Raw genomic sequence first — 72,089 nt, forward strand, 5'->3', positions numbered from 1 at the left:
TGGTTTTCTTCAAACTTTTTAAAATTCGTTTTTTTTAAATTTGATTTCTTAAAATTGGGTTTATAAGTTGGATTTGCGCTTGAGGGTTTTTGTGCATAGATTTCAGTTTGATTTTTTTTAAAATTTTTTTTTTGGTTTTTTGGTTTTGTGGTTTTTTAATTTCCTTTTTTTATTTGAATTTTGTTTTCTATTTTTTTTTTAATTTTTTTTTTCTATTTTGATTTTTCGTACTTATTTTTTGTCATTCTGATTTTTGATTATGCGTTTCGGGTTTGTGGGTTATAGGGTTCGGATTTGATTAATTTTTTGGTTAATCTTTAGTTAAGTTTCTGGTTAATCTGATTTAAATTTGGTTGATATATGGTTAATTTTCTTGTTAATTTCATTTAATTTTGGTTAATCTCATTTAATTATAGTTGGGTTAAATTTTGGTACAGCTTGCTTTGTGGTTTTAATTCTATGGTTAAATGTTTATTTTAATGTTGGGGTTAAATTAATTGTTGTTCAATCTTGGTGGTTGCAGATCAGATGTGTTCAAGGATTATTTGAAGAGTTTGATTCTAGATATTAATTGAATAGATGTATTTTTTTTTGACAGGTGAATAGAAGTATTTTTGAAATAATGTCTTCCATATGATCAAGAGATTGGTTTTGTTCCAGATTGTAGTTGATGTATTTTTTTTTATTAAACATTTTAGTTCAAGTAATTTTGTTCTAGATATTACTGAGATTTCAATTGGGATGTAAAATATGTTGTATTTACCATTATAATTAATATGAAGTACATCTATCAAGATTCATTTTTATGTTTCAATTCCAATGTTTCTTTTCGATTTGTGCTCACTAAAATATTTACCAAAACCTTACAGCATTAAGAGAAAAAAATAATAAAATAATATTTGAATTTTTATTTTATTATACTATGCAATTTCCGTCTGACTTTTTGATTTAGCATCTGAAATTTCGGACGCTAATTATCGTTCAAAAGTTCAGACGCTAATTACTGTCCGAATTTTCGGACGCTAATTACCGTCTGAAATTTCAGACGATAGATTAAAAAGTCAGACACTAAATATTTAACGTCCGCCAAACGTACGCTAATTGGAGAATTAGCGACCAGGGGTTTTGCATCAGCCTTTTAGCGTCCGTTGACGGACGCTAACCTCTTTACCGTCCGATTTTGGCGGACGGAAAAGAGTGATATTCTTGTTATGAAAATTGCTCTTTCTTGGAAATATTTAGGTTCCCAAATATGGTCATGTAGGTTTGGATAAGTGCTATCAAAATTTGCTGAAATTGGATCGACACCTGAATCTATAAGAATAACTTTTGTAACCTCAATTACGACTTCACCATCATTAGGACCTCCAGCCTTTCCGTCTCCTACGCTTAGTATCCACTCTGAAAATTATCGCAGTTCATCAGCAGTAGATTTCGAAGAACCTGGTTATAGTCTCATATTGCGAGTAAGTGTTAGGACCCCTTACACGAATCCCACAAGTAAGATGAATTAACGGTAGAAAACACGATATCTTTCCTCGTTCCCTTTGGTACACAACTGGTAATATCTGCCGTAGATCACCACCGAACACCATAACTTTGCCCCCAAAAGGTCGATGCAGGTTATCCCTATCAACATACCTCATTATGTCCCTCAAACTTCTATCAAGTGCTTCGAAACAATACTTATGCATCATGGGCACGCGCTTCATCCCATATAATAAGTTTGGACTTGATAAGAAGATCAGCCAAATCCGACCCTGGACGAATGCCGACACCTGTAGAATTCTCAGTTACATTCAAAGGGATACCGAATCTCGAATGCGATGTTCTTCCTCGTGGAATGAGTGAAGAAATTCCACCCGAAGCTACATGAAATACAATTTCGCCCATCTTCCTTATTGCAGCACATAATGCCTTCCAGACATATGTTTTCCGGTCCCTCCGTAGCCGTAAACGAAAAACACACCTCCGTCTTGACTCGACACAACATCCATTACTTTCGGATAAATCATGGACAGCTCATCAGTTAGACACTTGTACAATTTGTCGTGTTCCAACGTCATTTCCTCTATGTCGTAAGAAAGCTCATCTGCAATAAGCTTGTTTTGTCCTTCAAACATGATTAGTTCATCCGAAAAAGGCATATCACTAAATCTACGCAAGCTGCTACCATTACTTTGGAGCATGGTTTCAATCTCGGCCAATGCAAAAGCTTCAATTGATCGTCTGTTAACCGTAGATCTGTGAAAACACAAGAAGACACAAATGAGAAAAGCTGAACATAAGAAGACACAAGGTTGGGGAGGTGGGAAATTCCTTCAAATCCTTCAAGCAATTACTTGAAGACAATAAAACCCAGCCAAACGAGGAGAATAAATATTATTGAAGAATAATTACTGTTTATAGGAGGATTAAACAAATCTCTTACTAATTTTCTCTCACCAAGCACAAGAGTGCTCAAAGTAGATGAACTTCAAACTCTCTAGCTCTATCTATATCTTTAGATACCCACAAAATCTGAAAATGAGGCTTATAAATGTTTCTAGGTTACAAACCAATCCAACGGTTAGAGGTGTGCACAAACCGGTCCGGACCTCGATTTGGACCCGACTGGACTGGATCGGATATTCTAGTCCCGGTTCTAGGTCCACAAAAGTTCCCGATTCCGGCTTCCCGGTTCGGTCCGATGGAGACTGAAATTTCTATTATTTTAGTAAAAAAAAGTTTATATGTTAAAAAATGTTAAAAAGGTAGAAAGTTAGAAATTTTACAACCTACAATTTATTACTTTAAGATTATTCTTATTAAAACATTAATTTTTAGAAAGATTTTTGGTCCGGTCTCAGTCCAAGAAAAAGGCAGATTCTGATCCACCGGTGCATCTGGTTCCGATCCTGGACCAGTGCACACCCCAACAACGGTTGAGATTAAACTCAACCCCGCATAAACCACAAAGCAGCGTATACGTGCCCGTTTAGGCCAACTAACCGCCCGTCCGGGCAAATGAGGTGCCCGCCTAGGTGCAGGGATTCACAAACATTCTGTCGGCCTTCTGCCAAAAGGATGCACACTCGAGCCAAAGACAACCACCCCCAAAGCCTGCACTGGCCACAACACCGCTCTCCTCAGCTGCTGCATTGCCCGTTCAGGCCCCTGCTGCCCTCTGTTGTCCGCCCAGGCTACTGGCTACAACCAACCCTTGTGGTCGGTGCCTTTGCTTCATAACTTCCTTTTCCGATGTCCATGGGAGAATTCTTGAGCAACAAGTCATATTCAACAAGTTTATTTGATATGCTGCACTGGATTTGTTGTTGTATCATTTTTGGTGTTGGTTGTTTGGTTTTTGCTTGATATTGCTTCATCATGTGCATCCACCATAAGATATAAAATGAATCTAAATCTTTACGCTAGGTGTATGTGTCCACTAATTAGTGTTCATGATGTGGCTAATTTGTTGCATTTATGTAACAACTTATGCTACCAAGTTACATCTACAATTGAGCAATACTGCAATATACCTTAATTGTTGAAGCAAGGCTAGTTGTAATGACGATACTCCAAGCTAGTAAAGAGAGGTTAGTTGCACATATATGGTTGTCTTACAATCAACCTATGCCCTGTTTTCAGTGCAACAACAAGATATCTAATTGTTGTTTTATCTCTTAAAGGCATTGCTTGAATACTTTCTTCACTCATGAGTGTTAATTTATGACCACATTTGCCTACATAAAGTGGAGCAACATCAGTTATAACTCATGATTATATCTAACTAGATGCTCTCTTTCATAGTTTACCAATACTCTTGGTAGAGAAACCAAACTTGTCTGCTACTAGCTGCCCTAATAATGGGTTTTACCGTAGTACCACAAGTTCATGGTGTCTGTTGTTAGGAGATACTTAGCAAATACGGATTGATCCACATGAAGAGGAATTTTACAAATTGATGCTTAATTACTTAACTATTCAGATAGAAAAGTTGTTGAATGAATAATAACTAAACTAAAGTAAACTAGATCACAAGAGATGGAAATTTATCAAATAATTAAAGGTCTAGAGCGTTTGATCGGTCCACCATGCTTATACCAATCAAGCGGGTTCAGAAAACTAATAATACTTAGGTAAAGGGTCGAGCAATTAGAGTAGGCTTTCATTCTGTGGTCGGGTCTTAACACTCTCAAGGCAACATATGTAGTATGGTCACATCACATAATTAGACTCACTAGTGTGTTCTAGGTCTCTAAAAGTAAGATTTCGGTCAATACAAACGATTATTAGCCAGAAGCGATTCATGAAATTGTTTACTAACATAAATCGCAGATTAAAATGAATCACACTACAATTGCTCTAACCATAACCCATATATTAAAGAAATCAAGAACAATAAATCATGGTATAAACATTTCATCCCTCGCTAAGCCCTAGATGTGAATCTACTCGCTCATGGCAAAGGAATTATAAATGATAACTATTAAAATATTCATACTTTGAAGCAATTAAAAATAATAAGAGACAAATACTTGAATTGAAAGAAAAAAAGAAGTTGAATTGAAGTTGAATAATCTCCAATGTGCAAATAATTAAGGCTAGAGAGAGACAACTAGTGCTTAGGAAAACTAATGAGAGTAAATGAAATTCAGAAAAAAAAGAGCTTCCAAATATTTCACAAAGATATTTATACTAACTCCTAAAAAGAACATAAAAAAGGAAATAAAAAGGTCCCGATTTCAGATTTCGGGTGAACCGCCTGATCGGACGGACTTCGAATGATGGTTTTCTTCAACACCTTATGAGAGCAGGGCGCCCGATCAGACCGCACAGACACGCCTGATCGGGTGCCATAAGCGAATTACGAGCGGGTGAGTTACGCTTGATCGTGCCCGAGACAATTGATGCTTGAAGGAAAAACAAGACCCGATCTTGCTTGGCATTTCACGCCAAGTCTTGAAATCTCTTCACAAATGAAGGCTGTTGGAAGCAGCTTCGGGCGCGGAGAATCATACACATGCCTCCTTACTCTCTTCAATCCATTTGTGGCATCAAGAATAGCATAAAATAGGGAAATAATTTCCTAAAACCTGAAAACATTGATAAAAGACAAAACCACAACTAGATGGAAGATGTTAGTATAAAATAGCTCATAAGAGCTTTATTATTAGCAAGCATTTCATCAATGAGGCGGGAGAAAAATAAATATAAAACTATAAAATCAAAGTCCCCCAAGCTAAACCTTTGCATGTCCTCAAGTAAAGCATGACATGAACATGAATATAATTGATTCACCCCTCAAGTAAGAAATTCAAACTCAATCATTTCCAAACTCAAAATAATTTAAGCTAGCAAAATTCAAGTTCACTTGTTCAGATCACCCTCAGCACCAATCACCTAAGCAATTCATCAAATGCAGATGTCCTACATAACATGCAAATCTTGAAAACCTGCTTCAAGGTGTCACTCATCTCAATTTTGTGGCGAGCATAATATGTACCCGATGGCTCATTATTAACCCAACCATAATATCCTTCCCACTCTCACTCTCATGTGTTTAGAAAGGTATAATATCGCTCATCCTGATCAGGGTGACTCAAATAACAAACTTAATCTTCAACTTTGGCATATTGACTCAGTATTATTCCAATAAACAATCAAACATGTGCTCAAGAGGTATTTCTCAGGGTTGTAATGGGGGTTGGGTAAAGGTAAGGAAATTATTTACGGAATGTGGTAGAAAAACGACGAAAAGGGGAGAAAAAACACTAGTAAGACTAGATGTGGTCGAAACAACCCTCATGACCTCTCAACATGACCAAGATAATAACCAACAATACAATTTCACGGAACAACCAATAGTTATCTCCTTCAGTATAATTTTCAATAATTTTTCATGAATTTAATTTTATTTTTTGAAATTTAATAAGTAAGATCAAGGAGATTTTTCATGTAACTATTTTTTTCTTTTTCTTTTTCACTTTACTTTTGCTCTTTTATTTGTACCAACATGATATTATTTTCCAACCAACTCACATAATCAACCACACAATATAGTATCAACCTAACAAATGCTTCCCCAAGCCAGGCTTCAGACAATAATCATTGTAAAGCCCCAAGGCGTTTAATGTAGCTTAATATATAGACAAAAAGTCATTAGGGTTAGCAGAGCTAGGGGTAAAATAATTAATATGAGTTAAATCATTTATCAAAGCACAATTCGGGGGACAAGTAACCAATCAATTCATTCATGTTGAACTTGTATTTCTGATTTTTTTTAGCACTATTTCATTTTTTTACTTCGATGAAACTAAACTAACTTCACTCGAAAGCAATTAAAGAGAGAAGAGTACTTACAAAGATCATCCCCCAAGCTGAAGTTGGCAACGACCTCATTGCAGTAAGGGAAAGGAGAAAGAGCATGGGCATCAATCATCAAGATCATCGTCCTCCATGTCCTGCGCACCACTGGTCCATGGAATGTTGTAGCTAGGATTCCATGTATACCACGAGGGTGGGGCAATCCCTCCGAAATCTAATGAGTCCTACAATACTCATCGTACCTGGGGTACATGGGCAAGTGCTGGTCGGTGGCCCATGTATCGACACGTTGGCTAATGCTTTGGATAGCTGTAAAGGTTGCAATAATGTCATACTTAATCCGCTGGAGCATGTTCATCATTGCCTGAAATCAAAAGGAGGAACAACAATATATGGGGGAGGGGGCAGTAGAAGAAGTACCAGCGTCAGCATCAGGAGGCGGGCGCCTACTGTATGTGCGTTGTGGTATCTCAGGAGTGAGGGTGGGAAAATCCTGGCCCTGGATGGGGAGGTAGTAATGCGCCTGCACAGCCTACAGGTGAGCTAGGGGAGCAGGAAGAATGATGGATGTTGGGTGCTGACAAACCATTAATAACGACCTGATCGAGCTCGCTATATCCAATAAAGAGAGTTAAGATAATTAAAATCTATAAAGGTGGGGTCGAGGACTGGTTCATAGTAGGATTCATCAAACCCCGCTATCTGCCGGGTAAGAAGGGTGATCAGACCACCATTGATTATGGGGTGGGAAAAGAAAGTGCCATCAGCACGGCGTTTGGGGTAGGTGGTAGCTATGCACTAAAAGTAAAGAGCAACATGATGGGGGATATTATATTGAAATATTTTTCTGTCATCCTAGATAGGTAGCTACCGATTAAATAATGTTCGTCCCCCTGCATGTTTTTTTGCCTCAACCCGCCTAAACAAAGTCCAGGCCATGAATTGTTGTCAAATTTTGAACATAGGATGATGAATGTAAGTGGCCTTACAATGTTGTAGGTTGACTAGGACCTCACAACCTGTAATGCTGTAATAACATGAACCATGATTATACCCGTCCGGACGCCCATTATCCCCCTATTGGCGATTCTTAAATCGTTAGCAAATTGGGGTAGGCAAAGAGGAAAGTCCTGGTTGAGCAATCGGTAAGAAACATAAGAAATATGTTCGGACCTAGGATTAGTAACTTCAAAGCTACAATAAAATTCAAAAACTAGGTTCTTATAGGTGTTCACATGAACATTATAAAGGGCTTCTATGTCGATTATCTTCATGAAACTTTTGAAACTATTAGCAATTCCAAAACTACTCAAAAATTTAAGATCTAAATAGCGAGTTGGGAGTACCTGAAAACCTTTCAGTCGTTGGAAATTCTCTTTTTGCTGTTCCGACTTGAAAACCACCTCAAGATAATCTTCATTAGGTGTAATTTATGGTGGTGGTGGTGGTGGTTATCCCATAGTCCTTTAAGTTTGCCCACGTTGAGATTTTCGTGCTTCTGTCATGGATGCCCTTTGAATTCTTTGGTGAAACCCACAAAACAAAGAAGGTGAAAAGATGAAGGATGAGAGGGGTTGAGAAGAAAGGTGGGGAAATTAGTGAGAGAAAAAAAGTAAAGGGTGAAGGAAGGAGGTGATTTCTTGAAGGTGGGAGGTATTTTAATGGAGGTAGGAGGTGAAGGAAGGAGGAAGAAGGTGAAGTGTGAAGGAGGAAGATGAAGTGGGAGGTTAGGGTTTAGGGAGAACTTTGAGAGGAGAAAGAGAGTGAGAAGTGGGAGATTGGGAGTGGAATGAGGAAGAAAAAATAAAAGGGCCCGACGAGATATTTGTCAATCGCCCAGGCGCCCAATCGGGCGTGCAATAAAAATTCTTTTTGTTTCTCTGGATTTTGTTTCGGTCCCGATCGGGCGGGCATACCTAATCAGCGGAAGGCACTTCCTAAACAGTTTGTAAGTGTGTTTCAACGCTTGCTTTGGTCTCATTTTCGCTCGGGGAAACTCATGGCTCACGGAAAATAACCAGCATGCACAAAAAATAGGCCATAAGTGAAAATTAGTACCCTTTCACTCACTCACTAAAAAGAGCAAAACTAATAAGAAAAGAAAGAAAAGTAAGAGAAAATAAAGAAATCAAAGTAAACGGAAGAAAAGATATAGGTTGCCTCCCGCAAAAAGTTATTTTATGAAGGTCGTGCATGACCATGTTACCTCATCACTTATGTCTCAAGAAGAGTAGATTCGAAGCGAATCTCCTCTACAAGGCCTATGAAAGCACCCTCATGGTACAACTTCAAACGTTGCCCATTCAACTTGAACTTCTCTCCGCCATTCTTAGAAATTTCAACTGCTCCATGTGGCTTGACATTAGTCACCACGAATGGTCCCGACCATCAAGACTCAAGTTTTTCAGGAAAAAGTCTCAATCTAGAATTGAATAGTAATACCTTATCACCCACATGAAATTCCTTTTTTTTCTATCATCTTGTCATGAAACTTCTTCGTTTTCTCCTTATAGAGCTTGTGATTCTCATAAGCTTCTAGTCTAAACTCATCCAATTCATTCAATTGACGAAGTCGTGTCTCACATGCAGCTTGTAGGTCCAAGTTAATTTCTTTAGTAGCCCATGCAGATAGATACTCTATTTCAACTATTAGATGGCAAGCTTTGCCGTACACCATCCTATGGAGTTGATTCCAAAGCGGTCTTAAATGCAATGCGTAGAGCCCAAAGAGTATCATCAATCTTCTAGGACCAATCTTTCCTTGCTTTGGTGACTACTTTCTCCAAAATCCTTCTGATATGTCTGTTGAACACCTCTACTTGGCCATTCGTCTGTGGGTGATAAGCGAAGCCAACCTTGTGAGTGACCCATGTTTTTTCAACAAAGCCTTAAAGGTGGTGTTATGAAAGTGGGAGCCTTCATCACTGATGACAACTCTAGGCACACCAAAATAGGGGAAAAATATTTTCTTGAACATCTTCATCACTACTTGAGAGTCATTGGTTGGTGATGCTATGACTTCAAACCATTTTGTCACATAATCAACACCTACCAAAAAGTACCTGTTTCCACAAGAAGTAGTGAATGGTCCCATAAAATCGATTCCTCAGATATCAAAAAGTTCAACCTCCAAAATACTTGTCTGTGGCATTTCCTATCGCTTGGAGATATATTGGTCCTTTGACAAGCATCACAAGACACATAAAAGGCACGAGCATCCTTGAAAATTATAAGCCAGTGAAATGCACTCTGAATGACTCTATGAGCTGTGGCTTGTGAGCTTATATGACCACTAGAGGGCATGCTATGACAATGTTGTAGCACTCCATCAATCTCCCAATTTAGAACGCATCTACGAAACATCCCGTTAGTACATTTCTATTTATATAAAAAGGGATCCTCCCAGAAATAGCTCTTAGCATCCTGATAGAACTTTTTGCATTGCTGATATGTAAGATCAGGGGATAAGATCCACCAACACAATAATTAGCAAAATCAGCAATCCAAGGGGATTGGGTCACCACAACAAGGAGATGATCATCTGGAAAAGAATCATCTATAGGGCCATCTGAGCTTGACTCAAACCTTAAACGAGAGAGATGATCTGCAACACCGTTCTCAGCCCTTCTTATCCCATATCTCTAGACCAAACTCTTAAATTAAAGAACAAGAATCCATCGAATGATCCTCTTTCTTGGCCAACAAATACTTGAGGGCGACATGATTAGTGTGAATAATGACTTTTGAACAAATGAGATAGGTTCGAAACTGATCAAGGGCATAAACAGTCTTAATGAGCTCCTTCTCAGGAGTAGCATAATTCATTTCAGCTTCATCCAAGGTTTTACTTGCATAGTTGATGGCATGCAACACCTTATTCTTCCTTTGCCCAAGCACTACTCCCATAGCATAGTCACTAACATCACACATAATCTCAAATGGAAAATTCCAGTCCATTGGAGAAATTTCTAATGATTTCTTAATCCTATCAAAGGACTCCAAACAAGCAATAGTAAAAGCAAAAGTGGCATCCTTAAGCAATAATCGAGTCAGGGGTTTCGCGACTTTAGAAAAATCTTTTATAAAACGACGATAGAAACCCACATGATCAATAAAAATCCTCACTCCCTTGACATTCACGGGAGGGGGAAGTATCTCAATTACCTCAACTTTTGCTCGGTCAACTTGGATGCCACGTTAAGAACAAGATGACCAAGTACCACTCCTTCATTACACTTTTCCCAATTCAAGAACAAATTAACATCACAACAACGCTTAAGTACCTTAGAAAGATTATGCAAACAAATGTCAAAGTCAAAACCATAAATACATAAAATCATCCATAAATACCTCCATGATATTCTCAATGAAATCAAAAAATATGGCCATCATACACTTTTGATATATGGCAGGGGTGTTACACAAATCAAAAGGTGTTTAGCGGTGAGCAAAAGTGCCATAAGGACATGTGAATGTCGCCTTTTCCTGGTCTTCGGGATCAATAAGAATCTAAAATAAATAAGAATATCCATCCAAATAACAGAAAAAGTTATGATTTAGTAATCTCTCAAGCATTTGATCAATAGAAGGGAAGGGGAAGTGATCCTTCATAGTTGCCACATTCAACCTGCGATAATCAATACACATACGCCACCCCATGACAACACGAGTAGGAATAAGCTCATCCTTATCGTTCTTAACAATGGTTGTCCCCCATTTCTTAGTAACGACTTGTACCGGGCTCACCCACTTATAATCCTAAATGGGGTAGATGATGCCCGTGCCAACTAGTTTCATTACCTCTTTTTTCACCGCCTCTTGCATATTAGAATTCAAACACTGCTGTGGTTGTATACAAAGACGATGATTCTCTTCCAGATTTATTCTATGCATACAAAAGTCAAGTCTAATGCCCTTGAGATCGGCAATGTTATACTCAATAGCTTTCTTATGCATGCGAATCACAATGAGAAGCTTTAAAAGCTAGCTATCATCGAGTTTGACACTCACAATCATAGGAAAAGTCTCATTATCATTAAGAAATGCATATCTAAGGTGAAAGAGTAATGGTTTTTTTAATTTTAACTTATTTACCTGGGGCTCTAAAGTAGAACTATTGGTTTGCATTACCTCAAAACCTTCGGCCTCATCAGTGTCAAAGCCATCCAAATCATGGAGCAAAGTAGTTACCTCATCATCACCTTCTCCTTTCGAGGCTCCAAAAGTAAGAATAGCATCCAATGGATCATCTAACAAGACTCGAGGAGCATGATATCCAACAACCTCCTCTATGACATCAATCCAACAACAAGTGTTCTCAAGTGTAGGATACTTTAGAGCATTAGAAAGCTTAAAAGTAACAGAATTATTCCAACACTCAAAGTAAGAGAACCAGACTTGACATCAATAACAACACCAACAATATATAAGAAAGGTCTACCCAAGATGATGGGGATTTCACTATCCTCTTCTATATCTAGTACTACAAAATCAACAAGAATATAGAATTTCCAACCCGAACAGGTACATCCTCTAAAATTCCCAAAGGATATTTTCCAGAATGATCTGCCATCTGCAAAGTAATCTGTGTGCACTTTAAGACTCCCATATTGATTTCATTAAATATAGATAAAGGCGTAACAGATACACTAGCTCTTATATCACATAAAGCCTTATCAATAAATAAAGCACCTACATGATAAGGGATGGAAAAACTACCAGGAGTCTTGAGTTTTAGTGGGATTTTATTCTACAATATAGCACTGCACTCTTAAATTAGAGCAACTCTATCTATACCACCAAAATCCCTCTTCTTAGTCATCATATCTTTCAAAAACTTATCATACACAGGACTTGAGAAATTAAATCAGTAAAAGGAACTGTTACCTCAAGGTTCTTGACCATGGCTAACAACTTACCAAGTTGTTGATCGACCTTTGATTTTTGCATCTTGTGGGGGGAAAGGTACTGTCGGTGTAGGAGAATTAGTAACCTTCTCCTTTTGCTTAATTCCTTGCTTCATCTACTTTCCCTTACTCAATGTCAGCTTTTGAGCTATCCACATCTTCATTTTAATCCACTACATCATTTTGGACTGGAGGTGGTAAATCATCAATAGGCATATGCGGGGCATCATACTATGTACCACTTCGAAGGGTGACGTCATTAGTAGTTTCTTTAGGAATTGGTTGCCCCGGTAGATGACCTTGTTACCTCTGCATATTACTTTCGTCTACTTGAGCAAGTTGAGTCTCCAAATGTTTGGTAGTGTTTTTCAGCTCCTTGATGCTATCATCATGACTATACTTCATAGAAACCATCATCTTCATCAGATCTGACATGGTTGGCTTTTGAGAGCTGGCATTCTATGAAGCTTGCTGCTGATAGCCTTGATGTGAAGGCTTATTGAAACCATGGGGGGGGGGGGGATTCTAAGGAGCCCCTTGGTCGAATTGTTGTCTAGCAGGGGTTTTAATGTGGTGGTTGGTAATAAGTTTGTGGCATAAGTTGAGCATTCTGAACATTGTTGCTTTTGTAGGAAAAATTAGGATGATCCCTCCAACCTAGGTTGCATGTGTTAGAGTATGGGTTGTGTGGAGGTTTATGCTGAAAAGCATTAGCATGCTCCATCTGATTCAGGTCAGGTTGATTGTAAGAACAATCATGACTAAAATGGCCTTGACCACCACACACCTCATAGTTGAAGAGGTAATAGGAGCTATGGAAGACATTGCATTAATACTCATAGGAGGAGTACTAGATTGTGAAGATTTTAGTGTTATCATATTCATGCTCAACTGGCTACTTGTGAAGATAATAGAGCATATGCATCAGTATCCAACTTTTTCTTCGTAATAGTCATAGAAGAGCTATGGTCATTTGTCACTATGTTGGCTAGAAAATTGTATCCTTCATCCACCTCCTTATCCAGGAAAACACCCCTTGTAGATGAATCAATTGTACTATTGATATGGGGTAGTAGACCATTGTAGAATGTTTGGGTGAAGAACCACTTGTCAAGGTTGTGGTGTGGGCATTCTTTATGCAGGTTCTCGAACCTATTCCATGCTTCCTTGAACGTCTCATCATGTTCTTGTTGGAAGGTAGCAAGTTTATATCTGATTTCCGCAGTCTTGGTAGGAGGGTAATATTCTTTCAGAAATAACGCTCTATTCAGTTATTGTGACATCATTCAACCTTTTTTTGAGCTTTTTCTTTCAAAGAGAACTTAAATACCATTGCCTTCAACTGATTGATGTTTAACAGTACGGCAGAGTTGTTGAAACCGGTGTAAATGATTTGCAAGGTCTTCAGATGGATGCCCTCCAAACTGGTTTTGTTGCATCATATGAATGAGGGCAGGCTTGATCTCGAAGTTAGCCGCTTGTATATCAGGCATAGTAGGGCCTGTGAGAACATTGTCAGGGGAAGGTACCCCATAAGATTTCAATGATTTAGGAGGCATGATCGATTTTGATGGCTATTCCGTGGATTTTTCCTGACTAGCTGGCTGCTTCTTCTTCTTTTGTTTCTTCTTGAGTTGCCAAGGGTTTCTCAAGATAAGGATCAGTTGAAACTGGAGTACCTGTTCTTTTAGACATGGACATAAAAGAAACAAAGAAAAATTTGCAGTGAGATTGCCTCAATTGGAACATAAAGTTCTAATGAGACAGTAGGAATAGTTCAAATAATTAATCAAAAATCTAAGAACTAGCTGTCTTCCCGACAATGGCGCGAAAAACTTGATGGGTTTTAAAATAGTACTGCAAGTGCATGGTTTTTGTTGTTAGCGGATAGTTAGCAAATACTAGTCGATCCGTAGGGAGAGAAATTCTACAGATTAATACTCAATTACTTAACTATTCAGAGAGAAATGTTGTTGAATGATTAATAACTGAACTAAAGTAAACTAGATCACAAGAGATGAAAATTTATCAAATAATTAAAGGTCAAGAGCGTTCGATCGGTCCACCATGCTTATACCAATCAGGAGGGTTCAGAAAACTAATATTACTTAGGTAAAGGGTCGAGCAATTAGAGTAGGCTTTAATCTTATGATTGGGTAATAACACTCTCAAGGAAACATTTGTAGTATGGTCACATCACATAATTAGATTCACAAGTGTGTTCTAGGCCTCTAAAAGAAATATTTCGGTCAATACAAACGATTTTTAGCCAGAAACGATTCATGAAATTGTATACTAACATAAATAGTAAATTAAAATGAATCACACTAGAATTGCTCTAACCACAACCTCAATATTGAAGAAATCAAGAACAACAAATCATGGTATAAACATGGCTTCCCTCACTAATCCCTAGATGTGAGTCGACTCACTCATGGTAAAAGAAGTACAAACAATAATAATTATTGAAATATTCATACTTTGAAGCAATTGAAAACAATAAGAGACAAATACTTGAAAGTAAATAAGAGCTATGAAAGAGACAATTACCAATTGAAAGAAAAAATAACTTCAATAATCTCCAATGTGCAAATAATTAGGGCTAGAGAGAGAAAACTATTGCTTAAGAAAACTAATGAGAGTAAATGAATTTTAGAAAAAAAGACTTTCCCAAATATTTCACAAAGCTATTTCTATTAACTCCTAAAAAGAACGAAAAAAAGGAAATAAAAAGGTATGGATTCAGCTTTCGGGTGAACCACCTGATTAGGCATCTTAGGACTTCAAGTGATGGTTTTTAGGCATTTGACGCCAAGTTTTCAAATCTTTTCACACCTGAAGGCTTTCGAAAGCAGATTCGGGCCACGGGAACTCATACATATGCCTTCTAACTCTCTCCAATCTATTGTGGCATCAAGAATAGCAGAAAACAGGGAAATAATTCCCTAAAACCTGAATACTATCATAAAACATAAACCACAACTAGATGGAAGATGTTAGTAAAGTATCTCCTAAGAGCACCATTAGCATGCATTTCATCAGAGAAGCGGGGAGATAAACAGATATAAAACTATAACATCACCTGATTGAGCTCCGTGGAAGTTCTTCATATCTTGTTATGTCTTGGAGAAATCGGACTACAAGCTTCCTCTTTTCCTTGTTGAGCTTGTGTCCAAGAGTATGATGTTACCTCTAGTACTAGTGGATTTAAAACATATACTACTGCAACAAATAGTACTTAAACATATTCTATAGTTCCTAACCTATGAGGCCATGGAAGCAGGCAATGAAGCAATGACAACTTCTAGTTTATTGGAACAGTGGGATAAGAGATAGATGGAAAAATAGAGAAAACGGGGTTGTGTTTTAAACTTACTTCCTTTTTATGCTTAATTTTGAAGTTCAGACATAATAAAAGTTGCTGTAAAGGTGTATGTTTTTTTATTATATTAATATTTTTCCTTGTTGGACTTCTAATATTTGGGAGGGGAAGCTAAATTTCCCCCATAGAATTTCAAAAAACACTTCTACACTAATCTTGTGGCATGGGGCTATTGACAACTATCACAACACCTTCTCCCTCTTCCTTTTTCTGGTTTACTAGCCCACACTTCTCTTTTCCTTTGTATATAGGATTAATGTATAGGAAGATCTATCAAAAACAGAGGGAAAAAAAGTTGAAATTAATACGAAATTAATATAACCCTTAAATGCTATGCATGCCCTTAAAAAAATATACATGTCCATTTTACCCAAACAAAAATTAATAAAGAGTATAGACTCATTTTTTTAAGCAAAAAAAAAAAATAATGATCACATTAGGTTGATTAACTAGTGTCTGGACACCTTGAAAAAAAAGAAGACAATTAGGACTAAGAGTTCTAGAATGAATGTAGAAGTTGCAAACTAAGAAAAATATGAAAAGTACTAAAGTAGGAACATACTAAATTTGATTCTAAATTGGGAGGTACCTTTTTCAAGAATTTACCTCGCAATTGAGATAGCTGGTAAATGGTGATAAGACCTTGTAGAAAGTATTAGTATATTAAAGTAGAGATTGGTTTGGTATTTCATTATTGCAGTCCATTTCATTAGACTCTAATATGGGTACCAACAAAAATTTCGTAGGTCGAAGTACCAAAGTAAATTATCAAATCACTATAGAGTTTGGAACAACAATAGTCACTTTATCAAAGTGACTCTTATTTGGAACCAACTTACATTTTAACTTTGTTATCTCTGCTAGCTTATAAATTTTCAAAAATATCCTTGTTGGAGCCCAACAAACAATGAGATGCCAACAGTTTCTCGTGAAAATATGAAGATATTATCTACTGTCTAATAATGTGTTGTTAAATCAATAACCTTGAATCAAACCACTCTTTGAGCCGAAAATTTAGAATTGCTTATTACATCTACATAAGGAGAAAAGTAGATATTATTCCATTATACTAAGTGATGAGAGCCTTTCTAAAAAGAGGTTGAAGTTGTGATCATCTCCCATCATGCTTAGTCTCATATATCTTCCAGGGATATTATTACCAAATCGTGACCCATTTCTAGCTTGTATCTTTAGATTCCTCATAAATTGTTCTGCGTCTTCACCCGTTTGACACTCCAACCATGCAAAGGCTACCATCAATCAAGATTTAAATTAGCAAAATTAGAACTTTAAATGAATAATTTTCAAATTTGAAAAAATCAACTAAGGAATTCATTAATCTGGAAAAAACACTCCCAAGTATAGAAAAACTAAATTCACCCAATGTACATATACCTGTGAGGTTGCAAATATCATAGGTGACTAGGCGAGTCATAACTCAAAAATCGCAGTCCAATCATCCAGGCCCACCCTAACCCACCATAATTAACTCATTCTTTTTTGTTTAATTTTTGAGTATTCACATGGACTACAATGTAATTAAAAGAGAGATTAATTGACTAAATTCATAAATTCTTAATTTTAAGAGTTATAGATGATAATGATGTAAATACCCTACACGTGAAATTGCTACAATATTATTCCATTTTCGGTATTCAACCATTAATTTAAACATTTTAGTTAGGCTAGTGCTCGTACATGGTATTGAAGTTAGCGTGATATTAAAAAATGCACCATAACTCTATCTCATGTTTAGCTATATAAACTTTAGCTTTTGTCAAAAAGAAAAATTAAAAAGTATAACTAATTTTTTTTCTAATCATATATAAAGTAGTATACATAGTGATTCCAATAATTCATACTCAATCTCTTTCTTTAATTGTTACAATTATACTTTTTAAACATCCTAATGCAAAAATCAAAGGATTAATATATCTAATTTTGTATTTGTTACAATTATAAAAAGTATATTAATAAAATACATATTAAGACGAATCTAACAGACATAACTTTGTTTTATTCACGTATAAAGATGATCAAAGTAAATTTGCGAACAGTATGAAATGACAAAGTGTAACAAATAATAAAAAATAGAGATAGTAGTAGGAATGGCTAGTTGGGCAAGGATAACATGTGGACTTAAGCATTAAAGAGCAAAATTCAACACTCCCTTACATTATTATCTTTTTATCTACTACTTTTAAAATTTATTTTTAGTTTTTGTTTTCATTTTCCTAACTTTTTGTTCAACTTTTTTTGGTTAAAAAATTCAATCTCGCAGTTTATATATATAATTAGGTGTATGACATTCAAACCTATATGAAAATAAAAAACTAATACCTAAATCTTAACTAGTTGATCTATTTAGATGATATGTGTGATTTCAAGTAATTAGTTTCTGATTATTGGTTATTATTGCTGATAGGAGTTATGGGAATTTTTTTTGGGGTGACCCACGAAGAATTGGGCCTTGTTTGTTTTATTCTAGTATTGGCTATAGACACCTAACATTTATTTAGAAGCAGGTTTATGCTTGATCTTTTTGAAGCAAGGGATACTTGCTTGCTTATCCGTGTAAGAGAGAAATATATCAAAAGAAAACTCACTACAAACAAAAGAGAGTGAAAACCAAAATTGAGTCTTTGATTCTTTTCATGGTATTAATGCGATGGTGAAAGATAATGAAACAAAAACTTTCAAAGGCTCAACCTTAATCATTTTCTAAAAACATCAAATGGTTGGTATAAGTGGTGAAGTTTCCACTATCATACAAGATGCAAAACCCTACAAAGACCCTCTCTTCATTGCTACTAACGAGGATGCCTCTAGACCTCTAAGAAGCATCATATTTGATGGTGCAAATTACGTGAACTAGAGTAAGAGTATCAAGATAACAATATAAGCTAAAAAAAAGCTTCGTTTTCTCTAAGGAAAACACTCAAAACATGTAACGGTTGAAGAAGAAATACGAAAATAGGAAAGGTGTGACCACATGGTGCGAGCTTGGCTTCTTGTAATTTTGAAGTTTGAGATTGCAACAATTTTGGTTGATAAGCATTCAAACAACCTCCTATGGGAAGAGATAATACAAACATATGCACAAACAAATGCACCTTAATTATTTTCATCTCGAGAAAAGATTGTTTAACAAGTGCAAGCTACTTCTTGACAATAGTAGATGACTATAGTATGGTCACTTGGACAAACTTGTTGTCCAATAATGAACAAGTGAAGTGAGTTCTAATAAATTTCTTTTGGCATATAGAAAATTATTTCGTCACAAGAGTTAAAATATTGAGAAGTGATAATGGAACATAAATTAAGGTACATATGTTTTTGCAGAGAAAGGGAACACTCTCTAAAAGAGTACGTAAGGGTCGTAGAGTAGAATGCAAGGGTGGAAAGAAAACATAGGTTCTTGCTGATATGACAAGAGCTTTGAAACTTCATGCAAGTTTACAATCCTGTTTGTGGGAAGAATGTATATATCTTGGCAGCAAGTCTAGCAACTTATTTGACAAACTTACAAGCTACAACCCTGTTAGAATGGGACACACCTTATATTATAAAAGACTTATGGAAAAGGAAGCAAAGTATGACCATTTAAGGGTGATAGGTAGCTTGTGTTATATAACTCCACATAGAAACCTGAGGACAAGTTTGCTCCAATAGGATCTTATGTTTTTATAATGTGGAATCCTTATTGTCAATAGGGATACAAAGTAATGGAATGCAAACTAGGAAGACATTTATGAGTAGAGATGTGGTGTTCAAAGACAAATCCTTCCTTTTCTTCTAAGAAAGATATCAACAACTCTTGCTTTAAGATGGACATAAGAAACTCGATGTCTATTTATGAGGGTGAAATGCCTTCTGATAAAATACATTTTAAATTTGTTAGATGAACAGGTTGCATGTGAACTTAAGCTAAGAGAAGTTGAGAAACAAACTGATCATGTTGATGAGATGGGAAAGTGTCATGTCAATCATAATGAAGCAGAAGAAACAAGTCTTAGAAGGTGAGAGAGATGGAATCCCAAGTAGATTCAAATATATACTATGTGTATGACATTCTAGGGAAGTGAAATAAAGAAGAGAACTCTTTTGCTGGTTGTGTTGCTAGATAAGATCTCATACAGTTAGGGCAATATAGTGACGAGTATTTGGCTCCTCTAAAGATTGTCTAAAGGTTGTAGAACCAATGCACTTTGGAGAATCAGCTTAAGATGAAGGATGGATGTTAGCGATGCAGTTACAACCCAATGCATTAGAAACCAATGAAACATGGGAAATTAATTCCTTAAGTCCATGAAACAAAACTATTGACAGCAAGCAGGTGCACAAGATAAACTTTCAAATAAATGCAATGATTGAAAGGCTCAAGGCTAGACTTGTAGCCAAAAGTGCTAAGCAAGAAGCCGGGAAACATTATAAACATACACTTTCCCTTGGGGGTAAGTTTACTTCAGTTAGAATATTAATTGCTCTAGATGTGGGTCAAGGATGGAAACTGAATCATCAAGATATAAACAAGGTTGTTATCTAGAATTTATCATTGACATTATGAGAAGCACATGGAAAGAACAATGCAAGCCTATTAAATATCCATTTCCAAAGGGTGTGAAATTGTCTATTGATGAAGAAGAATTATCGGATGATTACCTTATCTAAATCTCACAAGACCTGACATCTCTAACTCAGTCCAGCAACTTAGTGGATTCATGTAAGCTACCATGAGACCTCATCTACAAACAACCATTCATGTCATTAAGTATCTAGATGGAACTATCAACATTGGTTTGTTTCATGTAGCTGATTCCACTCTCAAGTTCAGTGGCTTTTGTGACCTAGATTGGAGAAATTGTGCTTTCAGCTGCAAGGTCATTGACTGGATATTGTGTATTTCTTATCTTATTGAAAACAGAGAAACAAAGATTGATTGTAAGTCTTCAACTGAGGCAGAATATAGGTGTATGTCTCGTGTATTGAAGGAATGCTTGTAGACTTAGGATTTCAAATACCTCAACATTTTAATATGTTTTGTGATAACATCTGCCACATATTTGGCTCACATAATCACATTTTCCATGAGAGGACAAGCACTTGAAGATTGATTGCCATTATGTCAAAGGACACCTCACTAATGGCTTCCTTAATGTGTTGTATATAAATAATTTTCGCAATAGAAAATTTAATGACCCAAAGTTTAATTGAGCAATAGCACAGTTTACTTCTCCAACTTTTTTTAAAGGGAAACGTTAGATCGGGATATTATTGCAAATCATACTCCACTAAAGAAATTATACTCTAGGGAATTTGAACCATACAAACTAGGTATTTTCTTGTATCCCATCTTTCCACCAAATGGACTACAATATTCCTAGTCCTTTTAAGACGAGAAAAGATAAGATTACTAAAATTCTTAGACAAGTTTCTAATATCATCATAAAGCAAAAAAAAAAAAAAAAAAACAGGAGAAAAACCTTCAGCATACACTGACAACTGAGTGAATCACTATGAGTGTAATAACCCACATGATTGCTTTAAAGGGATTTAGAAGACTACTCACTACAAAAAGATGCATCTTTCTTTTAGAAAGCTCATTTCCTTAGTTACTCTACAGTTAAGCGTGGTTGGCTGGGAGTAGACCATGGATGGGTGACCTCATGGGAAGTTTCTCGGGGTGTGCATGATTAAGGACAAAAAATGCCAGAAGAACTTGTGTTGGTTATTTAGGACAGTTGTGGTCCCTGGATGCGCATTAGTGACGATAAACTCGATTCCTGAAGACTCGGGGTGTTACAAATAGTTTCATAGCAATCCTACAATCTTGTGCTGATCGTGTGGATAATTAATCTAAGGTTAGTCACGTTGGGGGGGGGGGGAATCCAACATTATGTCATCGGCTCGTGTCGAGTGTGTGATTAGTTTCCACGCTAGGGTGACCCACAGGCCGTGTGCCAAATATGTGGAGTCCTCAGGCGCAATGAGGGTATTGTTGTTCTCAGGTGGGGGTGTATGTAATACCCCTTATAATTGCTTTAAAGGGATTTAGTAGGGTACTCACTCCAACAAGATGCATCTTTCTTTTAAAGAGCTCATTTCCTTAGTTATTCCAAAGTAAAGCGTGCTTGGCTGGGAGTAATCCGGAATGAGTGACCTCCTGGAAATTTTTTCAGGGTGCAAGTGATGTTAGCATCACTCTCAAGCCATGCACACCTCGTCATAACTTGATATTCACGCCACTTGTGTTGGTCATTGAGGACAGTTGTGACCCTAGATGCGCATTGCTGACGATAGCCTCGACTGCGGAAGAGTCGGGGTGTTACAGTGAGTGCATCACTCTTAAGCCACGCACACCTTGTCATAACCTGATATTCGTGCCACTTGAAGCCCAAACCTAATTGCATCCCCCTCCGCCATGGTCAAGTCCCCACTCCCTTTAATCCTCTTTGTTGCCATCTTATAACCAAGTCATTAGCATCCTTCAACGCAACACCCAAACTCACATACATGCTTTCCAATATATGAGCATCTACATTAATCTTAATCACTCCCACCTCAGGCCTTTCCCAACTAGTAGCCGACGTTCCTAGCCCAGCACTAGGTGTGAAAGGAGAATAAACATGCTTCAGGTATGTTTTATTGTCCTCCACCAGATGAAGGAAGCTTGTGGCTACAACTTGTGCACTTAAAGTTTCTTGAGCATAGACGAACTTATTGCAAAATCACATTACCTAGGCTATTGTCGCAATTTCATGCACCTCCCATATTCCCCTCATAGTCACCCACCATAACAACAATGAAGAAAATGGTCCAGTAGGTGCTGCCCTTACCACATTCCTGGGCGTGCTATTCCTCCGAACTCCACTTGTAGCAGTACATTCAAACAACACATGGTTGATTGATTCCCACCTCCACATCGCGGCACAAACAAAGTTTATCATGAGTTATATGTGGTGTAACTAGCACTTCTTTCATAACCATATTTTACTTACACGCTTGCCACACAAAGTGAGAAGTTTCGAGGGACCTCCTAGATTTAAAAATATACGCCAAAGATCACTCAAATTGTTCAAAATCATTTGACTACCAAGCAAGTCAAACTAATGACCTAACTTAAAATGGTGAATTCCATCCTTTATTGAGCTCCAATACCTCATACCATTTGAAGCAAACATCGATAAAGGTTTATTTGAACAATGGATTTACAATCTTCCTTCGTAAAGCAATTTTTCACTAGTTGTGCATTTCATTCTCTGCCATTGCTTTGAATGCAATCTACTACTATAGCCAAACCTTCTTTTCCTTCAACAGATAGTGGCTTGGGGGCTTTCGTGTTCCCTTCAACCCATGCTTCTTCCGACACCTTAATGATTACTCCATCATCCACTCTCCATTTAAGGCCTTTTAAAAGCAGATATTTTTCTCCCCACAAGCTCCTCCAATAGTAGCTTGGATCAAACCCTCTCCGCACTTCTAACACAGCATCATGTTTAAATTAGCGGGCCTTTAGAATATTATGTAGCAAAATAGATTGCTTCACATGGAGACTCTATAATTGTTTTACAAGCAATGCTTGGTTGAAAATATGTAGGTTCCTAAAATCCATTCCCCTTATTGCCTTAGGTTTACACAAAGCATCCCAAGAACACCAATGCATCTTCCTATTCGTCCCATTAGAGCCCCACCAAAAACGAGCCAACATTCCATAAACATCATCAATAATGCCATCCGGAATCTTGAACAAACTCATCATATATGTCGGGATAGCCTGCACAACATCTTTTATAAGAACCTCTTTCCCTAGCCTCGATAATAATTTCTCCTTCCCCCCTTGTATGTTCTTCCAAATTCTAACCCATAATGGAGTTCTAATGTTTCCTTTGACTTGCCTTCTGATGGAAATAGGTGGTATTCTTATCGCCGTCTCTCATCTCTTTGGCTTGAGCTCTTGTAAACCAGTATGACTCTTGTAATACCCCTCATGAGTGCTTTAAAGCGATTTAGAAGGCTACTCATTCCAACAAGATACATCTTTCTTTTAGGGAGCTCATTTTCTTAGTTACTCCATAGTTAAGCGTGCTTGGCTAGGAGTAGTCCATGGATGGGTGACATCCTGGGAAGTTTCTTGTGGGTGTGCATGAGTAAGCACAAAATGCGTCGGAAGAACTTGTGTTGGTTATTGAGGACAATTGTTGGCCTTGGATGCGCATTGGCGACAATATACTCGACTTTGTATGGGTCGAGTGTTACAACTCTTCTTGTTTGTGAAGTTCATCTAATCTATGTGGAAGATCAGTGCACATCTTCAACATTAGCATCCGGATCCTGAGTTTGGGTTACTCTCAATTTCTCCTTCGTGTCTTTTATTTTTGTCTTAATGTTTCTAAAACTACAGGCTACCTTGGTATGTGGCATAGATAAACAATTTTGATTTGCTTAGTTCCTAATCGATTGATTTTCGAAAATTTCTCTAAGTCTTGTTCATGCTAATTATTTTTATTAATTTTCTGCTTAAATTACTAAAAATAATTAGCCTGAACAAGACTTAGAGAAATTAATTTGCTTAGCTCCTTGTTTCCTGCTTAAATTAATTTTCTTTCTTACCATTATTTCATTCAAGTTATTTTTGTTTTATTCTGTTTTTTTCCAATTATTTGTCACCATCAAAAAGAGGGAATATTGTTGTCTTCACTATTTTGATGATGACAAATAATCATTGTCTTGTATAGTTTAATTTGAAAAAATATAACACATAAAAAAAACCTTCATATCTTTTATATTTTTCTATATATTTTATCTTGTGGAGAAAAGGTTAATAAGTATATAATGTTATTAAGATATTATATTTTAAGAATATGTTTTTGCACTCAAAATTATTTACAATGGTATGGTTAATTAATCTAGTAACTAAGGATCTTTGGATAAAAAGATTTCGTGTTATTAGATAGAAGTTGTTGCTTGTTTTGTGAAATTTAGGTTGATTGCATCATGCCTAAGAAGAAGGAAAGTGGGGCATGATGTTAGGCAACCACTCGCTGGGTATCTACACTAACGGGTAGTGAACAAACGGCTACATCAGTTGCAATAAACGTGGAAGATACGCAACAAGATCATGGGTCATGAAGCCTAAAAACAAGCTTTAAGAAAACGTGGAGTACCACTTGAAGAACCAGAAAGTTGCAATAGTCTATATAAGGATAGAGTACTACTCGAAGGATTATTAAGAGTTTCAAGCATTCACAAGCTCACATTTTACCTTTAAATTTTGATGTTCTATTACTCTTCTTCATAAGCAATTATTGTGTATTACTTGTTAGTGTTCGGTGATTGAAAATCAAAGAGAATTTGGCTAATCAAGAGAGAAGGAGAAAAAGAGAAAGAGAAGCCTTTTGGAGAATTCAAGAGAAGGTCATTCATTTAGGGAAAAATGAGTGACATGGAACTGGTTTCTAGAGGAACTAAGTGATGTCCATTCATAGGTTGTATCGAGTCAATTAGCCAATTATTATTAAAAGAAGTCAAGAATCAAAATTCCTAGTGGTCAATATTTTTCTTACCATTGGGCCTAGGAAGTTTTCCTTGTAAGTTAAACCTTTATGTCTCTTCTCTTGTTTTTAATATTTCTTTTGTTTGTTTTAAAAGTTCCATTTTTTCCGCAAAACAGTTCGAAAGTCCCCGCAACTACAATTCACCCTCCTCTCTCTTGTAGTTAGTAGTGTGTTCATACAAGTCTAACAGTTGGTATTAGAGCCTAGTACCTCAAGAATCAGCTAACATTGAGGAGATAGTACATGGAAATATGAATACCATGGGAGAAAAGCTAGATGAAGGTTACTCAAACCAACACTCACCAATGTTCAATAGAAAACACTATCTGTACTTGAAGACTCGAATGGAAATCTTCATAAAAGGTGAGAATCACCAAGTATGGCGAGTCACTGAACTATATGACTTTGAAGTTACAAAAAAGAATGAAAATGATGAAATGGTTCCTAAACCACTTGAAGACTATGACAAAACGACTTCGATGGAGATGAACAGAATGGCCAAGAAACTTCCCTATTATGGTCTTGGTACCCATGATCATAATAGAGTCATGGGATGCAAGACTACCAACAAATATGAGAACTTCTCCATGTAACTCATGAAGGAACTATCGAGGTCAAGAGATCCAAGATTGATATACTAATGCATAGATAAGAGCTATTTCAAATGAATCTAAAAGAACCTATTCAGGATATGCTTACTAGCTTCTCAAACATAATCAATGAACTTGAATCCCTGGGTAAAGTCAGTTCTCCAGAAGAACAAGTTTGAAAGGTACTAAGAAGTCTCCCACAAGACGAAAAATGGATGGCCAAGGTTACTACATTGCTGGAAACAAAGGACTTCACGACAGTCAACATCGAACAATTTGTTAGGTTCTTGATGACTAACGAGTTACACCTAGGAACTCATGATGTTGAAACCATCAGACCCAAAGCTCTAGTCCTTAAATAAGAGGAACAAGAAGAATCAAAGACTGATGATGAAGAAGCATGCATGATTGTAAGAAGGTTCAAGAATTTCTTCAACAAGAATTAAAAAGAAAAGAATGTAAGAAAACCAACTTAGCTGAGCTGTCACAAATGTGGAGGCCTTGATCATTTCATCCAAGAATGCCCTCTATGGGAGAACGAGAAAACAAAAGGTAAATTCTAGGAGAAGGACAAGGAATAACAAAAATCATTCTCAAAGACCGACATGAAAAGGGCCACGGTAGCAGCATGAGGAGAGTCGGACTTAAATGACGAGTAGGAGAAAACTGAAGAAGACACTACCCTTTTCAGTCTCATTGCAAAGCTTGATGAAAAGCAGGAACCATCAAATCCTAAGGTGTGTCTAAGTACTATTGAAGAGGAACTTACAGAACTAAATAAAAGCCAACTTCTAACACTGCTTTTAGAAACTTTAGATGACTATAAGGAAGTTTGATTAAGAAGAGAGCAAGTAGAAAACACATTGACAGGCACTAAAGAACATTCTACTTGGCTAAGCTCTTTGAAGCCTGATATTGAAATATGATTTTTTGAACTTTTTGACAAAAATAGAGCTATTCAAGAAGACTTTGAAAAAGTGAAAAACGATAATTACCTCTTGAATATGGAACTGGCAAAATTGAAATTGTTTGTTCCTGAAGGAACAGTTGCTTCACCAAGTACTTGGATGGATTTTGAAAAATTAGAACTCGTTTATGAACTGGAATCCTCGAGGAACAAACTTCCAGATCTGGTGAGTTGGATCGAAAAATATCATAACACAGGAAAGGATGGTCTTTGTTTTAACCATAAAGAGGAGAACAATAAGAAAATGTATGTAGATATGCCAATTAATAAATATGTTATTATTGTGGGAATAGTGGTCACCTGGTGACATATTATTCCACCACATAACACTTATCTTGTTAAAAAGTTTTGAAAAATCAAGAGTGTCTTAAGTCCAACAAAGGAACCCAAGCGGGACTGGGTCTTACCACTAACTAGTTGTTATGGATGCATACTGAAGTGAGAGGGAACAACTTGTGGTTCCTCGACAGTGGTTGTTCTAAGCACATGACAGGAGACAAATCAAAATTTCGATCTCTCACTTGAATTTTATGAGGGAGGAATTGTGACCTTTGGCGATAACTTACATGTAACATAGTAGCAAATGGGTAAGATTGGAAAATCTTAGTCATATTCCATTGACAATGTATGTTTAGTCGATGGTTCAAACCATAGTTTACTTTTTATCTCTCAATTCTGTGACAAGGGTAATGTTGTAAAGTTTACCAAAGAATATGGTGTAGTTAGAAATTATTGGACAGGTACAAAAATTCTAAAAGGAACAAGGAAGGGGAATACTGATGTTGTAGACCTCAACCTACTTCCTAGGAACAATGTGACATGCTTGAGTGTGATAGAAAATGAACCATTGCTATGGCTCCTAAGAATTATTCCAAGCTTCTTGATAGGCTTGCATGACCACATCAGTTGTGTCATATCAATGGTTCCTCTTTTATCGCACTCAAGCATATGAGATTGTTCCTATAAACTAGGTTGAGTTCTACGACGTTAGTATTCCCCTTCCTTGTTTCTTCTATAACTTTGGTGCATGTACAATCATTATGAAATACACAAGATTCTTTAGTAAACTTTATAACATAACCCTTGTCAAAGAATTGAGAGATACTAAGTAAACTATGTTTCAAACCACTGACTAAAAATACATTGTCAATGGAATGTGACTGAGATTTTCAAATCTTACCTACTACTACTATGTTACTTGTAAGTTGCTCCAAAGGTCAGAGTTCCTCCATTGTAAACTGAAAGTGATACAAATTTTGATTTGTCTCTTGTCATGTGCTTGGAATAACCACTGCGAGGAACCACAAGTTGTACCCTCTCACTTTAGTCTGTATCCCTAACAACTAGTTAGTGGTAGAATTCAGTCCTGATTAGGTTCCTTTGTTGGACTTGAGTCACTCTTGATTTTCCAAACCTTTTTAACAGGATAAGTGCTCCTTTCGATTCGTTCTTTTGTGGTGGAAAAATTTCTTACTATGTGAACCTTGTTTCCATAATAATATCATATTTTGTTACTTGGCAGATCTATATACTTTTTATTTTTATTCTTCTTTTGTTGGTTGAAACCAAGACCATCCTTTCCTGTGTTATGATATTTTTCGATCCAACTCACCGGATTTGGAAGTTTGTTCCTTGAGGATTTCGGTTCCTTTCTTAGTACTAGGTTTTCTTTTAAAGCAATTTCATAAACGAGTTTTAATTTTTCAAAATCCATCCAAGTACTTGGGGAAGGAATTGTTCCTTCAGGAACAAACAACTTCAATTCTGCCAGTTCCGTATTCAAGAGGTAATTCTCATTTTTCACTTTTTGAAAGGCTTCTTGAACAGCTCTATTTTTGTCAAAAAGTTTAAATAATCATATTTCAATATAAGGCTTCAAAGAGCATAGCCAAGTAGAATGTTCTTTAGTGACGTTGAATGTTTTTTCTACTTGTTGTTTTTTAAGCAATCTTCCTTATAGTCATCTAAAGTTTCTAAAAGTAGTTTTAGGAGTTGGCTTTTATTTAGTTTTGTAAGTTCCTCTATAATAGTACTTAGACACACCTTAGGGTTTGATGGTTCCTCCTTTTTTTCATCAAACTTTGTCATGAAACAGAGATGGGCAGTGTCTTCTTCGGTTTTCTCTTGCTCCTCGTCTGATTCTTCCCATGCTGCTACCATGGCCCTTTTCATGTATGTCTTTAAGAAAGATTTATGTTTTCCCTTATCCTTCACCTTGAATTTACCTTTTGTTTTCATGTTCTCCGATAGAGGGAATTCTTTGATGAAATGATCAAGGCCTCCACTGTTGTTATAGCTCAACTTAATTGGTTTTCGTACATTCTTTCCTTTACAATTCTTGCTGAAGAATTTCTTGAACCTTCTCAAAATTATGCCTGCTTCTTCATTATCAGTATCTGATTCTTTTGGTTCCTCTGATTTGAGGGCTTAAGCTTTGGGTCTGATGGTTTCATCATCATGAGTTCCTACGTTTAACTCATTAGTAATCACGGACGCAACAAGTTGTTCAATGTTGAGCATTATGAAGTCTTTTGTTTCTAGTAGAGTCGTCACATTGGCCATCTATTTTCCGTCTTCTGGAAGACTTCTCAGTACCTTTTATTACTTGGTTTTCTGGAGAAATGACTTTGCCTTGAGATTCAAGTTCATTGATTATGTTTGAGAAGCGAGTAAGCATATCCTGAACATGTTCTTTTGGCTTCATTTGAAACAGCTCGTATGTATGCATTAGCATATCAATCTTGGATCTCTTGACCTCACTAGTTCCTTCATGAATTACATGGAGAAGTTCCCACGTTTATTTGGCTGTCTTGCATCGCATGACTCAACTATGCTCATGGGGACCAACACCGCAATGGAGAAGTTTCTTGGCCATGTTGTTCGTCTCCTTATTTTGAAACTCATTTTTGTCATAGTCTTGAAGTGGTTTGAGAACGTTTCTACTCTTTTCATTCTTTTTCATAACTTCAAAGTCACCTAGTTCAATGACTCGCCATACTTGGTAATTCTAAGTTTTTATGAAGATATCCATACGATTTTTCCAGTATGGATAGTGTTTGCCATTGAACATTGGTGGGCGTTGGGTTGAGTATCCTTCAACTAGATTTTCTCCTGTGGTATTCATATTTCCAAGTACTATTTTCTCAGTGTTAGCTGATTCTGAAGATACCGGGCACTGATACAAATTGTTAGTCTTTTATGAACATACTACCAACTACAAGAAGGGGGCGAATTGTAGTTGTCAGGAATTTTAAACTATTTTTCGGAATAAATGGAACTTTTAAAACAAATAAAAGAAATATTCAAATCAAGAGAAGAGACACAAAGGTTTAACTTACAAGGAGAACTTCCTATGCCCAATAAGAAGAAAAACCTTGACCACTAGGGATTTTAACACTTGGCTTCTCTTATTAATAATAGGTCAAATAAATCGGTACAACCTATTAATGGACCTTACTTAGTTCTTCTAGGAACCAGTTCCATGTCACTCACTTCTCCCTGAAAGAGCAAGCTTCTCTTGACTTCTCTAGAAGTCTTTTCTTTCTCTTTTTCTCTTTCTCTCTTGATTACATAAATTCTCTTTGATTTCCACTCACAGAACACTCAAAAGTGTCACACAATGATTGCTTATGAAAGAACATAAAACTTTCGAAGTAAAATGTGTGGTTGTGAATGCTTAAAAGTCTTAATAATTCTTCAAGCAGTACTTTCTCCTTATATAGACTACTGCAACTTTCTGGTTCTTCAAGTGGTACTCCATGTTTTCTTCAAGCTTGTTTATAGGCTTCATGATTCATGATCTTGTTGCACATCTTCCACATTTATTGCAACTGATGTAACTGTTTTCGCACTAGCCGTTAGTGTGGAGATCCAGCGAGTGGTTGCATGACATCACGCCCCACTTTCCTTCTTCGTAGGCATGATGCAATCAACCTATTTTTCACAAAACAAGCAACTTTTATCTGATAACAAAGAATCTTGTTCTCTAAAGATCCTTAGTTACTAGATTAATTAATCACTCATTGTATATAATTTCAAGTGCAAAAATCTATTCTTAAAACATAATATCTTGATAATATTAAATAGGCCTTAACCTTTTCTCCATAAGAAAAATATATAGAAGAATATAAAAGATATAAAAGTTACCTTTAATTTTTTTATTTCTCAAATAAAACTATATAGACATTGAATATTAATCTTCATTGAAGTAGTGAATACAACATGTCCATTGTTTTAAATTGTTTGCACAACTTTCAATTCACACATCCATAGTTTCACAAGCACTAGCCGCCCATGATTGCGCACTACATCTCCACATTATGGCTTCGACAACCATAATGCTTTAAAGCGAAAATTTTCTTATTTTTTTGTCTGATCTAACATGAGCATTCCATGTTAAGAGTAAAATGGGAGCATGGCCCGACATATATAATATATATATATATATATATATATGGCAAAATGTCTAGCCATGTAATTAGGGAATAAGTAAAACCAATTAACATTCATTAAAAATATACTAAGACGTTCTTGCACAAGTGTAGTTGGGCTATTTCCCCTCTTCCACGTGAATTGCACCCATTAAAACCTAAATCACATAACTCACAATCATCTAAGGCTCCTTTGAGAGCATCCATATCCTCACTCCTAGGAACTTCCCCCTCCTTTCATTGACACAAAATCTCATTGAAATCTTCGATATTATACAAGGCGCCGTACTCATTGATTTTATTCTACCCATAATTTTCGAAGTTCTATGTTTATTTTCTCTCTCAAGCCATCCATAAATACCTACCGCACGCCGACTCAACTCATTATTATTATTATTATAATAAATGTCGCTATAAAATAATGAGTTGAAAAAGAGCTTCGTACCACATTTATGTTCCGCCACCAAAATCCAATTCCACCTGACCTCCCATTACTAGACAAACACACACCATTTCCAAAACCACAAATATTCTGAATTCTCTCGAGCTTACCTGCATCAATTGGAGTTTCCATTAAAAATACAATATTTGGCCTCTCTCCAGCACCTAGAAGAGCATTAACTGTCCGAGGGTTGTCAAGCCCTTGATAGTTCCAACTAATCGTGTTCCGTCAAACTTATTCATGCTAAACTCTATTTTCTTTCCTTAGAACTCCATTTCTCTCATCATTACATCATCACCATCTATTTCACTCTCGACACTCATACATTTCGTTTTGCCCACACATAGGCCACTCTCATCTTTTCCCTCTTGAGTTGACTTTGTTTGGTTCGCTCTCTTCCCTATATTTTTCGGTTTTTTCATCTCCATGTTCCGTGACCTAATATGAAAGGTCCTTGGGTACTACTTCTCTGCACACCCCACTCTCTTTATATATTTCACTTGGAACCTCAACACTTCCCCCCCAAAAGCACCAGCTCCCTCATGCACTTTGGTGGTACCTCTTCAATAGCCCTCACGCACTTTGTAGCACCCTACCCTCGTACTTTTTTTTTATTAACACTTATCCCCTCTTTTTCACTCTTTCTTGATTCATCTTACCTCCCCCTCATACAATTTCGTTTCTCACTTACCTTCGAGTGTATAGAGACAGTCACCTTGTTACCTTGCTTAACATCAACACAGGGTGTTTCGAGTAACATCGGTCTTGTTTTCGTGTTAACCATATTGGGCCGCACCTGAACAAGCAACTCCTTTGGCCCTTCAGTTATAGTTTCTTTTGCGCGTGGAGAGATTTGTAGATTTCTAGCACAACTTTTGAAAGCTTTTACCTCCTCCATTTTGATTCGGCCTCGACGGGGAAAAGCTATGAGACACGAACCCCATTGCTTCTCTTCGTCACTCACATCCTCCGATATGCTTTGACAGTCTCTTTTTAATATGGCCTAGTCTCCCACACGCATAACAAAAATTCGTGAGCCTTTCATATATAACATCAATCATCACTATATTACCATCCTTGCTATGAATATGTTGGATACGGTGCAACAGTTTTGTCACATCCAAAAGAATCTTCAATCGAGCATATTGGTACTACATGATTCCGTCAAACTCCACATCAAGTATTGTACCTAGTCCTCCCACTATCAATCTTATTCGACGGCGTGTCCTACTATCCATGGGCAAGTTGTATAATCGCGCACCCAAAACAGGCAATGTGTCAAGGATATATTAGATGGCTGGGCACTGCCATCAATTTCATTGAGAAGCAGAAGATTTTGATCGAATGTCCAAAGCCTCCCTGCCAACAACTTGTTTTTGTCTATCAAATTTGTGAATTCAACCACAAAAATGTCATTTTTCAATAGATCGAAATAGTGCTCCGTTCAAAATCGACCACAATTGATTCATGGTTTTCTTCATTGCTTCAAAATTATATGGCCTTATTGTCAAGACTTTGCCCACAACAGACAGGCTAAGTCCCAAATGATCCTTATCATCATCACGTCTTCTATAGAAACCACATCGCTCTCATCCTCCGTGATTCTCAAACTTGCACACTTAATCGCAATATCATCAACCATGAGGCTGACAACGATCCCAAGAGGGATTTAAGACTTGAAAAACAAGACTTTTTGCCGAATTTCCAACACTGTAACTCAAATCCTCGTTTCGCCTAGGGAGGAGACTCTTTTTCGTATTGCTTTCTATTTTATTACTTGTCCAACTTGACGAGGGTGTATTGAGATGATAGGTGTGATTAATTTCTAGTAATTAGTTCCTAGTTATTGGTTATTGTGGCTTATAGAAATTCTATAAAAAAATTGGTTGATCCAATAAGGATTGGGCCTTGTTTGTTTTATTCTAGCTTTCGCTCTCTGAAGAGTTGACCTAGCATTTATGAAGAAGCTACGTTTATGTTTGATCTTTTGTATATAAAGCAGGGGATACTTGCTTAGTCGTGTAAGAGAGATATATCTCAAAACAATACTTCAATATAAAGAAAACAAAACCTTGAAAAAAAATTCAGTGCAAACCAAAATTGTGTCTTTGATTCTTTTAATAATCAAATCTAGCTCGCACCTAAAAAAAAAATCCACTTAATACTATTGAGAGTTTCGGTAGAAATGTAATAGTAATAATATGGAAATTATCAAATGAGACGTTCTTACAATAAAACTTGCTTACTATTTATTTTTAGGGTCACTTTTTTGTTTATTCTATTTTGTAAGTAGTCCCAGTAACTTAAATATTAGGCAAGATAGTTGTTTTATATACCAGCTAGTGATGAAATTAGTTACCTGGGGTGGGATAAGTAAGCTTTCCTGAGAAGCTACATATTCCTGGAGAAAATTCAGGGAGTCTAATAACTCCAATGCGTTGAACAACAGTTCTGAGCTGCTCCCAACGTCGCGCCAAAATGCGTTGGCCAAATTCAAAGAGTCCTTCGACTTCAAATAATTTAGGCACCTTTAGAGGTTTCTCTACCATATAATGTGCAGCATGCTTATATTTATCAGCAATAAAATGGAGGATCTTTGTTGCTCGAAGCTGTCCTTCTTGGCAACTTCCAATGCTCATCCCTAGTATTTGCTGCTTCATCTTTTTGGCAATCTCTTGGTCCTTCACAATTGCCCACCTATTGATGCAAAAAATCCAAACTCTTAAATGTTGTCACAAACCTTTTGGGACTAAGGGAATACTAAGTTAAATATAACTAATTGAAATTCAAGATACAATTAGTGGATTTTTTGCTTGTTATAAAAACATACTTTTGTTTTCATATAATGTTATAGTTTTTAGGATTTTGACAAAAATTAGACAAAAATGAAATGAGTTACAACCCAAAGGAATAAAAAATTACGGTGATCTTTTTTTTTTTTAATTTTGAGAAAACAAACATGAATTTCTTTTTCCATATACTACATCTATTTGTTATATGTTATTTCATTTTGACTTTTATGTTTGCAAATTTACAACTATTTTAATGTATTTATTTGTAAAATTATATGTTAAGACAAATCAAATAAAATGTACATAAGAATATGTGTTTATTGTATTTTAGTTAGAAGATGTAGTACGAATGAGTCATTTAAATAGTGTCAACAGTCAAAGTAGAATAACTGACAACATACAAAGCAACTATAACATTTCGATTTTCGAGTAACAAGTTTCCTTTTTCAGGAATATTACATTTTAAAGCTATAAATACCGGAGGCTAAGTTAAATATTCTAATACCGCAGACTCTTAGGTCCAATTGTATTGCTTCGTATCTCACACAGGAGAGATAAAGGTTCAAATCTTGGGAGAAGCAAATTTAATGTTAGTGTGGGGGGGAGAGGGGGGCTTGTTGGACCTGTGGATGAGTGAACATGTGCAAAGGCAGCCCATAGGATATTCTTCTTACCATGAGTTCTCAAAAGGGATTCCCAAAAAAAGTTAAATATGCTAATGATAATAAGTACGTATTAATTCTATTTGTAGTTTAGCTAAATTAGAATATCCTCATGTTTAAGTTTACTATATAACTGAGCCCTAAAAAGAATTTTTGCCATTGATTTGAAGAATTTTCAAACGTTAATAACCCTATTCATCATAAACTAATAAAAAACCGACTCAAAGATGATATTCGATTTTCTTTAATATTTCTTTCGTCTTCTGAAATTTTACCCAATTACTGTAGACGCAATATTTTCGGCAATAACAAAAAGAGTAGTATATTTTTTAGGTTCACTTATATTAAACAAATTTCTATTATATATGACAACACATGGGAGATATCATAAAATAGAAAAGGATAAAAAGGGGGAAAAAAAAGTGGAGAATAAATAACAGCTTCAATTAAACGAAAAAAGGGGCAAAAAGTACCACAATCAGATAAAACAACAGTTTTTTGAAAAAACAAAATGAAAAACAATTGTTATGCATTCTAGTAGGAATATCTAAGGAAAAAGAACATTAGATCCACTTGCACTAAATAAATACAAGTAGTACCAATTGGGGTTGGCGTGAGTGGTTAAGGGTCTCTAGTTCCTTAATCAAGTTCTCAAGTTCGAGCTTTTGGTATGGAAGAATCCCAACTGAGAAAGATGATGCCCTTTGAGGTACCCGTGCAAATTCGCGCAGGATATTAGTCCACTCGCCAAAGACGGTGCGTGGAAAACTCCTCATAGTAGGACCAAAAAAACAAAATACAAGTAGCAAATGAAAGTGGATCATAGGTCAATTAACTAATAATATTTCTTTTGCCTATATAATTTATGAATAAATTAGAGTGAATAGAACTTTAACTAATGGTCCTTTCAAAAAAAAAAAAAAAAAGAACTTTAACTAATGGATTGAAATGGAATGTAAGTAGAACTTCAATAAAAATAGAGGGAGTATCTATTATACATACTCCCTGCGCTTGTTTTAAATTGTTACATTTTGTTATGTACAAGAGTTTAGGCAATGTCAGTCTCAACTTTTTTGGAACGTAATTTTTAACCTATTTAATGTAAAATAATGGGAAAAAGTGAATGCATAGTAATTATTGGTGGAAAAAGAGAAATAGCAAATATGATAGTAATGCTTTTAAGTGAGACAAATACCCCAAGTAAAGAAACTCTAAACAATATAGCAAATAAAAAGAAACAACCATTTAAAGAAAATGTATTAATTAAAACAATGGAGGGAGATATGTCATATGTGATGATATGTCATTTGATTAATGAAATTCTTTTATTTCTTTCAAAAAAAAAAATGAAATTCTTTTATTTACTTTAATTTCGGAAAAAAAAAAAAGAAACGTACCCTACTCGTGACCCAGCGTGGCCAGTAGCCTTAGACAATGTAAACAACATAACATCATAATCAGCTGGCGAAATGATGGGCGTGTAGTGTGGCCAGTAGTAAGCAAGGTCATACAAAACCATCCCTCCTTCCCTCTTAACCACCGGTTTTCGACATACGCCATCGGGGTTATTTGGAGATGTCACCACTTCTATGTATGGACCAGATTGCTCTTCGAACCTGTTAGCATCTCCTTTCCATTTATATATCTCTGATCTCTCTTGCTCTACTGCTTCTTTGTAAGCCTACAAAACACAAAGTTTAACATATGTCAATGTCATAAGTTAGCAAATTAAACATTTTGGTTGTGCCTTTGTTATCAATCTTTATAAATCATAAGCAAACTTAATCATCTGTTCCCCTCCCAAAAAAAAACCTAAGCATATGGTGTACCACTTGTAAGCAACTCATTTTTATTTCTGTTTAGCACTATATTTTATTCAAGAACATAATTGAACCAATAAAAATGATTTGCATGAAAAGATAAAGCTAAAAGTAGGTTCGAAGATTTTAGTTTATTACGGTTAAGCATCTAAGTTGTTTATATGGAAGATTCTGAGGCTACTTATAATAGCCATGCATATTACAACTCCAAAATTTTAGTCTATGTATTCTAAATTTGTAGATTTTAAGTGGAGCAGTGGGGAAGATTTAGAAACAGTAGGATAAAACAGTAGATTTTAAAGGTTTGTTCAGCAGATAATGACTTGTATTACAACTCCAAAATTTTCCATTATGGTAAATGGATCTCCTGTGGGTTTTTTTGGGGCTCAACGTGGGTTGAGACAAGGAGACCCAATGTCCCCCTTGCTGTTTGCTTTAGGAATGGATTATCTGGATAGAATCTTGAAGTTTGTAGGGGATCAAGAAGGGTTTCAATTCCATGTGAAATGCAAAGAAATGAAAATTTCCCACCTATGTTTTGCTGATGACTTGTTACTCTTCTGCAAGGGAGAATTTAAGTCAATCTACACACTTCTGCAAGGGTTTGAGATGTTCTCTCATGCATCTGGATTGGAGGTCAATAGAAATAAGTCTGAAATTACTATGCAGGGATGCAGCAGAATGAAATACAAAGGGTAACTGATATCAGTGGGTTTCAGAAGGGGAAGTTGCCTTTCAAATACCTAGGGGTGCCCATTTCAACCACAAAACTGAAAGCTAAAGATTGTCAGGCCATGATTGAAAAGATGACAAGTAGAATGAGACAATGGAGTACAAGGCACTTGTCTTTTGCAGCTAGAAGTCAGCTCATTAACAGTGTGTTAATGAGTATGCATGTTTATTGGGGCCAACTCTTTATCCTGCCTAAGAGTATCTTAAAAGAGATCAATAACATCTGCAGAAACTTCCTATGGACTGGAGAGCATAACTATGCAAAGGCTGGAGCAGTGAAGTGGGACACACTTTGTCATACTAAAGCTACAGGGGGTCTGGGGTTCAAGGATACCTACTTGTGGAACCTGATTGCAGTTGGGAAGCTAGCTTGGGCTGTGGCTCAAAAAAAAAGACAACTTGTGGGTGAAGTGGGTTAGTGAGGTGTATGTCAAGGATCAACCTTGGAACACTTATGAAGCTCCAAATACAGCAAGCTGGGCATGGAAGTACATCACTAATGCAAAAAAGGAGTTGTGTGCTAGATTACAAGGAGATCAATGGATGAGAGACTCAAGCTTCAGCATAAGCAAATACTACCAGCAAATTCGAAGCAATGGAGAGAAGCTTCAATGGTGTAGGAGTGTCTGGAACAGATACTCTCAGCCTAAGCACAGATTTATTCAGTGGCTAGCTATGCAGGATAGGCTAAAAACCAAAGCTAGACTCAAAGTGATGCAGATAAGCATTGATAATACTTGTGTTGTCTGTGGCAGCATGAAAGAAAGTGTGGAACATTTAATGTTTGACTGTCATTTCAGTAAACATTATATGAATAAGCTGATGAATTGGCTGGAAGTACCATGGAGAGGGAGAAACATGAACCTCCTGTGCAGATGGGTGACAACAAGATATAAAAGCACCAGAGTTCAGAGACAGGTAATCTTAGCTACAATTGCTGCTGCCATCCATAGTATATAAAAAAATAGAAATCAAGCCTACTGGGATCATACTGTCAATATGATAGATCAAGTTGTACAGCAAGTAAAATATAGTGTGAAGCATAGATGCTTACAAGTTCTTGGCAACAAAGTGAATGATAGAGATAGACAATGGGTGGAAAACTTGTAAATACTAGGAGTGTCCATTAGGATGATGATTGCTTAGGCAATCTTTTTGTAATGGTTTTGTGGAGCTTTAATATTACTTAACTTCCAAAAAAAAAAAAAGATTTTAATCCAGCTCAAATGCATTTAGGGGTTGTTTGGTTCAATATATGAAACGGAAATGAATGGATACAAATAGAGGAGGAGAAATGGAGAATGGTAATAAAAATGATTACCTTTATTGAGTATTTGGTTCAAGCCAAGTAATTGATTTTGTTACTTGAGGGGGAGGGGATGGTAACAAATTGGGGGAATCCATTACCATCAAGTAATGATAAGGGATTGATATGGAGTTGAACCAAACAAGACGAAAGAAAATCGATAATTGATTCCGTTTCTTAAAATTCAAAAATAATGAACCAAACGACTCCTTAAACTATCCTCAGTTCAATGTATTAAGATGAAAAATGCGAGTAATATATACTACTCATTGCTAATGTCAAAACAAACAAAAATATACTCATTTATTAATTAGAAACCTAACCCTTGATCTTTATATCTCAAAACTCCATCCAACCTTTTGGAATAAGGATTATGAACTAAATTGTATCATAAAATGGTAAATTGATCAATAATGTGTACAAAAATTACCGAGTAAAATGGCTCCACACAAACAACAGGTACGTGCTTGCTACTAGTAGTCTCCTTCATAGTTGAAGCCAAGGCACGAAGTGCAGCGATGAATAGCTGTGATGATCCTGTTCCTCCGATGATATACCGGCCATCGGTCACCGCATTTCCAACAACACGGTGAATTCTTCGGACCGCATCGTTGAACTCCGGCATCTGGAAGAAAAAATCGGGCTCATTAGGGTTCGCAAGGTAGCTTATCAAATCCGATGCTTTAATTGTAACAGAGCATTCGTTGTCTAGTTGCTTCCAATATGGGTAGAACATTTTCGGGTCACCACTGCAACATTTACAATATTTAAATTATAAGTGAACGTGTTGCATACTGTGGAGGACCAAACCAACTGACACCCCAGATAAAATAAAATCTCCAGCAACATTTAGGCCATTGAAAAAAAATGTAGTCAATGCATTCAGAATATATGCTCTAAAACTTATATTCTTGATCGGCTACTAGTTACATATTGATTACATTACCTTTGTTTCTTCTAATTGTAACAAATGATTTGTTTTTTGTGCAGATACTAAAGGAAACAAAAGACAGAGTAAATTTGATCCAATTGTCCATGTTTTTTGCATGCTGAGTATAGGTGAAGTGAGGATAAAATAGTCAAATTGTCCGAAACCCAATGTTGCATCTAAAAGAACTCCTTAAAATGGAAATGATCGAAACTAAAACAACAAACGAAGTATTAAGAATTATGGACTGAAATTAGAATGTGAGTATTAAATGTTGTCAGATTGTTATTTTTTCTCTTTTGGTGAAAAAGAAATTTACTAATTCAACTAGACTATAGTTTTAATACATAAATATTTCTCAAACTCAAAATTTTATGCAAGACACCTACAAAAATTTATCACGCACAACCAAAAAGCTTTGAGTGATTATATATATCTAGTTCAATTGTATATAATAAAATGCCTATAAAAATGATATGTTTCATCACCAAACAAATGAAATGACAATATCACCAACTTACTGGTCTAGGTTGATTACATCTCCGTTGGTCGAGTTTGAGTTCAAGTTCGAGATGTGATCATTAGTTCTATTCGTACCATTGTTATCGCCGTTAGAGGACACAATTTTGATCTTTGCTTCATGTAAATTTTGTAGTTCCGGCTGTGACACCATTGTTGATCTCCTTCCGTCTTCTCTTTCTCTGATCTCTACATATGCCTTGAGTAGGAAGAGTCGATATCGGATCTTCCTTGTGTACCACTCTATAAATCCGTCAGTTTGTTAAGAAATAGGACTCTTTCTTTTCTGTTTTTCTGTTCTTTTCTTTTCTTTTCTTTTTTCGGATGTATATATGTAGATAACTATTGATAGTTTATTCCATTTCTTCTAAAAACTTATAATTGATAGAGTAGAAATGTTAATATTATGGTTCGCTAGAGTTTCCTAATTCTTGAAGGATTCGTAATCTCTTATACTATAAATATTACTAGCTTTTTTTTTTAATGCACGCGTAGCGTGACATTTTGGGAATAACTATTACTCAGTAGTAAAACAAACCAAAAAACGAAAGTTCGTATCTAAGTTCACCTCCATTCTGTGAATAAGTTCACCGACATTAGTCTCTCTTTATGAGATTTTCTCAAACCCTGTTATGGGATTTTTAGTTTCTGTTTTGGAAATCTCCTTCTCGCCTACGGGAGTTGTGAGTATGATTCTTTTGTTTTTAGGTATGAGAAATTATTCTCATTGGTTGAAGTTCGAGACTCAACATGAAGGTATTGGAATCTCGGATGCGGTCAACCTGACTCGATCAAGAATGTTCTTCCCAAACTATATCAGAATGATAGACTTCCTCATCAATAGCTGCTTGATTCAGCAAATACAAGGGGGTTGTGCTGTATTATTCGATCTGGTTCATTGTAGTTTCTTCGAAGACAAATTTGATTTAGTCTTGTTTAATTGTATCTTGTTTTACTTTAATACCTATTGTAGATGTCGTTTGGCCTTCAATTAATGAAATTTCTCTTTCAAAAAAAAAAAAAGATTGATAATACTTAGAAATAATATTTATAAGCACATTAATAAATAAGAATAAGTAATAAAATTGCATCTCTAACTAATTTTTTTGTCAAAACTCTAAACAACCCCATGAACCATGATAAAAGGAGAGAGAAATAATGCATTCCTTTTTCTCTCTCTTTAATTCTTAGCTATTCTTCCAATTCCCAAACTCATCTATCAATTTCACGCAATTCTTTTTCCCCTCTCTATTTAATTGAAATAATGCAGTCGTCACTTTTTCTCTCCTTTTCATCATCTACGTCACTTTTCCCTAAATCAAACCACACACTCGATTCTCATTTTAAGCTAAACCTCTAAATCTCAATCTCTGCTTTTGTGGACTTTGAGGAGAAGCATTGAGTTTCTCAGTGAGTTCTAGCCGAGTTCAGCTCTCGAGTTGCCGAGTTCACTCTCATGAGACCTTCGTTTATGATATTGTCATCATTGGAGCTGGCTTTGGCTATCATGGCGATGCTTTTCATATCGTCTATAAGGTATTTTTGAATATTGAGTTGATGGGCTTAAATTCGATTATGCGCATAAATTTTTTATTTTTATATATCGGTTGAAGTATTTTTTTTCTCAAATTCTTTTTAATATTTAGGCACAAAAACATGTCGTGTTGAAGTATTTTGTCTCAATTTTTTTATAACTTTGGCACAAATTTGATGATGTTTTTGACGAAAATTTGATTTTTTTCCGATCATTTATGATGTAACTCTAATTAAAATTTCATCTATATTTGAATGAATATTTTAACTAAACTGTAATTTGAGTTTGACTTTTTTTAAAAAAAAATTCCAACACAGCACATGTTCGTAAAATTTACTGTAATTTGAGTTTAAATTTACTCGAACATAGTACATATTTTTAAGATTTATTAAACAAAAAACATTATACATACTTTTATTTTCAATACCAAATTGAGTACCTAATTAACAGTAAAGTATCCGCAAATTTGAGAATGTCGTATTTGAAAATGTCGTGAAGAAGAGAACTGGATTTTTTTAGTTTGAAGTTTGTGTTATAGAAAAATTTATTTATATTTGAATTTAAGTTGTCTCTTTAATGAGAATGTCATGTATTTTTTTTATTGTATGTGGTATTAATGTGTAGTAAATTCTTGAATCTTATTTTATTGGCAAGTTTATGTGATTGAAAATTATATGAGTTAATTGAATTTAATAGAGATTTGATTTTTTTTTTTTTTTGGCAAGTTTATGCATGGAATTGGTTTTAATTAACTGTTAAAGATTGTATTTGGAAATTTGAAATGAAATATTTATGTTGTGAATGGGCAATTAAGTGAAATACTAAGGGGCCACCAATGCTCCCCCTTGATTTATATAATAGAGATATTGTGACAAGAAAAAGAAAAACGCAAGCTTTAAACCCTAATGGTCTGTTCTTCCCAGCTTATTTTCAGTTCAGTTCAGCTCAGTTCATCAGTTCAGTTCAGTTCAGCCAGTTCAGTTCAGCTCAGTTCAGTTCAGTTCAGCTTATCTCCATAGCCCTTAGGGCTAAGGATAAGCATTAAATACACTTCTTAAAATGGAAATAGTTTAAGAATTCAAGACAAAATTACACATCATTTGAGGTAATAAATGCTTGATTCAAGTTTTTATTTCCATTTTAAGTTTCTTATACGTAGCCCTAAGGGCTATGTATATCATTTCCCATTAAGTAATTATTTTTTTATAACTATCATTTAAAAATATCCAAAAATACTGTTATTATTATTCATTATTAATTATTTATTAATACTATTTATCATTATAATAATTATTTAATATTCATATTATTATTGTTTAAATATTAATTATATATTTATTACATTCAGTCTAATTCAATTCAATTCAATTCAATTCAATTCAGTTCAGTTCAGCTCAATTCAGTTCAGTTCAGCTCAGGTCAGTTCAGTTGTTTTATGCCGAAGAGAACATGCCCTAATTCATATTTCACAAAAGCTTACAAAGTGTAGGTATTTCTATCAAAAAATTTGGTACATATGTACTTCATATCTCAACTTTTTATTTATTTATTTCCGTAGTAGTAAAATTATCTTAAGTTTTTTGGTGAGTTAAACTAATTGATGTTATGCTCACCTCCCCAAGAAGAATTGAGATCCCGTAAAAAAAAAAAAAAATAAATAAATAAAAAATAAAGAGAGATGAATTGAGATGAAAGATTATTCACATGTTGGCTTCAACTCTCGCTCCGAAAAGGTAAGTAACCAACAGTCCAGCATACCTTTCTCCGAATTTATTTGCTGTGTGCGACACAAAAGACACAAAAAATCAAGTACTTTGATACTATTTCCTTCATTCCATAATATAGTGCTTGCATTTCTCTTTGGATGTCCCAAAATATTATGCCTATTTCTTTTTTATCATTTTGTTGGACTAAATTATTCTTCATTTCTACATAAAACTTTTCAAAATACCCCTACTTTCTTTTAAAATATGTGGCCCTATTTATTGTTTTACACCATTCCAAGGTATATTTATTGCTCTTTCATTTTATTTTAAAAGAAAAAGAAGAAAAAAACTAGTTCCAAGACATAAATACCCAATAAACATTTACTTAAATATATATATTTTTGTGAAATCCTAAAACTCTTTCCATTTAATTCCTTAATTCTTGTGAAAAATGAGAAGTGACCACTATATATTATGGGACGGAAGGAGTACTATATACGTAATTATGTTGAATAGCTAAAAATACTTTTGAATATTTGTAGTTTAATGTAATTTTAGTTTGTATCATTGAAATATAATATAGTAGATATATTTTATTTAAACAGTGAAAATATAAAAAATAATATAATATATTTCGAATAATTGACTAGTTATAAATTTCGCCTTAAATAAAATAGTGGAAAATATGTCATTTGTATTTTTTTTCCTAAAAACAAAGACATGCGCCTAGTTTAGATGCCTAGTCCTTTGGTCAGGCGTATAAAATAGACGCTTAATTCACTAGTCAAGCGTCTACGTTAGACGCCTAACCAATTGATCCGACGCCTAAGTTAGACGCCTAACCAATTGATCCGGCGCCTAAGTTAGACGCCTGACCAATGGATTAGACGTCTGTTTTAGGTGCTTATTTTTGTATTATTTTATGGTTGGATTTGTTAGTGTCTAATTTTGATATATGATATATTAAATAATTGAAAATATATCTAAATGATAGATGATACGCGTATGCTTATTAATAGGTTCCATACTCGAGCAATGATGGAGACAGGGTTAATTATCATAGTAGATTTAGGATAAATGAAGAATTTGGTACAGTTGAAGAGGTGGTGGAATATCTTAACGAAATGCAATTTCCATAGAGTTTGAAATAGTTAGAGAGTCGTATAAGAAGAATATTTTAGGTCCCCGCAGGTGTTATGTGAAATGTTCTCGGAGGACGAGATGCAAGGGGAATAAGATAGACCCGAGAAATGTGAAAGGACCTAATATGTCGACAAAGTATTGTATATGTCCATTTCGAAATAATTTGGTTTTGGACTCCCAGTAGTCTGTGATGATTCCCGACATTGAATATGAATTTCACAACTAGACTTTCGTAGGAGGGCCATATGCAGACTAGTGGACTCGATGATGATGATGTTATGTGGATGGTTCGACAAATGACTGATGCTGAGACGACATTGGAAACATACAAGTTGTTTTAACTGAGGCATACCCACATCTTCACGAAACGATCAAGCATATTTACAATGAGAAGTATTTTTACAAGATGGAAAGGCATGAAGAGTGGACTTCAGCTCATCATTTTCTACACCTTGCTAGGCTGAAAAATCACGTGTCATGGACGTTACTAGACGATGAGAGTGTTATTACTCATGCATTCATGGCTCATCCTCTTGGTACAAACGCACTTCGTACATAACCTTGGGTAGTTTGCATCAATTCAACATATAAGACGAATCAATATGGTATGCCTTTCGTTGAGCTGGTGGGTGTGGCACCGATAAATTTGAACTTGCTCATCGGTTATGCCATAGTAAAGGATGAGACTGTAGAGAGTTACCGTTGGGTGTTGGAGTATCATGTAATCTACTTGACTATCATGTGAGCCCGCATGTCATATTTACAGATCGTGAGTTGGGTTTGGTTAAGCCCATTTATGTAGTTTTTCCATATTATGCCCACTTTCTTTGTACATGGCATATTAACTGAGATGTGGAGGCACGAGTTACCGGTTGTTGTGGATTGAAGTCATTTGGAGAGCGTTTTCGTGTTTGTTATTGATGGAAAGTGCTAAATGCAAACACAAAGGATGAATATGAACTTGCATTGGCAGACTTGAAAAGTGCTTGGGCGTGGAAGTAACCCTTTATTGATTATGTTGAGACAATGTTGTTGAATCCTCATAAGATCAAGTTTTTTAAAGTATGGACCAATGACATGATTTATTGTGGGAACACAACCATCTGGTAGAGAAGGCACATTCAGCTCTCAAAGCCTGACTACAAACTTCCACTACTTGTGCCTTTGATACATTGCAGTCACGTGTTAATTTGTTCATAAATAACAAATGAGATAGCTTAGAGAAATCTAAGTACAAAATTGGTAGGCAACATATGATCAAAAACGGTTTATTAGTTGGTAAAATATCGAAAGGTAGCCATAAAAACTTGAAGTCATACTTTTTGTCTTATTGGTAGCTTTTGTATATTTTTGGTGTACCAAATAAATTGTTAAATAAAGTTTGTAATAAGGTTTGTCTTCCTAAACAAGCTGGTGGGCTGGGGCTGAGGAATATTAGAATTTGGAACACAGCTGCAATGAGCAAATATGTATGGGCTATTGCAAGGAAGAAAGATAGTTTATGGTTGAAATGGGTGAATGAGGTCTATGTGCATAATGAAAACTGGTGGGAGTACAAAGCTCCAGGTAATAGTAGCTGGTATTGGAGGAAAGTTTGTGAGGTAAAAGACCACCTGAAGACAGTTATGAGTGAAGCCCAGATGAATGGAATGGGTTCATATTCTATCAGAAGAGTCTATCAGGAACTTTGTGGTGATATGGAGAGAATAGATTGGGATAAAGTTGTATGGAACAGAATTTCAGTTCCTAAACACAGATTCTTCATGTGGTTAACTATGAAGCAAAGAATGCAGACAACAGAGAGATTGTACAGAATTGGGGTGAGCAATGGTCCTCTTTGCTTAATATGTGGTCTGGAAGCTGAAAAGCAGGATCACCTTTTCTTCACTTGTTGCTATAGTAAGAAGATTCTGGTGATCATGAGAAATTGGATGCAGATGGAAGATGGTGGTATGACCATCTCTGAGTTACTCCTACAGATCAGAAACAGTAGATGCTCTCAATTACAGAAGAAGATAAAAGTATGTTGTGTTGGCAGCTTTAGTATACCAAATTTGGAGGTGAGAAATGAGGCACTGTGGGATCATAAGATTGCTCATGTAGATAAAACTGTACATATGATACAGAGAACAGTAATCGATAGAATCTACTGTAGCTTGCCTAGGAAAATGTCTAGAATAGATAAAGAATGGGTAAGGCAGAGATGTATGGAGGTCTGTAGATGAAGATGTATGGAAGTCTGTAGGTAGACTTCGGTTTCTGTAAATGATGAAGTTGAAATGGAATGAAACTTACTTATTGAGCAAAAAAAAAAAAAATTGTTAGATAAAGATTTACAAAACACCCAGCATCACAATAATATAATATAGCCCATATAAAGATATTTCTATCATATAATGTTGATTCCATTTCATTAATAGTAATTTTACATGGGACACAACAAACTCTACAACCCATAATAATATAATATGTCAAAATAAGAAAAGACTGTTAAATTATCATGTTTTTCTATTTTCAAATATGAAGCATAAATTATAATTCATTTCAAGCTCCTAAAAACATCTTTGAGGCCCAATTGAACCAGAGGTCGTTCCAACTACATTAACACATGATGATCGAGCTTCTTGAGTTTTGTAGGTGAGATTTATGTCGTTGAGCTCAATATTTGTGCAATGGTATTCTGAGCTGCAATCAAATTTTAAAGCAATTGGCGTAGCTGATGATCCGTGAATGTCTTGGTAGGTTACATCACTTATTCTTACTCCTGAAATCTATTCATAAAAATTTAAGCAACACCAAAGTTAGTACAAGTATAAGAGGGAACTATAAGATAGAGAAAACACGAAAATTAAGTAGGCAATAATGATAGTAATTAGATAATACTTTAAAAAAATATCTCATCCTAATGCTCGTAGTTTACCAGCTCTAAAATGGGTAGTGATGATTTTGAAAGTCTTTGAAGAAAATATGATATTTGAATGGGAACAACCATTATCATAAAGACATGAATATTACCAGGAATGACAACAAATAAAAACTGACGAATTATGAAAAAAATTATCCACTCACCACCACTATCTATTATGATTTTTAGGAATATTGTTAGATTCATATCGATACATATACTTTAAATTATCAATTTTTTAAATTTTTTACTTAAAAATAATTAAAAATATTTGTAAGTTAACATTCTTACCAATTTAAAAAAAAAAAAAGTGAAATTTATTTGTCTAAAATGTTCAAACAAGATAATGTTGTTTATTTGATTTCTAACCTTTCCAGGGCAATCCTTGTCGTCAGGACAGTAGTTTTGGTCGATTACAATGGGATTTTGAGCATTCACCATTGTAAGATGCTGGAAGAGAACATTTCTAACATATCCATTGCTTGGTCTTCCCCAAGACTTGATTCGTACTCCGTTCTCAGTGCCGGTAAAAGTAGCGGTCTTGAGTGTCACATTCACTACTCCAGGCTCATTGAACTCTTTTCCTAAGCTTCCAATGCTAAATTTGAATTTATTGAAATATGTTAGTATACCACATATGCCATGTCAAGTCTGATGCAAACACACAAAAAAGAAAAATGTTTGAATAACTTTTAGAGCCGTTAACCCTCTTAGACACATTAGAATAAAATATTGATATGTATGTAATAAATGTGGAGAGAAGAGATATAAAAATAATGTTTTAATGTATTCCTAACCAATAAAAATACAATAATAAGAGGGTTGGCAATCCTTAGAGTCACTCAATCAATGTATGTCCAAAAAAGAATACAAATTGAAGTCTGACGCAAACACAATTATGTTTTATCGTTTTTAGCAATATGGATTTTTTGTGGTTGTTAATTGTTATATGCATTTGAGAATTTGCTTTAATCACAAATATATCTTATGATATGTTAAATAAAACTTAAAACAGATCTATTTACATATTTTGATACTATTATATGAATCCCTAGAGAAGAGTGTCTTGTACTCTATCCATTTCTTTTTAGTTTACTAACTTCACTTTAAGTGATAATCAAACAGGAAATACAAAATTATGAGAAAGAAACTGAAAAGGTGGAGAGAGAAACTGAAAAGTGAGAGAGATAAACTAAAAAATGGCTTTGAAATACAAAAGTACTGAAGATTGTGCACGTTTCTCAATTGCACTTCTTTGACCTTAATTATCTTTTATTACATATTAGCAAAAAAAATTATAATAATTGAATATTAATAAGTACTCATTGACATGAATGAAACAAGACTCCGCATGACTACAATATTTCCTCATATATTGAGAAGAATTTAGAAGATTCTCTGTAATTATGAATGGTGCCAAGTTTCTAAGTGAAAAAGATAAAAGGCAAATAGGAAGTACCAATCATGCATTGCATAATTTACCGAGATATATATAAATTTCCCTTATTATCCCTAACTCGATCATGCATTGCATAATTTACCATTTAAGTTTAGAAATTTCACCAACTACCTTTTATTTTAAAGATATAAACTAATCTTGGCATGAGCGATACCCCAAATTATTTACCAAGCACTTGAGAGAAATGAGAAAAAAGAGTTAATATTGTTTGGATTGTGCTCAAAAAAATGATCTTCTAGATCCTTTTAAATTTTCTAAATATTAAATTATAATATGAATTATTCATCAATATAACGCTTGACTTCAAGAGAGTACATATATATAAATATATAATTACTACAAATAATATAATAGAAGCTTATTTTTAAAATTAAGGTTAATGTGTAAGAATATAATCGATGTAATTAAATGGTTTAATAGCGTTAATTACAGAGGTTATAATATTTGAAGAGCTCTTTTGCCTAATATAAGATGACTTAAAGGTACAATATGCTATTATTAGCATTAGTTTAATGAGTATTATTATATATATTTGTATTTAATTATTTAGATATAGAAATATATCTTGTTTTTTGAATTTTTATGTCCCCACAAACACCAACATGAGATTGTAGTGTAGTTAATTAGTGCATTTGTACCAATTAAATGAGAGGTTATATTTTGAGTTTAAAACACACATTATGATTGTTTAATATCTCTCATTTGATTGTGAAGGGAAGGGGAGGAGAGAGTGCTTGTGGCAACATGGCATGTTTTTTCATTGTATTTTAGATATACTTCCTCCATTTATTTTTGCATGTTACACTTTCAATATTCACGAATGACAATGCAAAAATTTAAGGACATATATCTCTAATTTTGTATATGTAAAAATTATATAAAGTACATATTAAGATGAATCTAACAAGATCCCGTATGACTATATTTTTATTCACGTATAAATCACAAACGATGGGAAACGTGAAATTAGTGAATAGGGTAAAATGTCAAAGTGTAAGATGTAAAAAAAAAAAAAAACGGAGTAAATATATAGATTCTTGCATTAGGTTTGATGTTTCTGGATACTTGACAACTGTCTATTTAGCTTTCTAACACTAATTTATACTCATCTTGGTGTTTGTGGGGTCGAAATATTAATCATTAGTTAACGATAATCGGTGGAAAAATTTACACCTCATTAAAGTTTATTATATATAATCAATATATTAGAACCCGAGTTCCTAAGTATATAACAACACTTGTGAATAAAATCACCTCTAAAAATGAATTTTCTTTTAATTTCAGGGGTATGAATTACTCCTTGCCATGCCAAATTTTAAGCTCAAAAAAATGAGTTAAAATCCAACTTAAAATAGTCTTTCCAACCAATCAAATTCAAAGAAAAAGTAAAATTTAGATGTATGCTTTCTTGGTCCTCAATTCTTGGAAGTATGTAGCTTGAAAATAGGGGGGGAAAGCATCATAATAAGCATATTATATACTTTTATATATTGTGTACATGTTAGGCTTAAGTCTTAACTTTGAAGTCCAAAGGATTAAGTTTAATGGAACTCCAAAATATATTAGTGTCTAATTTTTTGAACCCAAATGCAATGCAGAATTTCATGCCTATTCTTATTTATTTATTCTAGATCCAACTTATTCTTGATCTACACTGAAGATTAATACATACCTAACACCATGTCCAGGTCCACAAGCCATATTCTCAATCCATAAGTTATTAGTTCCAGCGCCAATTGAAACACAATCATCTCCTGTTGCAATATGAGAGTTCAAGATTGTCACTCCCGTTGATGATTGAACATGGATGCCATCCGTATTTGGACTTATACTAGAAGCCGATATCTGAACACCCTCCACTTTAACATTCTCACAACCATCAATTACAATATGGTACAATTGGCTGTTTAATGATGTTAATCCATTGATTGCAATGTTCCTCGAATTTGTGAACCGAAGTGTCTGCAAAAATATATAAACAATTGCATTTAGCTAATAATTAATCAGTCGTATTATGTAAAAGCTAATTAACTATAGAAAAACTTTGTCAATATTGACCATATATAATTTCTAATCCTAATTTAATTACTAATTAGTTTGAGCAACACAAGATTAATCTTAAGTAGTATCCCCTTAATCCCTTTTGTGATTATTCATGGTAGTTTTTTGTCCTATAGTTGTTCATATAATTAAAACTTTGACTTCTACTAGTCTTTAGATAAATATTATCTGTAATAATTATGATGTGCTACACATGCCCCTAAAGACTAAATATAAGCGTTAAATGTTAAGCCTAATAAATTAGTATTGATTTCAACATTCTCGACAAAATCTAATAATTATATTAGTAGATATATAATATTAATGTTTAGAGCATATTGATAGTAGAAAAAATTGAAAATCTAGATTTTTTTTAAAAAAAAAAAAAGTAATCTTACAAGACTTAACTGGATAGTACTCCCTCCGTCCTCTATTAGTTTACCCCTTTCTTTGGGGCACATTTGCAAAGTAATCTTACAAGACTTAACTGGATAGTACTAATTTGAACCTTAATATCTCTAATATTCAATAAGCAAAAATTACAAAAAGTTGATATTTGGATAATACACATTGAGACAAATCCAACAAGATCTCACATGACTATATTTTTCCTTAAATACAAATCACAAGAGATAGTCAAAGTCATGTATGTGAATAGTGTCAAAAGTCAAAAGGGTAAACTAATAAAAGACGGAGGGAGTATTATTTACCTGTTTGATTTTTTTTTTTTTTTTTGATCCATATGAGCCACGAAGGCGGTACAAAGTACAAAGAAGGGGAGGGGGGATTCGAACCTGTGACCTATCATTCACAGCACCTCAATCTTAACCATTAGGCCAAGACATCCTTGGTTATTATTTACCTGTTTGATTTGATGAAAACTTATGGTCAACTATTACTATGTAATAAAGATTTTCTGACGTGAATCACTTATTGAGAACGAACGGTTTGCATATGTTTTGACATTAGATATAGTTGGACAACTATTAAAAATTAATAATAAACGCTTTAAATCACAAAAAGAGTTTTCTTGTAAGAGATCGCCTATTTTTAAATTAAAATTAGGTAATGGTAAACCCAACATTAAAGACTAGGTTAATTTCTTTTGGTTACTAGTTTAATTCATGTAGTGACTAGTCTAAATACTACCTCCGTTCTTTTTTAGTTGCAACGTTTGACAAATTGCACTATTCATGTTCTCTTATTTGACCACATTTATTGATTTATATGTTAAACAAAATATAGTCATGTGGGGTCTTGTTTGATTCGTTTCGATGTAAGCTTTCATAATATCAAATTTTATAATTTTTACTTACATACAATTAGAGATAAAACAATTTGAAATTGTACATTGGCAAGCGTGAAAGTCAAAACGTTGCAACTAAATAAAAACAGAGGTAGTATATATTAAAATTAGACCGTCTCTTTAAATAATTTTTGCTACAAAAATAATGTAACAATGCCGCTTTAGCTTTACTATGACACCAAAAATAAAATGATAACTGATTTAATATTATTTAGCTTATTCTATAGTATGATTCTTAATTTATATTTTGTCCGGATTTGGGATTATAAAAAACGCAAGTCCTCAATCATTTAATAAAATATAGGGCAAACGATAACTTCACTTACGGTAGCTCCCAGGGGACACCTTCTTCCAGACCTCTTACAAGCCCACAAACCGGCGCCTTGGCCATCAAAGACACCGCCGAAAATAGAAACTCCGGCTACATCGTCAAAAGCGAACCATGTGCCGCCATTTCCGAGGACTCGAAAATCGGCAGGAGCCACCAAGGTGCCTCTTATTACAAAGCTTATAGCCTTGCTCTTACAATTTGTACCCTTAAATGTTAAGGCTAAGTTAACCAAGTACCTTCCTATTGGTACAATTATTGTAGAAGGGTTTTCTGACTTACATGCAATGTCCCATGCAGACGAAAATGCCCTTGACGAGTCCGTCTTCCCGTCGGCTTTTGCACCGAGACTTACCACATTAATGTTGTTTTCACTCTTAGCTGCTGTGAGTTGTTGGTTTAAGAGAAAAATCAAGGCCAAGAAAACAATAAGTAAAGAATTTGAGGATGATATTACTATCGTCTTCATTATATTTTTGCTATATATATTACTTTAAAAATCGTGTAACCTTCCTTAATTAATTTTAAGAAATAAAATGTGTATGATGTGATTATGTGAATGATTTAATGAACTGAGAAAGTGAAACTATTTGATCACAGAAAAAGTGGAAAAGTTAAAGGTAAGGAAGTATAGAAGTTGAGGATAGAAGATATGGAATAAAATTAAAATGCAGGGTATTTATAGGATTGGCATGCATGCTATAACGTGCAAGAAGTATTTGAAAAATACCACTTGAAAGAAAATCTTGTTACCCCCCTTCCCGATGCACCCTCGTATGATATTGTACCTTCTAATTTTTTTCACATGTATGATGTACCTCAGCTAATATTCTATAGTTATTAAAGAAATACTTCATTTGAAAGGGAATAATATTGATAATATCAAATTCCTAAATACAATGTTTAACATATCTAATAGATTGGTATTTGGTCATATACTTTCATATGTACGGTAGCATATTGATAAGAATATTTTTTTATGGAAAAATTGATTTAATCAGTCCCGACTATGGGTGTCCTGACAAAACAGTCCTAACTATCATTTTTTATCGTTCAGTCCCAACTTTGAAGGGTGTGTTACTATAGTAGTCCCAGTAGGTAAAAAACCTGCTATAGCAGGTATTTACCATTTTTTTAATTTTTTTTTTTCAATCTTCTTTCTCGCTCCTTCCTTTACTACTCCCTCCTCCTCTCCTTTGCCACCAGCCACCCCTACCCAGCCCGCCCCCCTGCCACCCCTCCCCAGCCACGCATCCCCAACCACCCCTCGCCAGCTACGCATCTCCAGCCACCCCTGCCCCGGAACCCCTTCCTTCCCCCTCCACTACCCTCCCCTTTCCCCTGCCCCAGTCAGCCCTCCCCCTACTACACATCCCCCTGCTCTGGAACCCTTCCCCTTCACTACCCTCCCCTTCCCCACCTCCTCTTTCCCCTCCCCTGCCCCCGGCATATATCCCCCAGCTTTCGAAACCCATCCCCTTCCCCCACCTCCCCTGCACTCGAAAGACTTCCCCCTACCCCTGAAGCAGCGGCTAAAGGAGAGAGAGTGACGCAAGCATGGTTTGCGCGACCCATTACTGGCAACCAACAGCAACCGCGCCGGTAGCATGGCCTTCACGGGCTTTAGGTTTCACGGGCTTCGGGTTTTTGGTGTGAGAGAGAGATTGCCATTGGGGTTTTGAAAGTAAACCTTTTTGCCTTCCAATTTTTCCATTGGAGGGATATGATGAAGGTCCTTGATGGTATAGAACATGCTCATATTGCTCAAGGAGGCTGAAGGAGACGAATAACCATACCAGGTAGTCTTGACACACTCACCTTTCTGGATTCGCTTGAAAAACCTCTCATTTAGTATGCGATCTAATGATGTAGTTAGGGCTTTAATTGGAAACTTGGGAGAAATATTTGATATTGAGGAAGATGCTTTAGGTTTTGGGCGCTTCAGGCGTGATAAAGTCATGCTAGATACCAGTATACTCTTACGTCATTATAGGAAGTTACGTGATAAGAACGGGGAGGAGTTTCAGATTGATTTTGCCTATGAACGATTACCCTTTTTTTGCCTGATATGTGGAATTATGGGACACTCAGAGAAGGACTGTCAGTATGTTGATGAAGAGGATAAATGTGAAAAGCTAGGTTGGAGCTTGGGGCTTAAAGCCACTCTAAGGAAAGGTAGATCCAAGGAGCTTGAGGAAGAAAATAAATTTAAGAATTGCAAGAAAGTTATTTTCGATTCTTCGGTTTGTTAGAAACAGGAGAATAATGGGTGCTCTTAAAAAATTCTAGTTAATAAATGCTCTAAGTCAATTGATCATGAGAATGCGCAGCGTGCTTTTCCCCCACCAGTAGTCCCTAATAAGGTGTCTCTCTTTAAAGCTCCCCCTGACACCTTGTCCAAGGAGTGTGTCGCTTTGTCCAACATGTGGACCCCCCCCCCCCACTTTTGTGATGTTTCTTTGCATTGTAACACTCATAACAATGGAAGTTTTATTTTTCCAAGTTTAAAGGAGAAAAAAATTTCGAAGTCTTGTGCTTGGAAACGCATGGCTTGTGGGCCTATGGTTGATAAAGGGTGGCTCAACAAATGGACCTTGACCCGTCTGATCATATGAATAAACGAAGTGTGGAGGTAGTGGGGGGGTAGTGTTGATGATGATGCTCTTAAGCGTCAAAAGTTGAATTCGTCTGCTGAAAATGCTCCTGATCATTTGGCGGTGGTTGGCTGCGACCAACCCCGCCGCTCATTAAGAATCTCTTATGTTGGAACTGCCGGGGGATGGGTAAACCTCGGTCAGTTCGCCAGCTCCGCAAGTGGAGTTATTTCTATGCCCCCGACATTGTGTTTAATTGATGTTGAAGCTTTAAAGAGTCGTTTCAGTTTTAACATGCTTTTGGTGTTGTTAGTCGGGGTAGAGTAGGTGGTCTGCGCTTATATTGAAAAGAGGAAGTGTTGTTTTCTCTTATTTCTTTTTCTAGCCATCACATTTGTGGCGATATCGACGATGCTGACAAACGTTGGAGATTTGTTGGCATTTACGGATGGGCAAGGGAGGAAGAAAAACGTCACACTTGGTCCCTTATTCGTCACTTATGCAACGATACTACTCGGCCTATTCTATTTGGTGGTGATTTTAATGAGATTTTGTGTTATGCTAAGAAAGAATGAGGAGTGGATAGGGTTCGTCGGGAAATGTCTAATTTTCGTGAAGCTATTGATGATCTCTCCCTTCGGGATCTTGGATACAAAGGCACGTGGCATACTTGGGAACGGGTCAACTCCCCCAACAACTTGCATTCGAGAGAGGCTTGACCGTTTCCTTGGCTCTCCCTTTTGGCTTGCTCACTATCTGAACACTATGGCTGAACACTCTCTTCGTTACAAATCCGACCACTCAACAATTATCATTAGGCCCAATCACTTTTCTAGGCCCATACGGAGACAAAAGCGGTTTCATTTTGAAACCATCTGGCTTTTGGATGATGCATGTGAAGGGATTGTGCGGTCAATTTGGTCTAGGTCTGCTGGGGAGCCCATGGGTGGGCTGGCTCTCGCATATAGGTGATGGGTTAAAGCTTTGGAGTGCAAATTCATTTATCTTCATTGGGAAGCAAATCGAAAAAGTGGAAAAGGAGCCAGTGTGCTCAACAGCAGCCTATTTCAGAGGCTATGTGTAACACTCATTCTGCTCTTAGAGAAGCTCGATGATCTCCACGCTAAGAATGAAGCGTATTGGTATCTCACTCTCGAGTTGCTCAGGTTAGAGATAGGGATAAAAACACAAAATATTTCCACCATGAAGCAAGCCAGACGAAGAAAAGAAATTTTTTAACGGGACTTTTTGATGATAACGGGGTCTGGTCTGAGGAATTTCACGACATTGAAGATATCTGCACCGTCTATTTTTCCATAATTTTCAGCTCCACTATCCCGTCTGAAGAACATTTTGATGCTGTCCTCCAATTTGTCGATCCGGCTGCTAGTGCTGAGTGTAACGAAAGTTTGCTTAAACCTTTCACAAAAGAAGAAATTCATGACGCCCTTCTACAAAAGCATCCCTGCAAAGCTCCTGGTCCTAATGGTATGCATGCTTTATTCTATCAGCGTTTCTGGCACATTAATTGTGATGATGTTACTAGTTTTATTAGTAGTATTATACATGGCTCTCTCTCTCCTAACTGTGTAAATCATACTAATATTGCTTTGGTCCCATAAATAAAAACCCCAACTAAAGCTGCTGGTTTTCGCTCTATTGCCCTCTGTAACGTCTTGTATAAGCTGGTTTCCATAGCTATTGTGATCAGACTGAAAGATTTTCTCCCAAATTGTATCACTGAATATCAGTGTACTTTTGTTCCTGGTCGTCTAATTACTGATAATGCTCTCATTGCTATGGAAGTTTTCTTTCTATGAAGTACAGGAATAGGAGTCGGAGGAGCACTATTGTTGTAACGCCCCGACCTCTAATCATCGTGGTTAAGTTAATTAATCGATTATTAGCAGCGGAACCTAGATAGTCAGCGCGTTACCGCCGTACTTTTCATAAGGAAAATACAAGACGACATAAAATCATGAACTTAAACATTTTATAACATGAAGCATAATATAGATCCAACATTAGTCTTGATCAATAGAAACTTAGTTACTAATCAGAGTTTTGACATAAACTTAAATAAAAACGATGAGAGTCTATATAATCTAGATATTAAGTAAATCCTCACTGCTACGCCATCCCATTATCACCATCGGTACCTAAAACATAAAACAATAACATACTACTCTAACATCGTAAATTCATTTCACATCATTTTAGTTAAAAACAGGAAGGAGAGAATAAGTAAAATATTTCACAAATATATCATAGTAGGTTACATTATCTTCTTTATCATGTTCATCATCATATATCTTTTACTTTGGTAATTTGGCTAGTACATCATAACATAGGGGACGTCTCCCATTACTTAACAGTCAGGCGGTCACATCATAGGTGACACTTGCGGTGCCCGTATCATTTAAACAGTCAGGCGCTCACAACATAGGTGACACTTGCGGTGCCCGTATCATAAAACAGTCAGGCGGTCACAACATAGGTGACACTTGCGGTGCCCGTAGAAAACAGTCAGGCGGTCACAACATAGGTGACACTTGCGGTGCCCGTATCATACTGCCAAGAACCATCTTTCACTGTACTTTATCATGTTTTGTCTCTTTTTACATATCATAATTACATTACATCATTGTAATCATAATCATGAAACATCATTAAAATCATAGTGGCATCACACTCATATTTACATGAACATCAAAATCATTTCATATCATCGAAAATCATCACATTCATAAAACCTTTCAGATCGATCCCACAATCCATACATCAACACGTAGTGCAAAATACCATAAATCATCATTCGAAAGGGATTGTGGGTGTTAGCAGTAGACGTTACCTGAATTCCTGCTTAATAACCTTGATGGTCGGGGGAGGCTTGTAATATTCTTTATCTTCCTTAATCTATTCAAGAATAATTTTATTAATGAACGTTTCGTTATTTAGCTTTTAAGCCTAAATATTAGTTAGCGCTTATTAAGGTCATAGCGGTCATTATAACGTCGTAAAGGTCTCCTAAAAGGTCATTATTTCTTAATTGTTAATAACTTTTTAATTAAGGCAACTCTTTAACAACTAATTAATAATATAATTCATTTGGCTATATTTTTAGAAATTATCGAAACATTAAAGTGATATTTCTACATATTATATAACCTTTCGGAAACGTTTCATTATTCTAGTTCATGGTTAATAACTAATTAGTCGTCCATTAATTAGTTAAGTTTAAAGTTATAATAGATCCATTAACATTATTTTAATATTATTTAGTCATTTAAAACTAACAAGTCAAGTAACTAATTATTATAAGTGAACTTAAGTATTAGTGAAGTACTCGTAACTTAAACTCAATTATAACAACAAGCTTAATGAATTGTTTTTAATTAGTTTTAAACAACTCAACTAGTTTAGAAATCATGAATTATAACCCAATAATAGATTTTAGTAAATAAGTTAGTTTTTTTTTAATAAAACTAACTAAATCAGTCCACTAAAGCTCAAAATATTAAAGCAACAAGATTAACTTGAATTACTTAACTAGGTAAATCAGATTATAAGTCCAACATTATACTTAACTTAATAATTAAACTATCATGGCCCAATAAAACACTAAATCAGCTTTAGTTTAACTCCTTTAGCCCAACAACAATATAATTCAGATTTAAAACTTAAGCTTATTTCTGAGTCCAAAGTTCTAGGCCCAAATAAATTAATAAAGGTTAAGGGTTATAAACTTGGGCTTGCATTAAAGAACAAGAAATCAGAATTTTAAAAGGGGAAAAAAGGAAGTCACCTCTGCTACTAGGAGCAGGGAGAACGACCACTAGTAGAATAATTGCTATTTGCTGCGGTGGTATTGCTGCGGTTTTACCCATACGCAGCAATATATCATGTAAATAAAAAATTTAAAATATTAAATAAAGATATTGCTGCGGTTTTTGGTAAAAACCGCAGCAATATAATATCAACAGAAAAAAAATTGAAAAAAAGTTGACCTTTTGACCAAAACTATTGCTGCGGTTTTCTTCAAAAACCGCAGCAATACATTAAAATATTATTAAAAAATAATATTTTAATATATTGTTGCGGTGGTTATAAAAACCGCAGCAATATCTTTAAAAAAAATATATATATATATAACGCAAGCCATCAGTTAGGGTTTGTTTTGTTTCCTCACATTATCTCACATTCACGCCGTTTCTCATTCCTCTCTCCTCTCACCCTCATTCCTCTGTCCTCTCACCTTCACCTGCAGCCCTCTCACCTTCACCTTCAGCCCTCTCTTCGCTCACCTTCATCTTCATCCCTATCAACTTCACCCTCATTCCACCGATCTGTTTTGGATTTTTTGTTCGTCGTTCGTTCGCCCATCAGTTTGGCTTTCGTCTCGAGTTCGTTCGCCCCACATTGTTCGTCGTTTTCTTGCAATTTTTTTCGTCGTTCGTTTAAGCCCATCAGTTAGGCTTTCGTCTCGACGTCCATCTCCACCACCGTCGAAGATGTTCGTTCATCTCCGTTGTTCGTTCGCCCCACGTTGTTCGCCGCTCTCATCTTCGTCCATCTCCACCACCGTCGAAGATCTTCGTCTCCACCACCGTCGTTCTCATCTTCGTCTCGACCACCGTCGTTCTCGTCTTCGTCTCCCACCACCGTCGTTTGCCGTCTCCGCCAACGTTGTCCGCACCAACGTCGTCTCCACCAACATTCTGCACCAACTAACAACTTCGTCTCCACCAACGTTCTGCACCAACGTTTCAGATCAAATCTGATTTTTTATTTTCCTTTAATTTTTTTTATTTTTTTCTAATCAGACAACAAACTTCTGTATTTCTATTTTTTTCATTTTCGTTTTTTTTTTTTTTTTTTGCTTATTAGCTTTGTTTTCAGTTTTTTATATATTGTTGTAATTAAGGTTTATAAAATATTATTTTTATTGAATATATGGTGGTTTGATTTGGTTATTTTTGTATTATTATTGTACTGCAATGATGAGAGAATGATAGTGGATGGATTAGTTGTCTGTTTGATTCTTTCAAATTAAATTGTAAAATGCAAAAAAAAAAAAAATTTACCTATACCAGGACCTATTGCTGCGGTTTTGGCCCAAAACCGCAACAATACTCTCTGTTAAATATATAATACATTAAAATATTGCTGCGGTTTGGCCTAAAAACCGCAACAATATTGGTAGATATTGTTGCGGTTTAAAGCCGCAGCAATATAATTAATACCTATTGCTGCCCTCTTAATTGATGCGCGCCCAAACCACAGCAATAGGTCACTTTTTAACCGCAGCAAATAGCATTTATTCTACTAGTGGACGATCGTGCCTGAGGAACGGACGCCGACTTCGGTGGTCGGCGGCGAGCAGCGGCGGTCTGCGTCAGCGACGTCAGTCTCCGACGGCGGCGAAAGGCAGCAGCAACGGCACGCGCGAAGAAGAAGAGGGGAGAGAGAGACAGCGCGAGGAGAGAGAGGGTGCACGAGGAGGAGAGAGAGTGCGCGAGTGCTGGCGGTTTGGCGGAGCTCCGGCGGCGGCTGGTGTCCGGAGAGTGACGACGAGATGGGGGCGGGACTGGGCGCGGCGCAGGTGGCGCGCGCGGTGGCCGACGGTGGTCGTTGTGGGGGTCGAAACAGAGGAGAGAGAGAGCAAATTTGGGGTTTTCTTTTGGGTTTCTTTTAGTTGCAATTTTTTCGCCGATTATTGACTGAATTTCTGATTAGAGGGAGAAGAGATGATGAAGGTTGTTGTTGGTGTGTTCTTGGTGTTGTATCCATGACTATTTATAGGAAAGTTTGGAGTTAAAAATCAGTGGTTGGGAGGAAGATGGTGAAGTAAATAATCTGATTTTGTTAACTTGAGGAAGCTTTGGTGAGGATTGGTGACAGATTTGACTGAAGAAGGAGAAGAAAGTGAAGGCATGGGTGCCAAATGGACATGTTGGAGTGAGGAGGAAGACACCATTAATGGGGGATTGACCATAACTTCCTTTTTTTCTTTTTCCTTTTTATTTTCCTAACCAAAAATCAGAAAATTTTCCATACTAACACTCTTAAACGTGACTTAGTGAAATCTTACTGGGTGAAATGTTGACATTTTGTACTTTAAGTGAATTAACAACTACATTAGCCTTCTTGTTTAACTCGTGAAATCGTAAATTATAAATTATCGTCATAATTTAAGTTGGTAAAATTTTATGTTAAAATTCGACAATCATTTTATTATACGTTGCTTAATTAGTGGAACGAATAAAATAAAATATATTCTAACTACATTATTACGTTAATTATTCACTTAAATATGTTTAAGAATTTTAGGATATTACAATTGCTATGAAACTTGATATGAGTAAAGCTTATGATAGAGTACAGTGAGGTTTTTTGAGGAAGCTACTTCTTACCATCGATTTTGATGGACGGTGGGTGAATATGATAATGAACTGTGTTTCATCGGTCTCTTATTCCTTCATCATCAATGGAGTGGTGTGTGGTCATATTGTTCCTACTCGTGGTCTTCGACAAGGTGACCCCCTCTCTCCTTATCTTTTTATCCTGATTGCTGATGTTTTCTCTAAAATGATCCAGAAGAAAGCTCATGCTAAACTGATTCATGGGGAAAACGCCAGTTGCAGTGGTCCAGAAATTTCTCACATTTTCTTTGCAGATGACAGTTTACTCTTTACTAGCGTTATTATAGTTGATACTCTCAACAAATATGAGCTAGCATCCGGGTAGAAAATTAATTATGAGAAGTCGGAGGTTTCTTTCAGCAAAGGAGTCAGTATCGAAACTAGAGAAGAATTGAAAAATGTTTTGAACATGCGGCAGGTTGATCAACATGCGAAGTATATTGGTATCCCCTCTATCTCGGTTAGGTCAAAGAAGTCTATCTTTGATTCTCTTTTGGATAGAATTTGGAAGAAACTCCAAGGATGGAAGGAAAAGCTATTACCCTGATCAGGGAAAGAAGTCTTGTTGAAATTTGTGATTCAAGCTCTCCCCACCTATCTTATGGGAGTTTACAAACTCCCTTGTTCCATCATTCAGAAGATTTACTCAGGTATGGCTCAATTTTGGTGGGGTTCCTCGGACATTTGTCGGAAAATTCATTAGAAAAATTGGGATTCGATCTACTCTCTAAAATGCTTGGGGGTACCAGTTTTAAAGATTTGAGTGTTTTCAATGATGCTCTTTTGGCCAAGCAAGCATGGAGATTAGTTCGTGAGCTTGATTCTCTCATTGCGCGTGTGTTAAAAGCAAAGTATCACTCTAGTTGCGATTTTTTGGACGCTCCTCTTGGGTGTTCAACTAGTTACTCGTGGAGTAGTATATGGAGTTCCAAAGCTTTACTCAAAGAGGGTTTGGTGTGGAGGGTTGGTAATGGTACCCAAATTAACATTTGGGATGATCCTTGGGTCGTGGATGAAAGTGGGCGCTACATCACTAGCGCGAGGAACGATGAGTATACTCATGTGAGTAAGCTTATTGACTTTGAAAGGATGGAGTGGAATGTGGAGTTGATTGATGAGCTTCGTAATGAAAGAGATGTGCGGTGCATTCTTAGCTCCCCCCTAAGTTGTATGCCCTTGAGGGATGAGTTAACTTGGGCTTTTAGTAAGGATGCTTGCTATTCGGTGAAGACGACTTACATGCTTGGTAAGGGTTGTAATCTCGACAACTTTCACCGGCATTGGTAAGTATATGGAGTATGGATGTCAGCCCGAAAGTGCGCCATTTTCCATGGCGGTTGGGCACTCATTCTCTCCCGACTGATAGCTTGCTCAAATGGTGACATATGCTCGACAATGATGATTGTCCCCGTGGGTGTGGCCACGCTGAATCCCCGGCGCATGTGATCTTTCTGTGTCCTTATGTGAGAGACTTATGGTATAACAGTGGTTGAGAAATGTTTTTGCATGACATCACGAGACTGCCCACAAGTAATGCAACAGTCAACTGGAAGAATTTTGATGCGAAAATCCGAACATAGGGTGCCTTTCTTGCGTGGGTAATATGGAGTGAAAGAAATTCCTTGCTTTTTAATGACAAATCCACTCCTCACAACATTCTCTTGGCTCGTGTAGGTCGAATTACGGAAGACCATAACAAATATGCTGCGTGTCTCTATCAACCGCAGGTTCGTCGTACTCCCTCAAGCCTCCACCATTGGATTGCCTGGAGATGGCCAACAGTGCGGGCTAATCCAGTCCATCCAACCCAGCCCACCTCGTGGGACGTGTGGGTCGAGCCCGTAAAAAGCCCGGTCCAACCCAACTCGAACCGTGAAATTGGTGGGTGGGTCATGGGCCAGATTTCTTGAGCCCGGCCTACTAAAGCCCGCTACTAAAACTGCCTAGCCCGGACCACGAAATCGGTCCAGCCGGACCCATGAACCGGACCAGCCCCGCCCAAGTAAATATTGAACCAAAGTGTGTATATTTTAATCAAATTGTATATATTTTAATCAAATTGCATATATTATAATTCAATCAAATTCTAAAATAATGAAATTATTCATTAATATTAATAATTGTATATATTTTAATTCATTTTAAAGATTTTATGTAACAATAATGAATAATTTCAATAATTAAATAATTTTGAAAAAAAATTCTCATGCCGCTTCCAGCCCTGTCCAGCCCACCACTTCCTGAACTGCCAAAACCGTTTTCGAACCGTGAAAACCGGTAACAGACCAGTGTGGGCCAAGATTTTTCTGCCCGTAGACCATCCCGCCCAGCCTATGAATTTCACGGTCCGGCCATGGGCCGTGAAATCTCAACCCAGCCCGCTACAGCCCACGATCTGGCCCGTCCAGCCAGCACCAGTGTCCATCACTAGGACTGTCCCCTGCTGGCATGCTAAAAATAAATGTGGATGCTTCGTTATCAGTGGAAGGCTGGATTGGCCTTGGCATGGTTGGGCGTTGTTCGGATGGTAGTGTGCTTTTTGCGACTTCACGTCGGGTTCGTGCGTTCTGGACTGTTGAGATAGCTGAAGCAAAGGCACTTGAGATGGGTGTGCGTATAGGGTGTAGCTAGATTTGGTCTTCATGAAGTGGTTACTGAGTCGGATTGCCAATCTGTGATTAATCGTTTGTCTAAGCATTCGATCTTTCTTGCGGAGGTTGATGTTACTCTTCATAATATTTTGTCATGTTGTGTCTGTTTTAGATCCATTGTGTGGTCCCATGTTAAGTGGGATGGGAACTCTATGGCTTACCACTTAGCAAAGCTAATCCCTTTTGGGATCGAACAGATTTGGGAGAATCACTATCCTCAAGAAGTGGCTCCTTATATTTTGATGAACTATTTGTCCCTTGATTTATGATAGCTTACTTTTCCCCTAGAAAAAAAAATTACTAAAACCACAAGTGTCATATTATAGTTATATAATTAGTATAAGAGTAAGTTATATCATAGCACACACTTATTAGATACTTGGTATCAATTTAAATTAAAATATAAATCTTCATATTATATTCAACTTTAGAGTGCAATTACAACCCAAAATAACTAAAACCAACAATATAGTGCAAATTGAATTTATACATTTAGTAGTTTTGATAGTTTTACAAAACTAATTACAAAAAGTATATAATATATGTAGAAAATAAAAAGTAAGAAAATCGAAAAGAAAAATAAAAAATTGAATAACCTCCTTACCAGAAAAAATTGATGCGATTCTAAGAGAAACTGCGGTAATAAATTAAAATAATTGTGGATTCTCTAAAAAAAACGCAATATTAGTTATTTTTGCTTTTTTTTCTCATGTCATCTATTATTGCATATTGGTAAAATCGCAACAATTCAATAGCAGCAATGAGATAACTTTCTACTTGTGAAGTTTGATTATTAGTAATAAATTATACCTAAGAAATCAATAATTACAATATTAACTATAATTTTCCTACATGCTTTAAAAAATTAATCTTTATAGACGAACAAAAATAGCTTGATGTATACCTAAGGACGACTTCTTAACACTAGATCCGGATAAGTTTGATAAAAACCACTTGCTATCGCGATATGCATTTCACAATCATTTGAGATACTTATACTTCCCCATATATTTGATTTCAGCATGGTGTAGAGTCAAAACCACGAAAGAGTACAAAGATACAAGTTTATATTGTCGTGTATATGAACAAATCCAAACAAAAGACAGTTGAGATACATTGATAAATTGATGACAGAATAATTAAAATAAGGAAAGAGATTAGAGGTTTTAGGGTAATAACACCCTTTCCCAAGGCGCTTTTCTTGTGCCTCTCATATTCTATTTTAAGTAACCAACTATAAATCAAACTCTGGATTTTTTTTCAATTCCCTCGTCACCTTATATTGTCCCCTCCTCATTTCCTCGCTCTACATGTCTTGATGTCTAATTCTAGCACATACTCCCTCCACGGTTCCACTCTTTTTTTAGTTTATCACTTTATCTATTTTTTGTGTTTAGTTGTAAGTTGTCATTATTTATCATAGTTTATCTATTTCTTTACTTGGTATGAGAGCACTGTTTTTTCTATCATTTACTCTACCACTATTTAACCTTGTGGTCCACTTAATATAGCTCTTTTGATAATGCAAATATATAATAAATGGTTCAAAAAAAAATTTATACAAACCGCACGATATCTCTTCTTAAAATTTGTGTCAAATAAAATTTATAGAAGATCTCATCAAAAAGAAAAAGTTAATATAAGGAAGAGAGAGACTAAAAACAGGGGCGGATCCAGCATTTTTAATTTGGTGGGGCACTGTTTTTGAAAACCATCTAAAATTTTGTCATTTTGACGCTAGTAACATTCATGTTTTCACATCTCCAACCTGCAGCTTTAACCATTAATATTAATTATTTGTACAAAAATTTATACAGAGTGATGTATATATCTAATGTCATATATTGAGACAAATCCGACGCATCTCAGATAACAGTATTTGTTTCTATATAGAGTACTACTATTATTTCAAAAATATTTACTAAGAGAAAATACTCCATATAAATGGCTTACAAAACCAAATATTGCAATTTTTTGTAAAAGAAGCGAGACTTTTTTTAAAAAAAATTCATAGTTACGAATTTTGAATTTGATATAAAATTATAAGAGATGACAACTTTGACAATAGTGAAGTGAAAGAAAAAAACTAACACTAAAAAAAGGAAAAAGAGAAGAATTTATGATGGAACATCTAAAAATGAAAAAACAAACAATTAAAGAAGTTGCTGCTTGAATACAGATTCGAACACGGGACTTGAGTAACATAATTACTTTACCCAAACACATCAACCACTGGAGCAAAGCTCAATTTGTAATAAAAAAGGACGCGAAATTTACTTTACCCAGAAATACGGTCGGACTTAGAAAAACAGAATTTTGATATTTTTGGTGGGGCATGTGCCACCCAGGTCGCCACATAGATCCGCCTCTGACTAAAAATTGAAGTCAGTTTATAAATTGTTTACCCCTATATAAAGATATCAGAATAACAAAACATTTTATTGGCAGCTCACTATGTTTGAAGATGGTATGAAGAAAATGATTGAGAGCAAATCAAGGAGAAATGGGGATGGCATTTTCCGAAGGCTCTCCACGACTCCATCTATGTTGCAACTATGGTTATATTATATATATACTAGCTTTTTATGCACGCGATGCGTGCGATGACATTTTTAGGCCTAATTATTACTAAGTAGTAAACAAAAAGAAAATGCAAGTTAGTATTTTAAATTCACCTCCATTTTATGAATAAGATTCTTTAAAATACAATCAAATAATGCTTCTTCTAAATTTTGTTCTTTCTTTTTGCAGTCATTAACTCTTTGCATTTAAGTAGCATTACAATATTACTCTCTTAGTTAAACTTATCTCTATTGAACAAAAAAAAATTGAGTCCATATTATCTGTTACGTTGAATTTCCAATGCAACAATATTATAATTTGGCTAATTTATACTTTGATCTACACTTGTATTTGAAATCATATTATAATTTGGCTAATTTATACTTTGATCCACACTTGTATTTGAAACCCAAAATTTTGAGTGACGTGTTGTAGCCTGTAGGCACATCCTTCTAGAATTTTAACAAAAAATATTTCACTATCTTTTCCACTTCTTGGCAATATCAATATAATTCCACTACTTTTGCTATTCATTTTCTCTCTCCTCTCACTATAAATCTACAAATTATATTTTTCGAGGAGTCCAGTTCATCAAACTATACACTATACAATAAGAAAATCAACATTTTCAAGTATTAAGCAAAGCAGTAGATCTAATTCATCAAAAATCCATCAGCCGTATCAACCACTTTTGAAGGAAGCAAATCAACTTCAGTTTTTTCTTGGATCGATTTTATAACAAAGAAAGGTAATTTCTTAAATCAACTTCAGTTTTTTATTGGGTCGATTATCTATCATCCCAAAATTTAATCCGAAAAGTATGAATCAATTTCAGTTTTTTTTCCCTTGCCTAACATCTAAATTTATGATTTCACAAACTTATATTTAAAATTTTCATTACTCTCATATTTAAAATTATATTTGAGATAAAATTGTAAATTTTCATACACAATTTGATATTGGAATTTTTTTTAAAAAAAATTGTTTCTTTTATCTTGTTTTCTGATTTAACATGAAAATGAATTAAATTTAAATTGTATAAAAGCCCTTTTTTTCCATTTCAAAATTTTACAGTTGTCTTGGTGCTTAATTTCACCATTTGTTTTCGCAAAATAATGTAATTTTTTTTTTCTGAAAATGGTTTTAGCAAATTAATTTAATTTTTTTCTGAAAATTGATTTTTGCAAAAATCGTTCGCAAAAACTTTGATTTTGTTTTTTTTTCCAAAATTTATTTGTGAAAATGGCTTTTTTGCAAAAGTTATGAGCATAATTTTTAATATTGGAATTTTTTTTAAAAAAAAACTAAATTTGTTACTTTTATCTTGTTCTCTCATTTCATGTGAAAATAAAGGGTTAGATTTAAGTCCTTTTTAATTAATTGCTATCATCTCCCTTTTTTCTGTTAGTCGCTACATAACAATTGCTATTGTTTTTTCAACTAATTTGAAATAACTTGGAAGATTAAAAGAATTTGTGTACCTTTTTGGAAGTTTGCAAATTGCCGATGGACAAATGTGTGATATCCCTGTCGAAATTTTATGTTTTTTTACAGATTTTTATGCATAGCGTGTATAGGTAAAGAATAATTTGTAAGTGAAATTTGTGAGTTCTTGAGAACAATGATTTGTAAGTGAATTTATTGAATGTTTTTTTTATGTATTTACGCCCTACTATATTAGTTTTGGTTTGTAAGTTATTTTTAGTTTTTTGTAAAGTTTAGTGATTTGCGGGATTTCTTGAACGTGATTTAGAAAGGGATTTGTAAAGTTTCCTAACATAAGTGATTTGGGAGTGATGTTGAAATTTAATTTCTGATAGCTTTGTTTGAATTCCCATTTTGATATTGATATTATTTTTGTAATTTAGTAAGGGAAAAGGGGGCAAAATAGTCAGTTCAAAAGAGGACACCATAGGTCCCCCCTTCCCTAATGTAATAGAGATATGCCTTTTGTTTTTTTTTTAAACTATAGTTACATTATACGTACTTGAAACTAGAGATTTCTATTTGTACACGATTTGAGATAGTTTGAAATAGGTAAAAGTGACCTCAACTTCCTGAACTATAGCGTGCTTGTACCAAACAACCCCAACTACGACTTATAGGCTGAACACCCCAAAGTACAGACCTAGGTGCAGTCCATACCATAAATGAGGTTGGTGAGCAAAATTCTCACTGGATGTAAGTCGAGTGCTAGATATTGGAAAGCCATAGAAGCGATTTTCTTAATTGTGGTTGAACTTTCAAGTAGTATGGACTAGTGCATGCAATTGAAGTCGATTGTAAACCCTACCATTACCTAAACTGGTATCTGAATTCTTCTTGAAACTTGAAGATGAAGCTAAACTCATTATTGTTATGCGAATTTCACTCTTTCAAAATTTAGGGTTCATTTCGGAAGAAAGAGGGAATTTGGGTGAGAATGCCTATGTGTTCAGTTGAGGAAGGAGAAAATGAAGGCACACACCTTTTTTTATTTAAGGAAAAAAATTAGGGTTAAAAAAGAAGAAAATAAGAAAGAGAAAATAATCATATGAGAATTCTAGACACCGACCTCATTTATGGTACGGACTGCACCCATACTTTGGGGTGTTCTGGCAATAGGTCGCATTTCGGGCTGTTTGGTGCGCCCGCGCTTCAGGGTGTTGAGGCCAATTTTGCCTTTAAAATTATATCAAGCAGCCTCTCCATCTGGTCATTATCAAACTCACGACCATGATCGCTTTGGAAAGATTTAATAGGGCGTTCAGATTGAGTGAGGACATACTTTTGAAAGTTTAGGAATGATTGATAAGCCTCATATTTGAATTTTAATGGAATAGTCCACACATAATGACTAGAGTCATCAAGCAATACTAAATAATATTGATGGTTTTTTCAATAGCTAGTCCTGTGATTTGACGAAATTCACTAGGTAACCCAATGTTTTAAGTTATTCACCAGGTACCCCTGAGATTTGGTAAAAATTCCTGAAATACCCCTATCGTTGAGTTTCCGTCACTTTCTTAATTCACCAAAAACCCCTTAGGTTTGATAAATTTTCTAACATGTCTAACAATAGCTTAATTACTGATTTTTATAGTTTTTAGTTTTTTCTTTTAGCTTAATTAATATAATGAGTGGTTTTCATTAGTTTCTAGTTCTCATTCGTCATTCATTCATGCATTTTGTTTGTTTATATTAGTTCCCGATTCTCCCTCGTTTTATTTTTATCTGTGTAGGTGAGTTCGGGCATGAGTTCAGATATTCGATGTTTTTTGGAGTTTCATAGTAGCTAGTGTTGACTTGCATATAAAAGTGGCGGTCATCATCACGTTACCCATCGGGACAGAAGACCAAATGTAGGTGTCTACACCACACACACCTCACCTTAGCCAACACTACACTTTAAATCTATCCTCCACCACATCTCAGTGCCACACAATCTGCCCTCTCCAATGTCTGACCATAATCTTTCCTTCAATTCATCAAACACCACCAGCCCTAATGCCCCATAAACTACAATAGCCACCACCATCCTCACATCTAACTCCATCGCAACACCCATCTGAACATCCCATCCTCTCTCCCCCCATCCAAATCCACCATCAACCCCACCGCTATCGTTGAAACGACCCTAAATCAATTATTATTTTCATAATTTACCCCTTCTAAATTAAAATTCTCAATTTGATGACTTCTTGTTCATGATTGATTTGAGGACGAGAGAAGCAAAGGGAGGAGCGAAACTTGTGGGCGTGAATTGCAGGGAGAAGCGAAGCTGGTGGTCGAGAATTAGGGGGTAAATGGGTTGGTTTTCAGGGGTTGGGGAGGTGTGGGTGGTTTTCGGCTTTGGGGTGGTTTTTAGGGAGTAGGATGGTGGTTTTCGAGAGCAGGGGATGTGGGTAGGATGGGTTTCGGGGATAAGGTGGTGAGTATGGTGATTTTCGGGAGTAGGGGAGGTGGATGGGGTAGGTTTCAGAGGTAGGGTGGTGGAAAAAGGTGGTTTTCGGGAGCAAGGGAGGTGGATGGGCTGGGTTTTAAGGGGGTAGGGTGGTGGAAAAAGGTGATTTTCGAGAGCAAGGGAGGTGAATGAGGTGGGTTTCATGGGGTAGCTTGGTGGGTAGGGTGGTTTTCGGGAGTAGGTGAGATGGTAGGGTGGTTTGGGGGGTTAGGGAGGTGGGTTGGTGGTTTTTGGGGGAGGGGGGCTAGGGATGTGGGTGGGTGGTTTTAGGGGGCTGTGGAGGTGGTTTTGGGGGGGTAAGGTGATGGTGGGTGGAGGGTTAAAGTAATTAGGGTAATTAAAGTTCAATTAGAGTTAACTAGGGTTAACTAGAGTTTAATTAGGGTTAATTAGAGTTAATTCGGGTTAATATGAATTATTTGGATGGAAATGTAACGAAGTTGACGGAAACTTAACGGCAGAGGCATTTCAGGAATTTTTGCCAAACCTTAGGGGTACCTGGTGAATTTCGTCAAACCACAGGGGTAACTGGTAAAAGAACGGTAATATTTATTACCTTCAATACTAGATATAGAAAATATCCACAAATCAGCATGAATAATGTCAAAAGCACACGTAGTAATGCTATTAGAAGTATAATAATGTTTGTATGATGCAGAAATGTAATGCAAATGCAGAGATATGATATCAATGCAGAGGTAGAGATATGATGCCATGTTGTTCCTCTAGAAGCTCAATTTTTCATTTAAATAATTAATTTTGAAAGAGGAAAAATAGGAAGCCTCCAAGGATAATCCATGTAGGTAATATATGATAGAGATGTACTACCGAACAACTTTTTGTATAAACTTTGAGTTTTGTGCGCTATAGGTGTAAATGAGCCTATAAATTATTCGATTCTATATTACTTTGTCATGTGGGTCTAGAACCCATGGTGTTTGTATGAACTAATAATAAAGTATGCTTGGAGTATATGAACTTCTATATGGACTCGTAATGAAATCTCTAGCTAGCAAGGTAAGCTTAGAGCCTATCACTTTGTATGTGAACTTGTGATGAAGCCCCTAGTAACATGAAGTTGATGAACCACTTGACTTAAATGCTTGATTCCAAAGATATCTCGTCACACTTAGTGGAAGTTTTGACCAAGGATTTCG

The 72,089-nt window shown here is 35.7% G+C and overlaps 2 protein-coding genes and 1 non-coding gene across 3 annotated transcripts; 1 reads left to right on the forward strand and 2 right to left on the reverse strand.

Moving 5' to 3' along the window:
• Nucleotides 1-13,328: 13,328 nt before the first annotated feature.
• LOC125499177 (small nucleolar RNA R71) lies at nucleotides 13,329-13,435 on the forward strand. The gene has a single exon (XR_007275894.1). It is a non-coding gene; the product is annotated as a small nucleolar RNA R71 (small nucleolar RNA).
• Nucleotides 13,436-16,653: 3,218 nt separating this feature from the next.
• Nucleotides 16,654-40,493, reverse strand: LOC104897269 (L-tryptophan--pyruvate aminotransferase 1). Its single transcript, XM_010684116.4, has 5 exons — nucleotides 40,342-40,493; nucleotides 39,323-39,641; nucleotides 36,432-36,715; nucleotides 33,940-34,277; nucleotides 16,654-16,847 (listed from the first exon to the last, which is right to left on the reverse strand). The coding sequence occupies exons 1-5, from the start codon at nucleotides 40,491-40,493 to the stop codon at nucleotides 16,654-16,656; spliced, it is 1,287 nt and encodes a 428-aa protein (XP_010682418.3).
• A 6,781-nt stretch (nucleotides 40,494-47,274) lies between these two features.
• On the reverse strand, nucleotides 47,275-53,386 carry LOC104897343 (polygalacturonase-like). The gene is made up of 4 exons (XM_010684202.3): nucleotides 52,759-53,386; nucleotides 50,759-51,048; nucleotides 47,997-48,225; nucleotides 47,275-47,493 (listed from the first exon to the last, which is right to left on the reverse strand). Exons 1-4 carry the CDS (start codon nucleotides 53,227-53,229, stop codon nucleotides 47,275-47,277), a joined length of 1,209 nt encoding a protein of 402 aa, XP_010682504.2. The 5' UTR covers nucleotides 53,230-53,386.
• Nucleotides 53,387-72,089: the final 18,703 nt, after the last annotated feature.

Source organism: Beta vulgaris, chromosome 6 (assembly GCF_026745355.1).
Source record: "Beta vulgaris subsp. vulgaris cultivar EL10 chromosome 6, EL10.2, whole genome shotgun sequence".
In the NCBI taxonomy this organism is placed as follows: Eukaryota; Viridiplantae; Streptophyta; class Magnoliopsida; order Caryophyllales; family Amaranthaceae; genus Beta; species Beta vulgaris.

Coding starts and splice junctions, on each gene's coding strand:
- LOC104897269 (XM_010684116.4), bottom strand. CDS start 40,493: ATGGTGTCACAGCCGGAACTACAAAATTTACATGAAGCAAAGATCAAA. Junction 39,642..40,341: donor GATGTAATCAACCTAGACCA/GTAAGTTGGTGA, acceptor TAAATGTTGCAG/TGGTGACCCGAAAATGTTCT. Junction 34,278..36,431: donor CACGCTGGGTCACGAGTAGG/GTACGTTTCTTT, acceptor TTGCATCAATAG/GTGGGCAATTGTGAAGGACC.
- LOC104897343 (XM_010684202.3), bottom strand. CDS start 53,229: ATGAAGACGATAGTAATATCATCCTCAAATTCTTTACTTATTGTTTTC. Junction 48,226..50,758: donor GGACCTGGACATGGTGTTAG/GTATGTATTAAT, acceptor ATTCAAATTTAG/CATTGGAAGCTTAGGAAAAG. Junction 47,494..47,996: donor ACAAGGATTGCCCTGGAAAG/GTTAGAAATCAA, acceptor TTTTATGAATAG/ATTTCAGGAGTAAGAATAAG.